At 40.0% G+C, this 70,245-nt stretch overlaps 8 protein-coding genes across 9 annotated transcripts; 1 reads left to right on the top strand and 7 right to left on the bottom strand.

Moving 5' to 3' along the window:
- Positions 1-9,488: 9,488 nt before the first annotated feature.
- Positions 9,489-13,926, bottom strand: LOC104434274 (cysteine-rich receptor-like protein kinase 1). The gene is given in 8 exon segments (XM_039306059.1): positions 9,489-9,749; positions 9,937-10,081; positions 10,255-10,489; positions 10,760-10,873; positions 10,876-10,992; positions 10,995-11,037; positions 11,221-11,306; positions 13,146-13,926. Coding segments are annotated over 8 exon segments (1,782 nt in total).
- A 3,433-nt stretch (positions 13,927-17,359) lies between these two features.
- On the top strand, positions 17,360-19,415 carry LOC104417986 (glutaredoxin). Its single transcript, XM_010029186.3, has 4 exons — positions 17,360-17,601; positions 18,388-18,476; positions 18,825-18,923; positions 19,044-19,415. Exons 1-4 carry the CDS (start codon positions 17,492-17,494, stop codon positions 19,112-19,114), a joined length of 369 nt encoding a protein of 122 aa, XP_010027488.1. The 5' UTR covers positions 17,360-17,491; the 3' UTR covers positions 19,115-19,415.
- A 1,336-nt stretch (positions 19,416-20,751) lies between these two features.
- LOC120290245 (cysteine-rich receptor-like protein kinase 1) lies at positions 20,752-21,491 on the bottom strand. The gene is made up of 2 exons (XM_039306060.1): positions 21,354-21,491; positions 20,752-21,078 (listed from the first exon to the last, which is right to left on the bottom strand). Exons 1-2 carry the CDS (start codon positions 21,489-21,491, stop codon positions 20,752-20,754), a joined length of 465 nt encoding a protein of 154 aa, XP_039161994.1.
- A 105-nt stretch (positions 21,492-21,596) lies between these two features.
- Positions 21,597-24,084, bottom strand: LOC120290318 (cysteine-rich receptor-like protein kinase 42). The gene is made up of 4 exons (XM_039306262.1): positions 23,039-24,084; positions 22,760-22,873; positions 22,322-22,672; positions 21,597-22,054 (listed from the first exon to the last, which is right to left on the bottom strand). Exons 1-4 carry the CDS (start codon positions 23,799-23,801, stop codon positions 21,816-21,818), a joined length of 1,467 nt encoding a protein of 488 aa, XP_039162196.1. The 5' UTR covers positions 23,802-24,084; the 3' UTR covers positions 21,597-21,815.
- Positions 24,085-26,891: 2,807 nt separating this feature from the next.
- On the bottom strand, positions 26,892-31,523 carry LOC104432030 (cysteine-rich receptor-like protein kinase 1). Of its 2 annotated transcripts, none has more exons than XM_039306328.1 (7): positions 30,610-31,523; positions 29,466-29,579; positions 29,027-29,377; positions 28,521-28,755; positions 28,055-28,199; positions 27,401-27,723; positions 26,892-27,311 (listed from the first exon to the last, which is right to left on the bottom strand). In XM_039306328.1, exons 1-7 carry the CDS (start codon positions 31,358-31,360, stop codon positions 27,302-27,304), a joined length of 1,929 nt encoding a protein of 642 aa, XP_039162262.1. In that variant the 5' UTR covers positions 31,361-31,523; the 3' UTR covers positions 26,892-27,301. The 2 variants fall into 2 exon arrangements, with proteins under 2 accessions (XP_039162262.1, XP_039162261.1); XM_039306327.1 differs by having other exon boundaries at positions 26,892-27,331.
- Positions 31,524-34,124: 2,601 nt separating this feature from the next.
- Positions 34,125-37,848, bottom strand: LOC104431334 (cysteine-rich receptor-like protein kinase 42). Its single transcript, XM_039306061.1, has 6 exons — positions 37,083-37,848; positions 36,586-36,699; positions 36,150-36,500; positions 35,648-35,882; positions 35,182-35,326; positions 34,125-34,879 (listed from the first exon to the last, which is right to left on the bottom strand). The coding sequence occupies exons 1-6, from the start codon at positions 37,846-37,848 to the stop codon at positions 34,553-34,555; spliced, it is 1,938 nt and encodes a 645-aa protein (XP_039161995.1). The 3' UTR covers positions 34,125-34,552.
- Positions 37,849-44,889: 7,041 nt separating this feature from the next.
- LOC120290896 (cysteine-rich receptor-like protein kinase 1) lies at positions 44,890-48,458 on the bottom strand. Its single transcript, XM_039307672.1, has 6 exons — positions 47,631-48,458; positions 47,353-47,466; positions 46,914-47,264; positions 46,414-46,648; positions 46,025-46,169; positions 44,890-45,696 (listed from the first exon to the last, which is right to left on the bottom strand). Exons 1-6 carry the CDS (start codon positions 48,379-48,381, stop codon positions 45,370-45,372), a joined length of 1,923 nt encoding a protein of 640 aa, XP_039163606.1. The 5' UTR covers positions 48,382-48,458; the 3' UTR covers positions 44,890-45,369.
- Positions 48,459-54,695: 6,237 nt separating this feature from the next.
- LOC104434280 (cysteine-rich receptor-like protein kinase 1) lies at positions 54,696-57,787 on the bottom strand. Its single transcript, XM_039306064.1, is given in 7 exon segments — positions 54,696-55,022; positions 55,343-55,487; positions 55,809-56,043; positions 56,310-56,372; positions 56,375-56,659; positions 56,745-56,903; positions 57,022-57,787. Coding segments are annotated over 7 exon segments (1,980 nt in total).
- Between the last annotated feature and the right edge of the window lie 12,458 nt (positions 57,788-70,245).

Genomic DNA, 70,245 nt, shown 5'->3' on the forward strand with positions numbered 1-70,245 from the left:
GTCCGATTGCGGGCGAAATTGTATTGGCCGATGGTTTGAATTGTAGAATTGACGTGCTATTTGATGCATGGGAGAGAGCATATATTAGCTGAATTGGGGAGAATTTTTTGATTTTTTTTGGGGGGGGAACTAGCACTTTTTCAGTGGGTTTTTGAATTTTGACCCAAAAAAGGAAAGGGTTTTGAATTAGATGCTTGTGGTTGTGGATATTGCTATCATCTTGTGGTGCTGGTTGCTGAATTGATAGTGCAAGTCATTAACCTTAAACTATCATGTGTAAGGAGAGAAGTGCTAGCAAGACTAGCACTTACAATGGGTTTTGAATTTTGAGGGAAAAAATGGTTTTGAATTAGATGTTTGTGGCAGTGGATTTTGGTAAGATTTCGTGCCTGTCACTGAATCGATAATGCAAGTCACTAATGCTCTTCGTTACGTACATCTTGTATTATATCTACAAGGAACTGTACACTAGACATTATTGAAGATAGAATACACAAAAAGTTTCTCCAAGCTCTTCGTCTTCAGTCCTGTTGATTTATTCTCTTTGATTTCTTTCAAACATGACCCTCGTCTAACGCTCGGTTGGGACGGAAGGTGCTCTCGCTCGCTCTGTGTCAACCCTCCTTTTTCTTTTAGTCCTCTCTGCTCATAAATCAAGAGATGCCCAAGAAGAGGAGATGAGGGATTCTTCATCTTCTCTGCAAGACTAGGGCTTTCAACATGAAATCAGCACATCAGAATATCTCAGAACTGATCGGTCAACTATAGTCAACGGTCAATGGTCAACTGATGACGTGGCAATGATGTGGTGATGACATGGCACTGCGGCCGCCGAAGCAGCTATTGGGTAAGCTATTATTTCGTCGATTTATCGTAATAGAAAATCAACTTGTGTAAATCAATCAAATTTGATGAATAAATGAATAAATAGGTAGTATTAATTAATTATATATTATTCATTATAGAAATTAAAATATTTGAGTAAGATGATGTGGCAAATGAGGCGGCAGGTGACATAAGGATGACGCAATGATCATGTTAGTAATACACGGCCGACTTAAGTCACATGAGACGCATGTGGGCGTGCAGAGGCTTGGAGTGGCGCGTGTGGGCATGTGTGGCATCGGTTGGTGGTGTGATTTGGTTGGTTGGATTCTTTGAGTGACGTAGAATCTATTTGTGGTGTTGTATTATCAATATAACCAATTGAATAAGTTCGAAATAGACTTGCAATATATGGCTGTGATGGTTCCAAGTTGACGGCGTGTGGTGGCCAGGTTGGTGACAAAACAAGCAGCGGAAGTTGCGGAGAAACGAGAGCGACGCGGCACCTTTGTGGAGCAAACATGGCCTATTCAGCTGGCATTGCAAAAAATAAAAATCCTCAAGAAAGAGGCTTTGATATTAAGTTAAGAATAGAGGAATAAAGATTTTTTGTATATTTAGATGATTTGTAATGAGAAATACAAGAGCCTATTTATAAGTTTTACGGGGAGACTATTTACGGTAATAAAATATTATACAATCAATTATAATCAATCATAAAGATCTCAAGAATATCAGAATATCGTAAAATAATCTCAATATATCTTACAGCTCTGCTGATTGACAGAAGCAATCTCAAAATCGCGAGAGCGTTGCTGAAGAGGCTGGACTCCAACACCTTCATGGTGGCTAGCAAGTCCCAGAGTCACCAACTCCGCTACCTAAACATTTGTGAGAACCAGGTTCCTCCCTTTCTCTCCCCTTGCATGATCTATACTGGGAGTGATGCTTATGAAGGGATTCAACTCTGAAATGTAAGAATTATTGTGACCTACATGATATGATTTAATATATGGTTTAATAATTATTGAAATGCTATAAAATAAATAATTATTGGTTACGAGAAAGTGCGACTCTAATAAAATAAAAGGGTATATCGCTTTGATGGAAGGCACATTTTCAATAAATGTACAAAAAGAGTCCGGTCCTCTCTCCACCCACAATGAACAACTATAACAGAAAGGAATTGGGTATTCTCTCCTCCATCAATTGAATACATTAAGGAATAGTGGGTTAAGGGAGAGAAATCGGATTTCTTCATTTGGTTCGAGTTCTACTACAACGCTATGGATAAAGGTATGTCTTCATCTAATTGTGAAAATTCATGAAGATCAAAAGATCACTGTTTTCTCTTATATTTTTTTGCATCAAAGTGTTATATGTATAATCTAACAGTTGGTATCAGAGCATGGTTTATGATATCATAACTTTTGCGTTTAAATAAATATTATGATTTATGTATGATAATTCGTTGAACGATCCTGTTCGTACTATTTGTTGTTGTTAAATTGTTTTCGGAGGGTTTTGTTAAAGAAAATCTGAATGGTGGAATGTTTTTATGGAGAAAAGGACGAAAATGGAGTAATTCGGAATTTTAAGGACAAAAATGGAGGAATTCGGAATTTTAAGGGTAAGATAGAAACTCTCCGATTCAGGGCAAAATCCGGCGACCCACCGCTTGGTTTCGGACCCATACGGTCACACTGCCATGAGGAACATTAGCCATGAGTTTTTCCAGTATATTGGTGTTCGCCGGAGGCTAATCGAGCGGCGAAAGTCGCAGTGGTGGAGGTTTTGTGTTCTGAGAAATTTTGTTTTGATTTGAGGCCAATTTCTTGGTCATTTTCTCCGAAACTTGAACCCATGTGGTCGTGCTGGCATGCTCTTCAAAACCCATTAATTATTTGTGTCTGGGATGGGCTGCCGGAGAACAAACGCCGGCGAAACCGCAGCGGAAAACAGCGAAAACCGGCGGAAATCGTTTCTGGGCGCGAGGAAGAAGGCGCGTAGGCCTCACGCACTCGTTGCAGTTGCAGGCGCGTGTAACCCACGCGCCACGCGCTCTCACGCGTGCTCAACCGCTGCGCGCGTGGACCCCATGCGTGCGGCAGTTGCCGGGCACATGCAACGCACGCGCCTATGTGTTGGACGTGCACATGCAACGCACGCGCCTGTGTGTTGGACGTGCACGTGCGCGACACATGCCCACGGCGGATGCAGGCGCGTGCCAAGCACGCGTCTAATGTACCGCGGCGCCGTTTTAATTTAATTTAATTTAATTTAATTTTTCTGCCCCTATTTATTTATAATTATGATTTTGCCCTTGCTGATTATTTATCATTTTGCCACTGGATTGTAAATTTATGATCTTGCCCTAATGGAATTATGTTTTAACGATTTTACCCTTATGCTTTGATTATGTTTTATACCAGTGTGCAATTTGGTAAATATTTATATTTTGCAATATTAAAAATTCATATTATGAATGGTTTGTTAGTCACCAAAGTGGCCAAACCTAAGTCTTTTGATTTTTTTTTGATATTGTAAATTGTTTTATTCAATTGCCTATGATTAATTGATGCTATCTATGAAATCGATATGTTTTATATCATTATTGATATTATGGGTATATTGAAGTTCATTTATTATAAGAACTTACGGATTAACCCAAAGGTTAATTATTTTCTTATAATTCATGAACATGATGGTTGATAATTAATATGACTTGTTAAATTTGTTTGTATATCAAAAGATAGCAAACAAATTTTAATAAGATATATTTACAATTATCAAATAAAAGTTGTTAGCATCATTATGGAATATATATTTGTATATCATAGGATCACCCAAAGGAGAACTATGATGTACATGTGTCATTTAGTTTAAATCTGATTAGGTGATATTCTCAAAACATTAATGTATGAGTATTTTCTTGCACATTTGCAGTATCTATACCTGTTTCACTCCATTCGCACGCCTCATCTGTTCTCTTATTCAATAGAATAAATTTTCCTGATTGAAGTGAACAAGTCCAGTTTTACTTAGGTGTCCTGGATCTTGATTTATCGCTCCAAGCTGAGAAACCATCTGCTATTACTGATTAAAGTAGCGATGATGAAAAGTCTTTCCATAAAGCTTGGGAAAGATCACACAGACTAAGCTTAATGTTCATGCGAATGATAGTTGCAAACAACTTAAAGACTTTTCTTCCCAAGACTAACAATGCTAAGGAATTTATGAAATTTGTGGAAGAACGTTCTCAAACTGCTGATAAGTCACTTGCTGATACATTGATGAGCACACTAACCACCAGGAAATATGATGGTTCGTGTACCATGCATGAGCATATACTTAAGATGATGAATTTAGCAGCAAAATTAAGGACTTTGGGAATGAACGTGGATGAGTACTTTTTAGTACAATTTATACTTAATTCCTTACCTCATGAGCAATATGGGCCATTTCAAATGAATTACAACACTATAAAGGATAAGTGGAATGTAAATAAATTGGTCAATATGCTAGTTCAAGAGGAAACAAGAATAAATAATTAAAAGACTCATTTTGTTCATCTCTCAAGTTATCAAGAAGTTCAAAAGAATTTCAAGAGAAAAGGTGGAAGGAGCAAGAAGAAATGACTACACGTCCTGAATGACTCTTCAAATGCTTCTTAAATCCACAAGAAGGAACACAATCTTACTAAGTGTCATTTTTGCAACAAAATTGGACACTTGAAGAAAGATTGTCTGAAATGTAAGGCTTGGTTTGAAAAGAAAGGTAAGCCTTGTGCTTTAGTATGTTTTGAATTGAACTTTACTAAAGTTCCTCATAATACTTGGTGAATTGATTCTGGTGCCACCACTCATGTGTCAAATACGATGCAGGGATTTTTTACGATCCAAATTATAAAGCCAAATGAAAGTTATGTGATTACGAGGAACAAAAACAAAGCTTCAGTTGAAGGCGTTAGCACTTACCGTTTGATCTTAGATACTGGCATTATTTGGATTTGTTTTGAACCCTTTATGTACCTACATTTTCTCGCAATTTAGTTTATTTGCCAAGACTTGATATAGCGAGATTTTATTGTAATTTTGGATCTAAATCTTTCAGTCTATTTAAGAGTGATACTCTTATTGAAACTGAACTTTATGTGATTGTCTATATAAATTTAGACTTAATTATACTTTTGTTGAGACATTAATGACCTTGCATCATAATGTTGGCACTAAACGAAGTTTGGTGAATGAAAATTCTGCTTACTTGTGGCGTAAAGGTTTGGGTCATATATCTAATGAAAGAATGCAAAAATTAGTGAAGAATCAAATTCTTCCAAATTTGGATTTTACTGACCTTGAAGTGTGTATTGATTGTATTAAAGGTAAACAAATAAAACACACTAAGAAATGTGCCACAAGAAGCACAGAGCTTCTTGAAATTATACATACTGACATATGTGGTCCTTTCAATATTCTATCTTTTGGTAAGGAAAGCTATTTCATAACATTTATTGATGATTTTTCACGTTATGGTTACATTTATCTATTGCATGATAAGTCTCAATCAGTGAATGCACTTGAAGTGCATATTAAAGAGGTTGAGAGGCAATTAGATAGAAATGTGAAAATAGTAAGATCGGATAGAGCCGGTGAATATTATGGAAAGTATGATGAATCGGGACAATGTCCAAGTCCATTTGCTAAATTCCTTGAAAGATATGGCATTTGTGCTCAATACACAATGCTAGGGACACCACAACAAAATGGTGTAGCAGAAAGGCGTAACCGTACTTGAATGGAAATTGTTAGAAGTATGATGGGTCATTCATCTTTACCATTGTCTTTATGGATGTATGCTTTAAAGACTTCTATGTACTTATTAAACAGGGTTCCTAGTAAGGCAGTTCCAAAGACTCCCTTTGAACTGTGGACGGGACGAAAACCTAGTTTACGACACCTGCATGTTTAGGTTTTTCAAGTAGAAGTAAGAATTTACAATTCACATGAAAGGAAATTAGATTCAAGAACGGCCAGTGGTTATTTCATTGGTTATGCAAAGAAATCCAAATGGTATAAATTTTATTGTCCTAATCATAGTACAAAAATTGTTGAATCTAGAAATGCTAGGTTCATTGAAAATGGTGACATCAGTGGGAGTGAAAGAATGCGTAATGCTTGCATTCAAGAAGTAAGGGTAAAAGTTAATATACCAAAAGTTTCTAAAGTTATTGTTCTTGATATTGTAGTACAATCTAACAATAATCGAGAACAACAAATTAATGAACAAACACTCGATAATGGAGATGCCAATAATGAACCTCCAATAGCCGAGTCACAAGAAATAGCATTAAGGAGATCTCAAAGAGAAAGGAAGTCGGCTATTTTTTATGACTATATGGTTTATCTACAAGAGTCAGAAATTGACTTAGGAATTAGAAATGATTCAGATTCATTTTTCCAAGCCATGGAATGTGAAGATTCTAATTAATGATTTGATGCCATGAAAGAAGAGTTAAAATCCATGCATCAAAATCAAGTTTGGGATATAGTTAAATTGCTTAAAGGATGTAAGAAGGTCGGATGTAAATGGGTCTTTAAGACTAAGCGCGACTCAAAAGGCAATATTGAACAACATAAAGCCAGACTTGTTGCAAATGGTTGTACTTAGAAAGAACGTATTGACTATAAAGAGACATTTTCACCAGTCTCTAAGAAGGACTCACTTAGAATTTTTATGGCTTTGGTGGCTCATTATGACTTGGAGTTACACCAAATGGATGTAAAAACCGTTTTTCTTAATGGGAATTTAGAAGAATAGATTTATATGGACCAACCCAAAGGCCTTTCAGTTAAAGGAAAGGAACACATGGTATGTAAATTAAAGAAGTCAATATATGGACTTAAACAAGCTTCCCGACAATAAGTTTAACGATACCATAACTTCATTTGGATTTAAAGAAAATACCGCTCGGTGTATATATATGAATATTAGTGGGAGCAAGTTTATTTATCTAGTTCTGTATATTGATGATATTTTGCTTGCTACTAATGATTTTGATTTGTTACATGAAACCAAGAAGTTTCTCTTTAAGAATTTTGAAATGAAAGATATGGGAGAGGCAACATATGTGATAGGAATAGAAATATTCCGTGATAGATCACAATGATTATTAGGATTGTCTCAAAAAGCCTACATTGAGAAAATTTTAAAGAGATTTAATATGAGTAAATGTTCAACGGGAATATTTCCAATTCAGAAATGTGACAAATTTAGTCTTATGCAATGTTCGAAAAGTGAATTGGAATGAGAACAAATGAAAAATATTCCTTATGCATCTGTTGTGGGGAGCTTAATGTATGCACAAACTTGCACTAGACTAGACATCACTTTTGTTGTTGGAATGCTGAGCAGGTATCAAAGTAATCCTGGAATGGATCATTGGAAAGCTGCAAAGAAAGTTCTTAGATACTTGCAAGGAACGAAGAATCATATGTTCACTTATAAAAAAATCCGATCATCTCGAGGTGATTGGATATTCAGATTCAAACTTAGCCGGATGTGTCGATACAAGAAAATCAACGTTTGGTTACTTGTTTCTTTTGACTGGAGGGGCAATTTTATGGAAGAATACGAAGCAGTCAGTTATTACTGCATCCACTATGGAAGATGAATTTGTGGCATGCTTTGAGGCCACAATTCATGGATTATGGCCGCGAAATTTTATTTCAGGGCTTGTAATTATCGACAGTATTGCCAAGCCGCTAAAAATTTATTATGATAACTCTGCGGCAGTTTTCTTCTCTAAGAACAACAAGTATTCTAAGGGTGCTAAGCATATGGAGATCAAATACTTGTCTGTCAAAGAAGAAGTTCACAAACAAAGAGTGTCAATTGAGCACATTAGCACCAATCTTATAATAGCAAATCCCTTAACAAAAGGATTGCCGCCCAAAACATTTAATTAGCATGTTGAAAATATGAGCATTATTGGACATCGTTAATGTTTGTATTATGATTGTATTGAGTTTATATATTTGACACTTTGAGCTCACTTACGTGTTTATGATATTTCTTGTTTTCTATTTAGTATACATTATGGAAATAGATGAATGTTAAACAGGATAATTTCTAAAGAAACATTATGGTTGGACTATTACTGCGTTTTTCTTTTATAGATCATGTTAAGTAAAGTGTTATAGTTGTAGTACATAGAAGGGACTATGTCGAGTAATGACATACAACCGCTATAACTCACATTAGTTTTCTTTACTTAATTGTGATTATTATGTGATTGCTAATTTAATGAAATTTTATAGCATAATGTTTTGTGCACATTATGTCTTTATTAAACCATGAAAGGAAAATCATATGGGCCAAGTGGGAGAATGTAAGAATTATTGTGACCTACATGATATGATTTAATATATGGTTTAATAATTATTGAAATGCTATAAAATAAATAATTATTGATTACGAGAAAGTGCGACTCTAATAAAATGAAAAGGTATATCGCTTTGATGGAAGACACATTTTCAATTAACGTACAAAAAGAGTCCAGTCTTCTCTCCACTCACAATGAACAACTATAACATAAAGGAATTGGGTATTCTCTCCTCCATCAATTCAATACATTAAGGAATAGTGGGTTAAGGGAGAGAAATCGGATTTATTCATTTGGTTCGAGTTCTACTGCAACGCTATGGATAAAGGTATGTCTTCATCTAATTATGAAAATTCATGAAGATCAAAAGATCACTGTTTTCTTTTGTATTTCCGCATCAAAGTGTTATATGTATAATCTAACATGAAAAAGTTGGATTTTAGGCTCCAATTGCATTTGTGATATACGATTATGAATTAACGGCGTACGTGCCCAAAGTATTTGATGTTTTTGCATTTGTTGAAGACTAATGGTGGTGGGTGCTTTGCTTTTCTTCTTAGCGACCATCAAAGTCTCTTCTCTCTGCAAGTTCTTCTTCTTCTTTCAAGGTTTCTGGTTCAGGGACATCGTCACCTTCATCGTCGGAGGAGGAGCTTTCTTCAGAGTCTGTCCATCTCAATCATCACCATTGGGAATGCAGAATTTCTCTTTTTGTCATCATTTTTTTTTTCGTGAAATCAATGCAAAGAGGACGTGCGACAATGCGCCGAAGCGATGGGCAGCAAAGGGTAAGCGAGACAGTCACAGATTTTGAAGCAACATAAAATTATTTCGACCAAAAAAAGAGAAGAAAAATGACATAAAACTAAGAAAAAAACATAACGACGTTTGTTTCTTTATTTCTTTTTCTTTCCTTTTATTACATAACCTATGACTGACTCTGGAATCAAAACATCCCAACATGGTATGATTCTCCTCCAATCAAGAAGTAAAACTATGAAAGAACAGAGCAATCACATCTCACTTAGATGCATATATTCATGGGATATTCATGATTTATTGATTTAAGATTGGACTCATCGTCATCTAAACATGCTGCTAACCAACATTCGACTCTTGCCATGATGTCACTAAAATCTGCATTACTAGTTGTTTGCAAAGTGTTCGTATTCATTAGAAGAAGAAGAAGAAGAAGAAGAAGAAAGGTCCCAATCCTAAAGGGTCAACACAGCAAAGCTGGAAGAGACCTCGGATGCCGTGAGCTAGTTCAACAGCCATGTGTTCATGTAGAGCTTTTGCTGCTAGATTTGTCAAACAGCATGCTAGCGTTGACGAACGGGGGTTGGCTCGGTTGGGGGACTACACGATTTTTGTCGTGGAGCATCTCGACGACTCCAGACATGGGCGGTCGCAATTCCATGCAGGCTTGAGTGCATAGGAGGCTGATTTGGAGCACATTCGACACCTCCAGGATGGGGAATTTACCTTGTAAGGCCGGATCAATGCATGCAACCAAATTATTTGACTTGTAATGCTTCCATACCTGCAAAGCAATCATGAATTTCCATGGTCCCTTATATCTGAAGATAAATCTGCTAGCACTAACGTAGAAACCAACGATAGAGTTTGTTGGGAAAATCAAAAGAAAAATTAGATAATCCTAGTGGAGTGTGGGCAAGAAAGTAAATGTCAGTCTAAGTTCTCATGATCGTAGGGACAAGAAACCTTACCGACTGTAATACCGAGCTCGACCCCCGTGTGTACACACTATTCTTCCTACCACTCAAGATTTCAAGAACCAGCACCCCAAAAGCATAAACATCAGCTTTCTCCGTTAGCTGTCCCCTCATTAAATATTCAGGTGCCATGTAACCACTGCATAGTCAATCGTCTTTTAGATATAAACCATACTTAGCTCAAAGAAGATGTGAAGTGCAAGGAAAGGATGATACGCAAAACCCCTTTGAGGGACCAAACTTGTCATATTAAGGACATAGAAAGTGCTAACTATGGTTTCAAGCAAACTGGTAATGAAAAGGCATTCTTACAGTGTGCCGGCGATTCCTGTACTAAGATGAGACTTATCCATAGCAATGCATCGGGCAAGCCCGAAATCTGAGATTTTCGCTGTGAGATTTTCATCAAGGAGGATGTTGCTGGTTTTTATGTCCCGATGGATGATTTTCACTCCACAACCTCCATGAAGATATGCGAGGCCCTCAGCTGTTCCTATGATGATGTGCAGCCTCTCCTCCCAAGTTAGGACGGGGGTCGCATCGTTGACTGCAACAATAGATTCTATTCGCTTATTTTGAAAGACAAGCAGAGCGAAGTGGGACAGACATAACCGAAGAAGGCGAGACACTAATGGAGCAGATATTTGAAACCTTCGACTCAAAAATCATAAGATGGAAGCATTGCTTGCAATACAAGAAGCTAGTTACTAAGAATGCAAACTAAACCGATGCTCGTCGTGAAGGCTGGATCTCTTCTTGGCATCAAACGATGGCTGTGTAAGTGTGTTATGTAGTTATGCAACAACCAGCTACTTACCAAAAAGAACTAGATCAAGACTTCTTTTAGGAAGATATTCGTAGACGAGAAGGCTTTCTGGGCCTTCGATGCTGCATCCCAAAATCCTCATGAGGTTCTTGTGTTGGATCCCACGATCAGGTTCACCTCATTGAAGAATTCATCTGCCCATTGGCATGTGTTGAACACCAACCGCTTAACCGCGACGACCTTCCCGTCGGGTAAAATCCCCTTGTACACGGAACCGCCGCCCCTTGGCCTAGCTTCCTCGAGTCATCAAAGAAGTTGGTGGCCTTCTCCTAGTGTCTTGTACTTGAAATATAAGCTAAACTTGCTCTTGCTCGCTCGCAATTGCATGAGGTTATTTTGCACTAAATATGGATGAATGCGAAATTGTGTCATCAAGCTTGTGATCAAGAATTACTAAGAGATCATTTTACACATTTGAACCGAATTGCTTACTTTGTTTCTTCTTGGAGTACTTTTTGTATCCAATGTATGCACCAATGAGAACAAGTGAAGTCGCTGCAAGTAGTCGATGAGATTATTGCTATGGTGATGCGGAACCCTAGATGAACCCGCGAAATGATAAAGACAACATCAGGTTGAGATGAGCAAGTTCATTAATAATTCCTAAAATCTGGCAAGCATCGAATCATAAGATCAACCAAATTAAACTTAGGATGTGTTCATTTGGGGAAAATTTCAAGAAAATGGAAAATGTTTTTGGAAAATCATTTTTTAAGAAAATGATTAATTTTCCTTTATTTGGTGATATATGACTAAAAATGTTTTCTAGTGTTTTTCTTGTTTGGAATCTCATGCAAAAAAAAAAAGTCATTTTTTAAATAATTTTTATTTGATTTTCTTTCTCTTTCCTTCATCCTCCTCCACTAGTCGTCAGCCTTGACAAGCCACTAGAATCGTTGTCGACAAGGCCCAACAAAGGCCAACCGACCAGCCTCGGGCAAGTTTGCGCTCGCTAGATCCTGGGGTTTGTTGCAACGAGGCTGGCAAGGCTTGAGCTTGCCCGAGGTGGGCTTGCACTGGTGATCGGCGGAGGAGGAAAAAGGAAAAGAAAAAAGATAAGGAAAAGAAAAGAAAATGAAAAAAAAAATCGATTTTTTAAAAAAAATATTTAAAAATTCCACATGAGCAATTTTTGAAAGTGTATTCACCATCTTAGATTTAGGAATTCACTTTTCTAATTTTATGCGTGTGTATTTTCCTTGATTGGAAAGTGTTTTCAATTGATCAATCATTTTTGGCGAACTAAACGGATGAAAGTTCGAAAATTAATTTTGAGAAAACAATTTTCGTCAAACAAATGTACTCTTAGGTTATGTTCTTTTCATGGATAATATTTTTCTAAAAAACATTGTCCTCATTTTTTGGCTTTTGATTCCCTTAGGAAAATGAGTTAATGGAAAATATTTTTCTGGTCAACGTAAATCTAAACTTATAATCAAGAAATGATTTCATCTTTGAAAAAGTTGGAAAACATTTCCAAAATATTATTAGGTATTGGCGCTTGGATTTGAAATTCTACGTTTGAACACGAGAATCCCAACGCTAGTTCCTGAGTCTCTAACGCTCGAGCTGGATCCATCAAGGTTGGCCCCGGATCCATTGAGGCTGGGACTAGGTCTCTTGGGCACGAGTCCATTGAGACCAGACTTGGGTCAATTGAGGCCGGGCTCTCGGTGCCTATACTCGGGTCCATCGAGGCTGAGCTCGAACCCTTAGTGCTTGTGCCCTATGCCTCAGTACTTGAGCCAGCATCCATAAAGGATAGGCTTGGGCCTTGAAACTCCAGCTTTAGTCCCTAGCACTTAAGCTCAGGTCCTAAATTAATGAAACTTCATTCTTTTAAGAATATTAAAAAAAAATAATTTCAATTATTTTTCTTTCTAAAAAAATCAAATTTTAAATTACTTTTAAAAAATTATTTTTCTTTTCTTTTTTCTTTTTTATTTTATTTTTATTTTTGCCTCGGCTAATCACCGGCCTCAACGACGGATTGACCATAGGCAAGGGATGAGCTCGTTGTTCTAGCAATGCCAAGGTCTTGTTGACCTTTGACAAGGCTTGAGCCTCGCCGATCTAGCTAGACTCGAGCTCGATCTCACATGAGATCAGTCACTGATTGTCACCGTGGCTAGTGATTGGCTGAAAAAGAAAAAGAAAATAAAATAATAAAATAAAATAATTCAATATTTAAAAAATGAAAAAAAAAAAAAAATTAAAAATATCATTAAAAGAAGTGCCTTAATCGACCAACATGAGGAAACCACAATTGGAAAAATCGAAATCTGACAGCAGACATAGAAGAGCGTCGGTTTTTCTTTAATGGCGAGGAAGCCATCTTTTAAGTCGGTAAACCAGAGATCAGGAGACTAATTGTTACCTCCGCTACCGGGGACGATATAGAACTTGCTACTGGGGACGTCGTAGAACTTTGTGGTCGAGTAACGGAGGAAGCATCCCACGTTCATGGCCCGCGCTTCTTCTCCAGGTGCACAGCTTCTCGCCATCGAAGTCGCATTCTCCAAACAGACTCTGCAAGCGCCGGCATCAAGCGTGCTCCAACACTGTGCCAAAGCATATGCCCCGGCGACTCCTCCAATTCCGTCCTCCCCAGCCACCGCGAAGCCCTTGTTCCGCACTGCACTGGCCGAGACATTCCTCAGGACCCGGTCCACCCTATCGGAGAACTCGGCCACGATCTCCGCCGGGACTGTCAAATTGGAACTACACTTGTGCATGTCGTGCGTTGGATCGACGGTCTCGTTGTAGAAGTCGTAACTGCCGTAACGGAGGAAGCAGCCGTCAAGGTAGAGCCGACCAAAGTTGGGGAGGCAGCGGGCAATCCGGGGCCAGCTCTCGGTAAAGCAGAGGCGGCACTCGGTCTCAGTCAAGTCCCCATGGCACTGGGCGAGGCCGTACACTGCTGGCAGCGGCGAGGCGAGGGAGTACTTGCCCCAGCCCTGGGCAGCGAAGCTGTACGAGAACTTGCTCATGATGGCGATGCCGATGGAGACGACATTTCCAGGGACAATCCAAGTGGAGTTCTGGCAGATGAGGCGCGCTTCGGTGATTCGAGGATCGGAGACGGCGAGAGAGAAGAAGAACGAGGAGAGCGCGAGCAGAGGAAGGGCGATTGATGGGCTCGCTTCGTTCGACTTCATGGGCTCCGCTTGAGATATGCTCTGTTACCAAATTTTCCTTCTCTCAGTTCTCTTCAAAGAGAGAAGAAGAAGAAGAAAAGGGAAAGATTTGAGCAAGAGCGCGATGGGAGCTCCGCTTCAACCTGATGATCTCATAAAAAGCTTCAACCAGCTACACAACGCGGAATCGGAGCGACAGATTGATGCTTGACTTTTGGGGTCTCGTCTTTCACATTACCCCTTGCTTTCTTCATGCTAAAGCAGGGTTTTTGAAAAATGGCACGGCGATAACATCTCTCTCTCTCTCTCTCTCTGTGAGTGGGTGGAATGGAGTGTTTTTTTTTTTTTTTTTTCTTTTTGGTCCGTAGAAAGCAGTGTTTTCTTTTTTTTTTTTTTTGGTCGGTGGTAGAATGCAGTGTTTGACGCGGCGAGAATGATGAGGTTCTGAGACCTTTCGAGTCCGAGAATATTTTGGACTGAGGGTGGTCTAGACGAGAGAGAGAGATCTGCAACGACCGAAGCGACAAGGGCGACGGATGTTGACGTCCATGTCGGTATTTTTTTTTAGATGATTAGATGATAATTTTTAATCTATTTTGAAAATAATAATGATTATAAAAAATTAAATAATAAATTATTATAAATTTTTTGAAATGTATTCCTTTAAAAATTTGTAACTCACAACAAGTTATTATCACCAAAAAAAAAAAAAAAACTAGTAGGAACCTATTTGGATGAATAGGAAACTTAGAACCTAGAATAAGTTTTTAAATTTTTCTTGGTTTATACCTTCATGTGATTATGCGGTATTCCAAGGTGTTCAATAATAGTTGTGTAATCTGGAATCACTAGTCTAAGTTTTCATTTTATGATTGCGACTTTTATTTTGTTAATGTTTCATATTTTTCATGTATCTAAATATAAATTATGATTAGTAAATTGTAACTATACATGATGGTAATTAAAGGTAATGGTTCACTACAATTGTTTAATTAATAACATAGGCGGAATTTGGAGTTCACCTTGAAATTTGTGACAAGACAGTTCTAAAGTATGCAATGTAAGTTCCAAGTTCCAAAGAATGTGAAATCTGTTTTAACAAATAAGTTCCATATAAAATTTATACGAAATCTGAAATCGCTCATCCCTAAATATCATGAATCTTATATTTGCACAATCGTGATTAGGTTTGGTAGATTAAGGTCCATCATTGGAAGGTTCTCTTTTGTATCAAGTCAGGGCCAATCCATGTTCATAATTATGCAAAGACCTTTAATTTGACTTTAGATTATCAAATTTGGCCTCAAGTGTTTCAGACGAGATTCCCCCTGCACTTTTCATACATTTACATTTGACTTTTCTAGTCCCATGGTTGTGGCCACGAGGTGTCCGAGCTAGTCTCTATCTGGCCCGCCTACTCGAATGAACGAACGATTGGGCACCCTCTTGTTTTTTGGCTTGAATTTAGGAATAAATGTATCAAAAATCTTGAAATTTGTCATGAAACTCCAAATTGAGTCCTAAAATATTTAAAAAATATAATCAAGTCCTAAAACTTATCTCTTTAAACTTTCAAGAATTGTAATCATCAGAAGGATTTATACTTGACCAATTTGATAAGTTTTAGGACTCTATTATAATTTTGTGACAAATTTTAGAACTTCCAATATACTTATTCCTTAGATTTATTTATGACCTCTTTTGCCTTGACTATCAACCGCTACATGGAATTCCACAAATCAAAAACGCCTAAGAGTGGTAGTTCACACATGACCATCTCAATTCACATCTAGAGTAGGAGGAAATCTTAGGAAAACTGAGCAAGTTCTCATATCAATATGTTGCAAGCGTGAAGCAATTGAACAACCCTTATGTGCTTTCCAAAGTGTAAACAAAAATATGAGTTCGAATTGAGTAGAACAATGAAGTCGGATCATTGAGCTGGATAGAACAATCTAGTTGGACTTTGAAACGTGATATCATTTTCCTTAAAGATTTATTTGCCCTACAAGTTATTAATGGTCATCGGAAAATTTATATTCTAGTATTTTTAATATTTCTCAGAATCTCTTAAAGGAAACAATTATAAATAATGGATGTATATTCTTTCGAAAGAAAACAAAAAATGAAAAGAAGAATATTATGATCGAACATACACATTCAATAATTTATAGCATAAACAAGAAGTTATATCCAAGCAAACACAACATTCTAAGGATTAAGAAATTATGCTTGAACCGGTACGAACTTTGAGTAATCGTTAGACGAAACAATAAAAATTCGAAATTAAATAAATAATAAAAAAAAAAATAACTGTACATTTGCAAAGTTTCAACAGGACTTATGGTTAATTTTTTTTTTATAGAATAAATCCTAATTTTTCAATAAATAAAAAATAATAATCATTGATCAATGTTAAATCTGTTAAATTTTTTCAACGTGGGACAAGACATCTCTTAGTTTATTTTACAAATAAACTACCAACACAAAGCACATGGAATAAAAGAATGACAAGCATAAAATCATTAGTAAGTCTCAAGTGATTATGCACCGAGTCCCTAACTTCACTAACCATAGTTAGCATTGGATGATAAATGTCTACTCAATTATCTCAAGGCCTTAACACTATTTTATATGCCATATGGAATGGTCATTGGTTTTTCTTTTTCTCTTTTTAGGGGGATGAATTGCCATTACCTTTCAAGAGTAGAAGTTGCTAATCCCAAAATAACACTAGGAAAGAATACAAAGACTTGAAAATGAACACTTTGAACCGAGGGTCTAGAAAAGCCAATAAAGAATCCGCACCATATGGGCTTAAGTGGACCTAGCTTGATTATGTATTTTTTTTTTCTTTTTCCTTTTTCAAAAAACCGAGTTGAAATACAAGAGGAAGGGCATTGAAACATGTTACATCTTAATGCCTTCATAACCAATCCACTAGTCTATTTGATTCTCAAGTGCAGTAGGCCAATTTGGGATTTGTAAAAAGGGTTGAAAGGTCTTTACATTCTGTGATAGATGACTCAATGCCCTAAGAGTGGAGAAAAGAATCTTACAAATAGCTGATCAAAGTACAATTATTTTACTCTCAAACTAACTTCGGTTTAGAATGATTTATGAAGTGATGAAGAATGTGGAGGTAAGCTACGTTTTCAAATTGAAGAATTAATATTGATTGTAGATGAGAATGAAGTTGGCTCAAGCTATTTTTGAGATCGATAGGGACCTCATGAAATATATTCATGAAGATTATAAATTTCCCAATTAGAAAATATTGCTGGAGATATTATTAGGTATTAAGGATGTTATTTGACATTCCATTATTCTCTTCAACAATGATATTTCATTATTCTCTTCAACAATTAATATCCTTCCCTATGCATGTTCCTTGGGTATGATAGCCCCCCTCTAATCACATGTAAAGTGAAGTCAATTAAGTAAAGATTCTCTCATCCTCTCTCATCAAGATCTTAGAATATTTACGAGTTAATTACACAAGACTTGTTTGGATTTGATTTGGGATTTTCCCCACGCTATTAGATACATTCTCTCTCCTCGATAGAGAGAGAAATTCGGAGGAGAGATGGGGTCAATCTTCAGCTCATCATCGAGCGGCGCGAGCAAGGAGGAGCTGGCGTCCGCCGCGGACAAGGCCAAGGAGGTCGCCTCGTCGGCTCCCGTCGTCGTATTCAGGTCGCTCCTTCCCTCCTCCTCCCTTCCCGCTGCTCGTCGATCGAGCGATCTGCTCCTCCGGAACAGTCGAATTTCGATTTACCCGGGTTTCCATCCCGAGTCGTGTTCTTGAATGATCGGCCGTTGACTTCGGTATCGGTGTCGTTCGCGATGCGATTCGCTGCTGGGTCCGATCGCGGGCGAAATTGTATCGGCCGATGGCTTTGAACGGTTGAATTGATGTGCTAATTTGATGCATGGGAGAGAGTATGTATTAGCTGAATTGGGGAGAATTGATTTTTTTGGGGTGGAAAAACTGGCACTTTTTCAGTGGGTTTTTGAATTTTCACCCAAAAAAGAAAAGGCTTTTGAATTAGAAGCTTGTGGCTGTGGATTTTGCTATCATCTCGTGGTGCTGGTTGCTGAATTGATTGTACAAGTCATTAACCTTAAACTATCATGTGTAAGGAGAGAAGCGCTAGCAAGACTAGCACTTACAGTGGGTTTTGAATTTTGAGGGAAAAAAGTGGTTTTGAATTAGATGTTTGTGGCAGTGGATTTTGGTATGATTTCGTGCCGGTCACTGAATCGATAATGCAAGTCACTAACGCTAATCTACCACATGTAATGAGGAAATTGCCAGCGGATTGAAGAGATTACTGTTGCCGGTGTGGTATATTTCTGTTAGGACTCGATTGTTGCGGAACCCAAAGTGGCAACAGCTCAAAATGAGAGTTTTGGAGATTGTTTATATAGGGTCAGAAGCAGGGAGGTCTTAATCTTACTGACCTTGTGCTTCCTGTGCAGCAAAACTTACTGTGGCTACTGCCAAAGGGTCAAGCTTCTGTTGACGCAGCTCGGGGTGAGTTACAAAGTCGTTGAGCTGGACAAGGAAGGTGAGTGTCTCCTAGCCTCTTGAACCGCCTGCATATAATCTTGATCCGAGTATATAAACCATCTTGTCCTTGGCTATTTAGAGGCTGATTTTGTTGACAAAGCAAAGATACCATTTTTAAATGGATTTGCTGGTTTAGTGTTCTATTCATGTGTAAAAGTGGTTGAAAATCTCCCCCTGCAGTTACTCAATTAGCCTGCAAAGACCTGTCTCTTTTGATTCTTTGACCATGGGTTTTTAACTATAATTTGTTGATATTTCCGTGATTGTGCAAATGATCGCTTTATCTACAAGATGAAGAACTCGTGTCAACACAACATTGTTCAACCATCTGAGTTTCCTTTTGAAGGTGATGGAGCTGTGGTTCAATCGGCATTGGCAGATTGGACAGGGCTGAGAACAGTACCTAATGTGTTCATTGGGGGAAATCATATCGGTGGATGCGATTGTAAGTTTTTAATCTCTTTTCCTTGTTGATTTCAAGAGAAATCTCTGGTAGAGGTTAGATGCAACATGGATGTTGTTTGACAGACTTATCTTTTGATGTTGGCTTTCTTTGCGATTCCAGCCGTCACTGAGAAACACCAGGCAGGTCAACTGGTACCTCTTCTTAGGAGTGCCGGAGCTGTGAAGACCTAATAAAAGCAGTGCTCATAGTTGGAACCTTCGATTGAAAGAGAGAGACTTGTGTGATGGAAGTGGATAAACTGAGGTGTGATAATATCCGCTGCACAAGTAAATGGAAGGATTGCTTTTTTACTGCTTGCACAAATTTGGAGTGTGTGCCATAGACTATACCTTGTCAGCAGAGTTGCTTCCAATATTAGTAGGGACTCTCTTCTAATGACAGGCCATGGTCGTTGTCACTTTACATAATACTGGCGGCGCCTGAAAATCCTTAATGCAAAAGTGGAATGACTACCAGAAACTTTGAGACCCAGATCATTTGTTTGCCGAAGGGCTAGGAAATGATATGATGGTGTCTGGTAATAAAGTTAAACGGGACATTGAACTAGACTTCCTTAGAGATCTGCAGTTTTATAACGCGGAAGTGTCATCGTCATGATTAAGATTATTTATTTACTTCCGTTTCTGGTGATTCAAGTTCAATGCGATGATCCAAAAGCAAGCAGGATCTCAAGGAGGAGCAAAGAGTTCCACAGGGAACAGTTACAAGCTTCTCTCCCACTTTACTGGATAGCAACCATGACAGGACTGTCGAGGGGCTGTGCGCAAATTATGCAGCCCGTGTACATGAAGTAAGCCCTAAATCCTCCTGATCAGGGCATGGCCAAATGAGAAAGGGGTCTTCGCCTGGAGTTTTTCCTCCGTGGACCCCAAGTACATTCTTGAGCCTTGAGGTTCACCAACAAATGCATCCGTCATAATTATAGGAGTAAGAGGTATGGTCATATGATGTCTACAAAGGTCAATGCTGTAATAGTTGACTATTGTCTACTCGGATCTAATCGACTTTGAACTAATTGCCCTTCACTTCGGGATCCATCCGAAGCAAATTGCAAGTAATGAGCGACAGAATATCAACTATAGAGTAGCTTTCACACCGTTTCTTCAACCTGGGGTCATGCTGCGCGGTACTGGTAGACCGTTAAAATTTCCAAGTCAATTCACCGCAAAATGCCAGCTTCAAACCAAGAATTACAAAGGAAAAAGTTGACAAGCACATCAAGCTGTCTAGATGATCATTTCAAGAACTCATCTACCCTCATCACGGCAAAAGAGACCGTAGCCCTGAGAAAAACTGAAGTGAAAAATGCTAATCAGAAGATTTCTGACGAAAGAGGCGGAATCTCGGGGTTTTGCTTTCCCTTTCTGAGATTACAGGACATGAAGAGGCCAGCATGAACTACACAATTGTGAATCGGTTTCATATGAGTCACTGTACTTCCTGTATTAATTGAGTGGAGTTGGCAATACTAAGAGAAAATGGAGGATAAAGGAAATAATTGAATATGTACATGAGTTCCTCTTAACTCACTAAGTGGGAAACGGCTAGCATAAGACATGACCGATGCACCACGGAGCTTCTGCAATCTCTTGCACAGCACCCGCATCTTTGCCCGTCTCGCTGTGCAGATATTCTCATCCCGATTTCTCTATCGGGGTTTGAGAAACACTCGAGCGTTACTGGCCAATGGACTCCTTGCAATCCTTCTTACAGGACCATATGCCCATCTCATCACATGCGGCTAGTGGTCCTGTTCACATGTCCGAAAATTACATCGCCTCCGCTGGCTCAGTTGATTCTGCTGAATTCACCGGAGGCTTATGGTGGAAGCGAAGGAAATTTCAGAATTTGTCGGTTGTTTTGTGATCCCAGTATTTATATTCAAGCTTCTGCTGGAGTCATCTGGAATCAGATTATTGTTGAGAAATGGGGGTTGCTTTGGCACGGGAACCATACACTCCCGGTCTTCGAGCATCTCAACTACTTCAGACATGGATGGTCGTAAATCTGGGGAAGCTTGGGTGCAAAGAAGCGCGATTTGAATCACATTCAATGCCTCTGAGACGGGAAACTTGCCTTTCAACACAGGATCGATGCACTCAGCAATACTATATGATTTATATTGCTTCCAAACCTGAGAAGTACAGAAAAGTCGAAGCAAGTCATTAGAAACTTTGCTAGTGTTCAGCAGAAAAGACAATCTCCAGATTGTGAAGGGATGAATTAAATAAAGACCTTGTGCAGCTGGAAAAGAGTACAGGGAAAAGAGTAGCCGGAAAACTCTCAATTTGAAGTTCGAGAAAATGTAAGGATTTATTTCAACTCTATATCATAGGCAAGAAGAAATTTGCAAACGCCACATGCATATTCTAGAGGTTCAAATCAGAAGGATAGGTATATGAATCTTACTGATTGCAGAACCGAACCTGAGGCCTGCCCGAAGATACTGTTCTTCCTACCACTTAGAATTTCTAGGACCAGCACGCCGAAAGCATAAACATCTGCTTTCTCTGTTAGTTGTCCCTTAACAAGATACTCTGGAGCCATATAACCCCTGCAAAATTATTCTTTCAGAAGGAGAGAAATCTGTTCTGCAGAATCTGAAGTCGAAGATGAAATTGCTAAAGAGTGAAGAGAAGGGTCATCCAGACAACAAATTCCCCAAACCAGACCTGAGAAAGTTAGGGAAAAAGAGAGCAATTCTTATTTGATACAACGCCGCTCTCACTTTAAGCCCTATATCACATGCTTATCTTCTGTACTCAAAATACGTGGCAGTTCAAATAGCCAATCCAGTCTTCTCTACATGTAGATGTTATCTAAACTGGTTTGATTGAAACAAAAAGAGAAAAAAAATTAAAGACCAGAATCTTACAGTGTCCCTGCGATACCGGTGCTAAGATGAGATTTTTCTGGATCAAGACATCGAGCAAGTCCAAAGTCAGCAATCTTTGCTGTGAGATCCTCGTCGAGAAGGACATTGCTGCTTTTGATGTCTCTGTGTATTATTTTCACTCCACAAGGTCCATGAAGAAATGCCAGCCCCTCAGCTGTTCCGGAGATAATATTAAGCCGCTCCTGCCAACTCAGGATACGGGTCGCATTCTTAACTGCAACAGCAACCGGGTCTTGTTATCAGTCACATTATTGCAATTATGTACTTACTCAGGAATGAGTTTAAAAAAGTTGCCTGGAGAAGTTTAGCAAGAAAAAGTATTATTCCGAAACCAGATGAAGCTAGCAACTAGATTAACACCGTGGAACAAATTATGAGAAGCTAGAATTCAAGGGTTTTATTATGGTAAGAGGCCCTATTTATAGAACAAACTACACTAATCTCAGATGCAGAATGGAGCAGCAAGTGGGGGATAACTTACCGAAGAGGATTTGATCAAGGCTTCTGTTGGGAACATATTCATAAACTAGGAGGCTTTCTGGGCCTTCAATGCTGCAACCCAGAAGGCGGACTAGGTTCTTGTGTTGGATTCCACTGATCAGATTTACCTCATTGAAGAGGTCATCCACCCACTCACGAGTATTGAACACCAGTCTTTTTACTGCAACAACTCTTCCATCAGGGAGGATCCCCTTGAATACAGAACCAGCTCCTCCTTGGCCTAATTTCCTCGACTCATCAAAGAAGTCCGTAGCCTTTTCAAGCGATTCATAATTAAAATTCAGATTCAACTTCCTTACGATTGCTGGAACACCAAAGAGTTTCTTCTGGACTGAGAATAGGTAAAGAAGATGGATGGCATTAGAGAATGTTTAAAGAGAAGTCAAAACAGAAATATTCTCTTGAGCTTCACATTTACCTTCTCTTTTCTTGGATAATTGTCTGTATCCAACATAGGCACCGACCAAAAGAAGTGATGTTGCAGCGGCAACGGATGAAGCAATAGCAATTTTGATCCCAAGCTTTGACGAGTCTATTAATAAACACAAAGATCATCCTCTGCTGACAAGAAACCGGAAGCTACAGCAACGAAGAGGCAAAAAATAACCTACTGCAGCTATCCCAATTCAGTTGAAAATACAGAACAAGAAAGCTAGAACATCGTGGAGACTAACTTGCAAGATGATTCAATTCTTACCACCATCTGTATGGACAGTATAAAACCTCTGAGTGGAATATCGCACGAAACAGCCAGCATTCATAGCCCTCCCTTCATCCCCAGGAGTACAGTTCCTCGCCTTGATCATCGCATCCGCCAAGCACTCCCCACACCCCTTCTCGTCGAGAGTGTTCCAGCACTGCGCCAGTGCATAAACACCGGCAACTCCTCCTCTCCTCGCCTCTCCGAAAACAGCAAACCCCTTGTTCTCCGGCGCGACGGCCGACACATTCCTTAGCACCCAGTCGACCTTATCGGCGAACTGCTGCCTCGCCTGCTGGTCGGCTGAAACGCTGGACTGATTGGCGCACTTGACCATGTCGTGCTGCGGATCGACGGTCTCATTAAAGAAATTATAGTAATCGGACCTTATGAAGCAACCGTCGAGATACAACCGCCCCTTAGTATCCAAGATAGTGCATCGAGGAAGTATAGTCCTGCTCTGCGCGAAACAGAGGAGGCAATCGTCGTAGCTCAGGTCGCCATGGCACTGAGCCAGTGCATAGATTTCCGGCAACGGAGAGGTTACGGAATCATTACCCCAGCGATCTTCAGTAACTTTCGCGGCAATTTTCAGCATGACGTTGAGGAAGTTCGAGACGACGTTCGCGGTGGACGTGACGTTGGATGTGAGGCATAGAATGCCCGCCTCCGAGATTCGAGGATCGCCGAGCGAGAGCGAGAACGAGGAGCTGAAGAGAACCAGGAAAACGCAAGCGAGGTTGACGATCGAAGGCCGCATTTCACTGCTCCGACCTCAGTTCCGAAGCGGAATCCGCCGGAGAAACGTTCCGAAGTCGAGAAAATGCGGAGGAGCGAGAGAACCGGATTACCGCCTTGAGTTTTCTCTCGGTTCAAGGTTCTAGCGCTTTCGAGGAACGTCGGCTACCGAAGTTCTCCTTCCTCCGTCAAGAGTCAAAGCTCGTGGAGTCCAGAATAGCTGCGGCGGCTTGCGAGACAGCTTCGCTGTTGAGCCAATGGATTCGGCCATCCATCGGCTGCGCTCTTACTTATGCACGCGAGCGCATGCGTAACATGGAGCGGCGAGCTTCTAGAAGCAGGCGGGGAGCCGACGAAGTGGAAATTTCGTGCCAACTGGTCGAACCGGCGACGCATACGGAGGCAGATCGGCTCACGACGGTCGCCGGCGACAGCGACGACGGCTGTGACGGCAGTCACGGGTGGGTCCTGCCATTGAGAAAAGGTCAAAGGCGATCTTACCTTAATGAATGATGATTGGACGGAAGTGAGACTTGACGACAATCCAGGGCGGTTGGTTGCTTGTGCCTCAACGAGAGAGCTAGGAAGCACTGATTACTTTTCGGTAGCGTTGGTGTCGTACACTTTGACTTCGACGCGTTAGTAGGTATCAGAAAATTCGACATGTAATCAACCCACCTGACAAGCGAGTGACACGCGATTCCAATATTTATACGCATGGGTTAATTTTAAAATTTTTTCACTAAATAGGCCAAATATAATTATGTAAATAATAATAATAATAATAATAATAATAATGAAAAGGAGAAAAGTTTTCTTCTTACTTTCACTTCCTATGACTCACGATTTTTAATGTGAATTCATTCTTTGCTCTTTTATTTATTTATTTAGTTTTGTGAATTTGAATCAAATCAATTTGATAAAAATTATAATTTATCATGTATATATAAAAATCCTAACTTGTCAATTTTTTTATTTTATTTTTTAGAACCAATATGTTGATATGTCATGTCGTCTCTTTTATTCTTTTCAAAAAAAAAAAAAAAATAGCGGAGAGAGATTAGGAATGACTTGACTGGAAGAGGTAACCCGCTTTTAATGTCATTATAAGATAAAAGATAAAGATAAAGCTAATAATTTTCTTAATTCTAATTATTTATTCCAATTTGAAGATTGATAATTCGGATGGGGCTAGGAAGTCTCTCCCATGAGATGGTGGACATGGAGACAGGACGCCCCAAGAGTTTGCTCTCCTACGTGTCCCAAATTCATGGCTATCTGAAAAGGCCAGTACCATCTTCAGTGAAGTTTTAATTTGCTCCTTGGCATGTCTTGATTTCGCATTCGAATGAAATAGTTCGAGAACTGTTTGTATCACTTTTGGACAAGAAGTCTGATCGACACAGAATGGATGAGAAGATGTGTGTGCATCTATGAATTGTTTTGAGGCGGACTTTTAAATGCTTCTTGCTTGTGAGACAAAAAGGAAAGCTGAAGAGGGGGAGTAACTAGATGTGTTCGAGTTACAGCGTTCTCCCACTCAAGATAAAAGCCTTGCCTGCAGTCTGGTCGGCGCTGTCGTGCCCTATGCATAGGTATAGCATGATTTGCATGCGTTCCTTAGGATTGACCAAAATAAGATTTTTTTTCTTTTGTTGAGATGCATGTATGAGTTCGGAAGAATTAGTGTGATGTGAAATGGTTAATATATCCTAGTAATCTTCTAACTTACTGATTTAGACTTTCAAATAAATATGGGTCTATAAATACATCAACCGAGTCATACTTGAAAGCTCCTTCTTAACGACTTCCTCGGACGAAGGTGTTGGGTTTCTGTCACACTCTCAACAAATGGCACTAGAATATTCTCAACACCCTCGGGCAAAAGAAGGCAAGCCTTGTGATGTAGCAATGCAAAGTTTGATGGTAACTTTTATGGTTTGGTCCGGAGGGATGAACATGGACATAGTGGATATTCAAGTCGAGACATGAGTTGGTACAGTACTCGAATTAAGAGAGAGAGAGAGAGAGAGAGAGAGAGAGAGGACCTTGATTGCAATTACTGGTGCAAGGGATGACTTGACTAAGAAACGCGACAGTTGAACCAAGAATTTTGAATAGAAAAAGAACCAGGAATGGACTGTTCATGTTGAATTATCACTGAATCTCTCCGTTCATTATTTATTTGTTGCTTTCTATCTTTCCAGACAACGACTTATTGGCGCACATGATAAGTAATTTATTGAACGGAAATGTCAATGTTTTGAGAGCATCTAAGCTACTTTGATGTATAGATGGTTTCTTTGCTAGTCCTTGGGGAAAGCACCAATGTCGAAGTAAGTATTCTCGCTAACTCAAAAATAATTGCGCTTCTTAAATTTAAGATGGCGATCTTGTCTCGACCTTATCCCTCCCTAAAAATATGGGTAGGCAACTGTGTTAGTTCAATTCAAAAACTAAAATGAATAGACCTCATCTAGTTGGTTCAGGTCCTATTGACATGAGGACTATGATAAGTTCCCTAACTTTTTTTTTTTTTTTTTTTAAAAAGGGTTTTGAAGTAGATGTTTGTGGCAGTGGGTTTCGCTATGATCTCGGGTGCCAATTGCTGAATTGATAATGCAAGTTATGAACGCTAAACTACCATGTGTAATGAGAAAATTGCTAGCGGAACGAAGAGATTACTGTTCACCAACAAATGCATCCGCCATAATTATAGGGGGAAGAGGTACGGTCATACGTTCTCCGCAAAAATCAATGCTGTAATAGTTGACTATTTTGTCTTCTTGGATCTACTCAAATAATGAACTAATCCTCCACTTTAGGACCATCCGAAGCGAATTGCAAAGAATAAGTGACTGCAGAGTAACTTTCACACTGTTTCTTCGGCCTGGGGTCGTGCTGTGCAGTACTGGTAGACCGATAAAAATTGCTAGTCAAATCACCGCAAATGCCAGCTTCAAACCAAGAAATATATAGGAAAAAGTTGAGAAGTACATCAAGCTGTTTAGATGATCATTTCAAGAATTCATCCATCCTCATCATGGCAAAAGAGACCATCGCTCTGAGAAAAACTGAAGTAGAAGTGCTAATTAGAAAATTTCCGACAAAAGAGGCAGAATCTTGGGGTTTTGCTTTTCATTTATGAGATTACAGGACATGAAAGAAGCTAGCATGAACTCCTACACAATTGTGATTCTGTTTCCATGAGTCACTGTACTTCCTGTGTAAATTGAGTGGAATTGGCAATACTAAGAGAAAATGGAGGATAAAGGAAATAAATAAAATAAGAATATGTACATGGGTTCCTCCGACTCCATTAAGTGGGAAACGGCCAGCATAAGACATGACCGATGCACCATGGAGCTTCTGCAATCTCTTGCACAGCAGCCGCATCTTTACCCTGTCTCGCTGCGCAGATCTTCTCATCCCGATTTCCCGATCAGGGTTCAAGGAACGCTCGAGCATTACTGGCCATTGGACTCCTTGCAATCCTTCTCACAGGACCATATGCCCATCTCATCACATGCGGCTGAAGAATAAATAGTGGTCCTGTTCAAATGTCCGAAAATTACGTCGCCTCCGCTGGCTCAGTTGATTCCGCCAAAAAGGATATCTTACCGGAGGCTAATGGTGGAAGCGAAGGAAATTTCAGAATTTGTCAGTTGGTTTGTGATCCCAGTATTCATGTTCGAGCTTCTGCTGGAGTAATCTGGAATTGGATTATTGTTGAGAAATGGGGGTTGCGTTGGCATGGGTACTTTACACTCCTGGTCGTTGAGCATCTCAACTACTTCAGACATGGATGGTCGTAAATCTGGGGAAGCTTGGGTGCAAAGAAGCGCGATTTGAATCACATTCAATGCCTCTGAGACGGGAAACTTGCCTTTCAACACAGGATCGATGCACTCAGCAAGACTATTTGATTTATATTGCTTCCAAACCTGAGAAGTACAGAAAAGTCGAAGCAAGTCATTAGAAACTTTGCTAGTGTTCAGCAGAAAAGACAGACTATCTCCAGATTGTGAAGGGATGAATTAAATAAAGACCTTGTGCAGCTGAATCATGATATGTAAAGCCACGAAGGGGTTTGTGTGGGTTACAAGATTTCCAGTACAGAGAAAAGAGTAGCCGGAAAACTCTCAATTTGAAGTTCGAGAAGACGTTACTTGTTAGGATTTATTCCAACTCTATATCATAGACAAGAAGAAATTTGCAAATGCGGCATGCATACTCAAGAGGTTGGAATCAGGAGGATAGGTATATGAATCTTACTGATTGCAGAACTGAACCTGAGGCCTGCCCGAAGATTCTGTTCTTCCTACCACTTAGAATTTCTAGGACCAGCACACCGAAAGAATAAACATCCGCTTTCTCTGTTAGTTGTCCCTTAACAAGATACTCTGGAGCCATATAACCCCTGCAAAATTATTCTTTCAGAAGAAGAGAAATCTGTTCTGCAGAATCTGAAGTCGAAGATGAAATTGCTAAAGAGTGAAGAGAAGGGGTCATCCAGACAACAAATTCCCCAAACCAGACCTGAGAAAGTTAGGGAAAAAGAGAGCAATTCTTATTTGATACAACGCCGCTCTCACTTTAAGCCCTATATCACATGCTTATCTTCTGTACTCAAAATACGTGGCGGTTCAAATAGCCAATCCAGTCTTCTCTACGTGTAGATGTTATCTAAACTGGTTTGATTGAAACAAAAAGAGAAAAAAAATAAAGACCAGAATCTTACAGTGTCCCTGCGATACCGGTGCTAAGATGAGATTTTTCTGGATCAAGACATCGAGCAAGTCCAAAGTCAGCAATCTTTGCTGTGAGATCCTCGTCGAGAAGGACATTGCTGCTTTTGATGTCTCTGTGTATTATTTTCACTCCACAAGGTCCATGAAGAAATGCCAGCCCCTCAGCTGTTCCGGAGATGATATTAAGCCGCTCCTGCCAACTCAGGATATGGGTCGCATTCTTAACTGCAACAGCAACCGGATCTTGTTACTTATCAGTCACATTATTGCAATTATGTACTTACTCAGGATCGAGTTTAAAAAAGTTGCCCGGAGAAGATTAGCAAGAAAATGTACTATTCTGGAACAAGATGAAGCTAGCAACTAGATTAACACCGTGGAACAAATTATGAGAAGCTAGAATTCGAGGGTTTTATTATGGTAAGAGGCCTAATTTATAGAACAAACTACACTAATCTCGGATGCAGAATGGAGCAGCAAGTGGGGGGTAACTTACCGAAGAGGATTTGATCAAGGCTTCTGTTGGGAACATATTCATAAACTAGGAGGCTTTCTGGGCCTTCAATGCTGCAACCCAGAAGGCGGACCAGGTTCTTGTGTTGGATTCCACTGATCAGATTTACCTCATTGAAGAGGTCATCCACCCATTGACGAGTGTTGAACACCAGTACTTTTACGGCAACAACTCTTCCATCAGGGAGGATCCCCTTGTATACAGAACCAGCTCCTCCTTGGCCTAATTTTCTCGACTCATCAAAGAAGTTGGTAGCCTTCTCAAGCGATTCATAATTAAAATTCAGATTCGACTTCCTTAAAATTGCAGGAACGCCAAAGAGTTTCTTCTGGACTGAGAATAGGCAAAGAAGATGGATGGCATTAGAGAATGTTTAAAGAGAAAGTTAAATCAGAAATATCCTCTTTAGTTTCACATTCACCTTCTCTTTTCTTGGATAATTTTCTGTATCCAACATAAGCACCGATGAAAAGAAGTGAAGTTGCAGCAGCAACGGATAAAGCAATAGCAATGATGATCCCAAGCTTCAACGAGTCTATTAAAAAACACAAAGATCATCCTTTGCTGACAAGAAACCGGAAGCTACAGCAATTAAGAGGCAAAAAATAACCTACTACAGACTACAGCTATCCCAATTCAGTTGAAAATACAGAACAAGAAAACTAGAACATCGTCCAGACTAAGGCTGCGTTTGTTAAAAATTGTTTCTGTTCCCTAGAACAAAAATTTCTATTTTTTTGTTTCTGGGAACAAAAAAGGAACAGAAACGCGTTTGTTTGCGTTTTTGTTCCAAAATTATTTGTTCCCGAAACACATCTCGAACAAAAACAAGAAAAAAAGAAGTTCGTTTTTTGTTTTGGAACACATTTTAAGAACACTTTTTCTTTCTTTTTTTCTTTTTTTTTTATTATTCTTGTTTTTGGCCGTCGCCGGCCTCGGCCATGGCCGGCGATCGGCCATCGAGGGCCGGCGACCTCGCGTGGAGCGTCGCCGGCTCCTGGCAAGGCTCGGCCTCACCTTGGCTGGGCAAGCTGGTGGTGGCCTGGCGAGGCCAAGCCTCGCCGGCCCGCCGGGCGAGCTCGATCTTGCCCAGCCGAGCTCCCCCGGCTGGCGAGGCTCGGCCTCACCGGGCCACTTTGCCAAGTCGGCGCGCCTAGCGATGGCTGGCGACGCCGAGCCTCGTCGGCCGCCGGGCGAGCTCGGCCTTGCTAGATCTAGATTAGCTCGAGCTTGCCCAACCAAGGCGAGGTCGCCGGGCCCTCGTTGGCCGGTCGCCGGGCCATGGCCGAGGTTTGGCCAAAAGAAGAAAAAATAAAAAAAGGAAAAATAAAAAATAATATATAAAAATAAAATAAAAATATTTAAAAAGTAAAAGAAGTAAAAAAATCATACAAATTTACCTGTTCATTTTTTATTCCTGGAAAAAGTTTACCAAACACATTTTTTTGTTCAAAAATTGTTCCCTGGAAACGTAAACACTTTTTTCTATTTCTGTTTTCTGAAACAATTTTTAAACAGAAATGTTACCAACCGCGCCCTAACTTGCAAAATCACTCAATTCTTACCACCATCTATAGGGACAGTATAAAACCTCTGAGTCGAATATCGCATGAAACATCCGGCATTCATAGCCCTCCCTTCATCCCCAGGAGTGCAGTTCCTCGCCCTGATCATCGCATTCGCCAAGCACTCTCTACACCCCTTCTCATCGAGAGTGTTCCAGCACTGCGCCAGCGCATAAACGCCAGCAACTCCTCCCCTCCTCGCCTCTCCAAAAACGGCGAACCCCTTGTTCTCCGATGCGACTGCCGACACATTCATCAGCACCCGATCGACCTTAGCAGCAAACTGCTGTCTCGCCTGCTGATCGGCCGAAATGCTGGACTGATTGGCACACTTGACCATGTCGTGCTGTGGATCGACGGTCTCATTAAAGAAATTATAGTAATCGGACCTTATGAAGCAACCGTCGAGATACAACCGCCCCTTAGTATCCAAGATAGTGCATCGAGAAAGTGAAGTCCTGCTCTGCGCGAAACAGAGGAGGCAATCGTCGCGGCTCAGGTCGCCGTGGCACTGAGCCAGTGCATAGATTTCTGGCAACGGAGAGGTTACGGAATCATTAGCCCAGCGATCTTCAGTAACTTTCGCGAGAACTTTCAGCATGACGTCGAGGAAGTTCAAGACGGACGTGACGTTGGATTTGAGGCATAGAATGCCCGCCTCCGAGATTCGAGGATCGCCGAGCGAGGGCGTAAACGAGGAGCTGAAGAGAACCAGGAAAACGCAAGCGAGGTTGAGGATCGAAGGCCGCATTTCACAGCTCCGACCTCCGTTCCGAAGCGAAATCCGCCGGAGAACCGGATTACCGCCTCAATTTTTCTCTCGGTTCGAGCTTCTCGCGGTATCAAGGAGCTTTCAAAGGCGATCTTATAGTGAATGATGATTGGACGGAAGAGAGAGTTGACGACGACCCGACACGGTTGACTTTGATTGTTTTTTGGAAATTAGCGGAGAAAGATGAGGAATGACTTGACTGGAGTAGCTAACCCACCTAAAATTATAGCTATTTATTCCGATTTGACATGACTTGACGGGAGTAGTTAACCCACCTAGCTATTTATTCCGATTTGAAGACCGACAATTCGGATGGGATTAGGCCCGATAACGTGTTGGGAATTAGAAAGAGTGTGTTTAGTAACGTTTTTGTTCAAAAATTATTTTCCGGAGTAGAAATAGAACAATTTTTTTAACATAAGAAAGCGTTTGGTAAACTTGTTATGCTCCGGGAAACAATTTTTAAACAGAAAAAAAACTTTTGGTAAACTTGTTCCGGAAATAAAAAATGAACATAAACACGTTTAGTAAAGTTGTATTCTTTTTTATTTCTTTTAATTTTTTAATATTTTTATTTTATTTTTAATATTTTCTTTCTTTTCCATGACCGACAACCGGCTAACGAGGGCTGGCGGCCTCGCCCAGCCACGGCGAGGCTCGCTAACCCAAAGCCAAGGCCGAGCCTCCCGTGGTTGGGCGAGGCTCGGCCCGCCTTGGCTGGTCAAGCTCGGGCTCGCCGGATCCGACGAGCCCGAGCTCGCCCAGCCAAGGCGAGGGGTAAGGCTGGGCGAGCTCGGCCTCCCGAGCCACCACCGGGCCGGCGAGCATCGCCGGTGGCTGGGCGAGCTCGGGCTCGCCCATTCCAGCGAGCCCGAGCTCGCCTAGCCTTACCTCGTGCCGGTGAGGCTTGGCCTTGCCTTGGCCGGGTAAGCTCGGGCTCGTCGGGAGCTCGTCGGATCTGGGCGAGCCCGACCTCGCTAGGCCACCGTTAGGCCTTCATCAGCTGATCGCCGGCCATGGCCGGGGCCGGCGATCGGCCAAAGAAAAAAGAAAAAGAGAAGAAGAAAAAAAGAGAAGAAAAAGAGAGGAGAGAGAAAATTTACTCTTAAAAATTGTTCTAGAAACAATAAACATGTTTTTCTTGTTTCTCGTTTCTGTTCTAAATGTGTTCCTGGGAACAAAAAAATAGACTTGGAACACAAACGCAAACAAACGCGTTTCTATTCTTTTTTTGTTCCCTGGAACAAAAAAAACGCAAAATTTGTTCATAAAAAAAATGTTAACAAACAACCCCAAAGTCATTCCCATGAGATGGTGGACATGGAGACAGAATGCCCCCGTTCGAGAGTTTGCTCCCCGACGTGTCCCGAATTCACGGCTTTATGAAAAGACCGGTACCATTTTTAGTGAAGTTTAATTTGTTCCCCGGCATGTCTTAATTTCGCATTCGAACGAAGTAGTTCGAGAACTGTTTGTATCACTTTTGGATAAGGAGTCTGATCGACATAGAATGGATGAGAAGATGTGTGCGCATCTATGAATTGTTTTGAGCCGGACTTTGAAATGCTTCTTGCTTGTAAGACAAAAAGGAAAGTTGAAGAGGTGGAGAGATGTCGACAGATTTGGTGTTCTAGTTACAGCGTTCTCCCACTCGAGATAAAAGCCATACTTGCAATCCGGTTGGCACTGTCGTGCTCTATGCATATGTATAGTGCGATTTGCACGTGTTCCTTAGGATTGACCAAATTGAAAGAAAAAGATTTTTTTCTTTTGTTGAGATACCATGCAAATTCGGAAGAGTGGGTGTGATGTGAACAATTAATATATCATAATTATTGTCGCGATCTAATCTCGTGCACCACCTAGGTTTGGCTAATGGATTACTAAGTCTAAACTTAGCTCGATTTCTCACAAGCTCATACTAATTCACGACTTAATTAGGAGTCGTCACTAATTTTTCTTTTTTTGTGGGTTGATTAGAAATCCAAATAAAGTAGTGAGATATTTACTTTACTCCTACAAACCAGAGATTATGAGTTCAAGAACTTGATTACGTTATGTTTTTTTAACGTCATTTCGGTACATTTCTCTTTTATTTCGAAAAAAAAATGTTTTGCTAGCAACTTGAATTGTTTTTTTTTCTTAGCATGTGAAGTGATCATACGGATGCGCAAACTATTAATTTTACAAAAAAAGAGAGTAATGAATAAAGTACAGGACTTACCTCGTAACAATGAAAGCATCTACAATGTTAGTTAAGAATTCACATCAAAAGCCCTACATATGATTTCTAATTAACTCGGAGTCACTCAATTTTTTAGAATTTTTTCTTGTTTAATGAAATCTAAGCTATATGTCATGCAATTCAGCTAAATGACCTACTTCTAATAACGGGCAATTTCTAATTAAATGTACCTAGCAACAGTTACTAAATGGCATGAACCTAATTCTACATAACATGCGTATGATATTTTTGTATTTTTATAAAAATTCGTAATTAAAATTTACTAATAATAAAAATCTAACTAAAGTGAGATATTATTTATTTTTAAGTTAGGAAATAAATTAATCCGAATCCTATCTAATCTTAGAAATTTATCTCGACATGCAATTAATTCCAAGATATTATCTAACCTAGATATCATCTAAACATGCATTCTAAAAGAAAATGGAGGATTTCTGACGAAAGAGGCGGAATCTCGGGGTTCTGCTTTCCCTTTCTGAGATTACAAGACACGAAAGAGGCCAGCATGAACTACACAATTGTGAATCGGTTTTATATGAGTGACTGGACTTCCCGTATTAATTGAGTGGAATTGGCAATACTAAGAGAAAATGGAGGATAAAGGAAATAATTGAATATGTACATGAGTTCCTCCAACTCACTAAGTGGGAAACGGCTAGCATAAGACATGACCGATGCACCACGGAGCTTCTGCAATCTCTTGCACAGCACCCGCATCTTTGCCCGTCTCGCTGTGCAGATATTCTCATCCCGATTTCTCTATCGGGGTTTGAGAAACACTCGAGCGTTACTGGCCAATGGACTCCTTGCAATCCTTCTTACAGGACCATATGCCCATCTCATCACATGCGGCTAGTGGTCCTGTTCACATGTCCGAAAATTACATCACCTCCGCTGGCTCAGTTGATTCAGCTGAAAAGACTATTTCACCGGAGGTTTATGGTGGAAGCGAAGGAAATTTCAGAATTTGTCAGTTGGTTTGTGATCCCAGTATTTGTATTCAAGCTTCTGCTGGAGTCATCTGGAATCAGATTATTGTTGAGAAATGGAGGTTGCATTGGCACTGGAACTGCACACTCCTGATCGTTGAGCATCTCCACTACTTCAGACATGGATGGTCGTAAATCCGGGGAAGCTTGGGTGCAAAGAAGCGCGATTTGAAGCACATTCAATGCCTCTGAGACGGGAAACTTGCCTTTCAACACGGGATCGATGCATTCAGCAAGACTATTTGCTTTATATTGTTTCCAAACCTGAAAAATACGAAAAATGTCAGAGCAAGTCATAAGAAACATTGCTAGTGTTGAGTAGAAAACACGACTCTCTCCAGATTGTGAAGGGACGAATTAAATGACGCCCTTATACAGCAAAATCATGTATGTAGAGCCACAAAGGCATTATGTGGGTTACAAGATTTCCAGAATAGAGAAACGAGTAGCCAGAAACTCTCAGTTTGAAGTTCGAGAAGATGTTAGGATTTATTTCGAAGAAATTTGCAAATGCCGCATGCATATTCTAGAGGTTGAAATCAGGAGGATAGGTATATGAATCTTACTGATTGCAGAACTGAACCTGAGGCCTGCCCAAAGATACTGTTCTTCCTACCACTTAGAATTTCTAGGACCAACACGCCGAAAGAGTAAACATCTGCTTTCTCTGTTAGTTGTCCCTTAACAAGATACTCTGGAGCCATATAGCCCCTGCAAAATTGTTCTTTCAGAAGGAGAGAAACCTGTTCTGCAGAATCTGAAGTCAAAGATGAAATTGCTAAAGAGTGAAGAGAAGGGATCATCCACGGAACAAATTTCCCAAACCAGACCTGAGAAAGTTAGGGAAAAAGAGAGCAATTCTTATTTGATACGATGCCACTCTCACTTTAAGTCCTATATCCCATGCTTATCTTCTGTACTCAAAATACGTGGCGGTTCAAATAGCCAATCCATTCTTCTCCACATGATGATGTTATCTAAACTGGCTTAATTGAAACAAAAAGAGAAAAAGATTTGAGACCAGAATCTTACAGTGTCCCTGCAATACCGGTGCTAAGATGAGATTTTTCTGGATCAAGACATCGAGCAAGTCCAAAGTCAGCAATCTTCGCTGTGAGATCCTCGTCAAGAAGGACATTGCTGCTTTTGATGTCTCTGTGTATTATTTTCACTCCACAAGGTCCATGAAGAAATGCCAGCCCCTCAGCTGTTCCGGAGATGATATTAAGCCGCTCCTGCCAACTCAGGATACGGGTCGCATTCTTAACTGCAACAGCAACCGGATCTTGTTAGCAGTCACATTATTGCAATTATGTACTTACTCAGGATTGAGTTTAAAAAAGTTGCCCAGAGAAGATTAGCAAGAAAATGTACTATTCTGGAACAAGATGAAGCTAGCAACTAGATTAACACCATGGAACAAATTATGAGAAGCTAGAATTCGAGGGTTTTATTATGGTAAGAGGCCTAATTTATAGAACAAACTACACTAATCTCGGATGCAGAATGGAGCAGCAAGTGGGGGGTAACTTACTGAAGAGGATTTCATCAAGGCTTCTGTTGGGAACATATTCATAAACTAGGAGGCTTTCCGGGCCTTCCATGCTGCAACCCAGAAGGCAGACCAGGTTCTTGTGTTGGATTCCACTGATCAGATTTACCTCATTGAAGAAGTCATCCACCCATTGACGAGTGTTGAACACCAGTACTTTTACCGCAACAACTCTTCCATCAGGGAGGATCCCCTTGTATACAGAACCAGCTCCTCCTTGGCCTAATTTCTTTGACTCATCAAAGAAGTCGGTAGCCTTCTCAAGCGATTCATAATTAAAATTCAGATTTGACTTCCTTACAATTGCTGGAATGCCAAAGAGTTTCTTCTGGACTGAGAATAGGTAAAGAAGATGGATGGCATTAGAGAATGTTTAAAGAGAAGTTAAAACAGAAATATTTTCGAGTTTCACATTTACCTTCTCTTTTCTTGGATAATTTTCTGTATCCAACATAAGCCCCGATGAAAACGAGTGAAGTTGCAGCAGCAACAGATGAAGCAATTGCAATGATGATCCCAAGCTTCGACGAGTCTGTTAAAAAACACAAAGATCATCCTTTGCTGACAAGAAACCGGAAGCTATAGCAATTAAGAGGCAAAAAATAACCTACTAGAGCTATCCCAATTCAGTTGAAAATACAGAACAAGAAAACTAGAACATCGCGCAGACTAACTCGCAAGATCATTCAATTCTTACCACCATAACCACTGGGGGTTCGTGGCCACCCTTCCAACATGGAAGAGGGGGGTGAGGGGTTCAAATCCCCACCTTCTCAGGGGGATGAGGGGCAGGGACGCGTAAGTTTCGAGAGTGGGTTGCGACTCCCACGCCCTACAAGAGGTAGGGCACAAGTCTGCGAGTGAGTGTAGAGTAGGCATAGAATAGGACTGACAAAAAAAAAAAAAAATTCTTACCACCATCTGTAGGGACAGTATAAAATCTCTCAGTTGAATATCGCATGAAACAGCCAGCATTCATAGCCCTCCCTTCATCCCCAGGAGTACAGTTCCTCCCCTTGATCATTGCATTCGCCAAGCACTCCCTACAACCCTTCTTGTCGAGAGTGTTCCAGCACTGCGCCAGTGCATAAACACCAGCAACTCCTCCTCTCCTCGCCTCTTCAAAAACGGCAAACCCCTTATTTTCCGGTGCGACTGCCGACACATTCCTCAGCACCCGGTCAACCTTATCCACGAACTGCTGCCTCGCCTGCTGGTGGGCCGAATCATTAGACTGATTGGCGCACTTGACCATGTCGTGCTGCGGATCGATGGCCTCATTATAGAAATTGTAGTAATCAGACCTTATGAAGCAACCGTCGAGATACAACCGCCCAGGCTTGGCATCCAAGACATTGCATCGAGGAAGTATGTTCCTGCTCTGCACGAAACAGAGGATGCAATCGGAGTGGCTCAGGTCGCCGTGGCACTGAGCCAGGGCGTAGATTTCTGGCAACGGAGAGGTTACGGAATCATTAGCCCAGCAATTTTCAGTAACTTTCGCAGCAATTTTCCGCATGACGTCAAGGAAGTTCGAGAGGACATTCGCGGTGGACGTGACGTTGGATCTGAGGCATAGAATGCCCGCCTCCGAGACTCGAGGATCGCCAAGCGACTGCGAAAACAAGGAGCTGAAGAGAACCAGGAAAACGCAAGCGAGGTTGAGGATCGAAGGCTGCATTTCACAGCTCTGACCTCAGTTCCAAAGCGAAATCCACTGGAGAAACGTTCCAGGAGCTGCGATCACGTCGACAGATATCTAACCGAGCCGAAGTTGAGAAAATGCGGAGGAGCGAGAACCGATCATTGTGAACTTCCAAGAAGCGTCCAGCTGCAGGAGTTTTCCCCTCCTCCGTTCAAAGAGCCCGAGCTCGAGAAAGCTCCAGTGGCCGCCTCCGGATCTTATCTCCGCCGGCCTCCTTCCTCCTCCCAAAGCGAATCCGCTGGAGGAATGTTCCGGGAGCCGAAACCAAGAAATGCGGAGGAGTGAGATTAACTCCTTGAATTTTCTCTCGGTTCAAGCTTCCCGCGCTTTCAAGGAGCGTCAGCTACCGAAGTTCTCCCTCCTCCGGTCAAAGAGCAGCCCGAGCTCCGCCACCTTCCACCGTCAAGATTTGAAGCTCGCGGAGTTCAAAATAGCTGCGGCGGCTTGCGAGACATGCATCGGCTCTGCTCCTACTTATACACGAGCGCATGCACACATGGAGCGGCAAGCTTCTAGAAGCGGGGGCGAGCCGACGAAGTAGACATTTCGTGCAAACCGGTCGAACCGGCGATGCGTATGGAGGGGGATCGGCTCTCCGATGGTTGTCGACGACGGCTCGGATAGCGACGGCACGGCGGAGGGTGGGTCCTACCATCAAGAAAAGGTCAAAGGTGATCTTATCTTAATGAATGATGATCGAACGGAAGTAAGAGTTGACAACTAAAGGAGAGAGCTAGGAAGCACCAATACTTTTCGAGTCTTCATGTCGTGTTCAACACTAAGATAGTATCGACACGTTTTGACACCCTCGACACGCGGCCAGCAAATGTTGGAAAATCTAACAAGTAGTCAACTCTCTCGACATACTCCAAAATGGATGTCCAAAATTTCCACATGCGATTTTGATACCAAGGTTAATTTTAAAAATTTTCAATAAATGAGAGGTATATAAAAAAAATAAAATAATAATAAAAATAATAAATGTGGAAAGGAGAAAAATATAGTATTCTCTTCTTAATCTCACCTCCCATGACTCATGATTTTTAATGTAAATTCATTTCATGTTTTTTTTATTATTTATTTATTTATTTGTGAATTTGAATTTGTTGAAAAATTAATTTATAAAAATGATAATTTATCATGTATATATAAAAATATATATTTAATATACAATGTGTCCCAACGTGTCGAAATTTTCTATTTTATTTTTATAATTAACGTGTCGGTGTATCGTATCGTGTCGTGTACTATGTGTTGGTGTCTGTGTTAGTGCTATTTAGGAAGAGAGAGAGTTTAACTTTAAAAAAAAAAAAAAAAAAAATTAGCAAAGAAAGATGAGGAATGACTTGACTGGAGCAGCTAACCCACTTTTGATGTCATTATAAGATAAAAGATAAAATAAAGATAATGATTTTCTTAATTCTAACTATTTATTCCAATTTGAAGACCGATAATTCGGGGGGGCCAGGCTTGACAACTTTTAGGAAACTAAAAGGTCTCTCCCTGACGCGCCGGTCGGGAGTTTGCTCCCCGGCATGTCCTGAATTCATGGCTTTCTGAAACGACCAGTACCATCATCGGTGAAGTTTTAATCTTGCTCTCCGGCATGTCTTTATTTCGCATTCAGATGAAATAGTTCAAGAACTGTTTGTGCATATTGTTTTGTGCCGGACTTTGAAATGCTTCTTGCTTGTGAGACAGAAAGGAAAGCTGAAGAGGCGAAGTAACTAGATGTCAACAGATTTGGTAGTTAGTTACAGCCTTCTCTCACTCAAGATAAAAGCCATGCCTGCAATCTGGTCGGCGGCTGTCAGGCCCTATGGATACGTATAACGTGATTTGCACGCGTTCCTTAGGATTGACCAAATTGAAAGAATTAAGATTTTTTTTTTTTTTTTTTTGCTTTTGTTGAGATGCACGTGCAAATTCGGAAAAATTGGTGTGATATAAAATAATTAATATATTATAGTTATCTTCTAACTTACTAATTTAGATTTTCAAATAAAGATGGGTCCAACTAAATATGTTGACAAGATCAAACTTGAAAGCTTCTCTTGGCGACTTCCTCAGATGAAGGTATCGAGTTTTGCCACACTCTCAACAAATGGCACTAGAGTATTCTCAACACCCTCTCTAGACAAAAAACGGCGAGCCTTGCGATGTAGCAATGCAAAGCTTGATGGAAGCTTTTATGGTTAAGTCCAGAGGGATAAATACTAACAAAGTGGATATTCAAGTTGAGAAACAAAAGTGAATATTCAAGTCGAGACATAAGTTGAGTTGGCATAGTACCCGAAGCTTTTATGGTTCAGTCCAGAGGGATAAATACTAACAAAGTGGATATTCAAGTTGAGAAACAAAAGTGAATATTCAAGTCGAGACATAAGTTGAGTCGGCATAGTACCCGAATTAAGAGAGAGAGAGAAAGAGAGAGAGAGGACTCTCACTGCGATTACTAGTGCAAGGGATGACTTGACTAAGGGCCCGTTTGGTTCGGCTTTTGGGGAATGCATTTGCAGAAATGCAAATACCTTTGGGTAAATGGGGTTTTCCGAAATGCAAATGTCGTTTGGTAAAATTTGCATTGAGAAACAACTTTGGCCAAAATACCGTTTGATAAAATTTACATTTGTAATTAACTTTTATTAAATTAAAAAGTAAAAATATGTTTATATTTTTTATATAAACATATAAACATAAAATATATTTATTAAACATAAAATATATATAAAAAATAGATATATTTATATAAATATATATTTATATAAAAGCAATCGGAGAAAAAAATAGATATGCTTATATTTATAAAATATATATATATATTTATTAAACATAAAATATGTTTATATAAAAATGGATATGTTTATATCTATATAAAATATATATAAATATATATTTTATATAAATATATATTATATTTTTATAAATATATATTATATTTTTTATAAATATATATTTATTAAACATAAAATATAAAAAAATAGATATGTTTATATTTTTTATATAGAAATAAACATAAAATATATGTTTATATATTTATACCGATCACATTCGGCAACGAACAGCTGAATAAAAATATGTTTATGTTTTCTATATAAACATATTTTTAAAAACATAAAATATATATAAAAATAGATATGTTTATATAAATATATATTTATATAAAAACAATAGGAGAAAAAAAGTAGATATGTTTATATTTATAAATATATATTTATTTATTAAACATAAAATATATTTATATAAAAAAATGGATATGTTTATATCTATATAAAATGTATATAAACATAAAATATAAAAAATAGATATGTTTATATATTTATATAAAATATAAAATATATATTTTTATATAAAAATATAAACATATTTATTTTTATATTTATTTTTATTTGGGCGGCCGATTGGCTTCTTCACCAGGAGAGATGAATAATACCGGAAGTTGCATTCCGAAAATGCAACTTGCCAAAAGACCTCAAGAGCTGCATTGGGCTAAAGGCCCTTAGAGCCACTTGGAGATGCAATTGCATCTCGCCAAAGTCGCGCAAAAAAAACGAACCAAACAGCTTTGCATTTGGCCAAGGGACTTTAGAACCCAAATGAGCATTCCAAATGCTGAACCAAACAGGGCCTAAGAAATGTGGCAATTGAACTAGGAATTTTGAATTTAAAAAGAACCGGGAATGAACTTTCCATGCCAAATTATCACCAAATCTCTCCGTTCATTATTCATTTGTTGCTTTCAATCTTTCCAGACAACAACGTATTAGCGCACATGATGAGTACTTTATATGAACATAAATGTTGTGTTTTGAGACTGCTAGTCCTTGGAGAAAGCACCAATGTCAAAGTAAGTAATCTTGCTAGCTCAGAAATAATTGCGCTTCTTAAATACGGTGATCTTGACTCGAACTTATCCCTTCTTGGAAATAGGGGTAGGCAACCGCGTTGGTTCCACCCAAAAACCGAAACGAATAGATCTCATCTAGCCGGTTCCCAATCCTATTGACATGAGGACTGTGGAGGTTCCCTAATAAAAAAAAAAAAAAATAAGGGAACAGACCTTAATCGGTTCCCAAACTATTTTTTTTTTCCATAAGATAATAGTTATATTATTAAATAAGTTGAAAAAAAGGTAGGTTCTTGAGTATACACTAGAACCAACCGATTTAATTTATGGCTGATTCTTTTTTCAAAAATTGAGAATGGACTCTGATGTGTTAAGTTTCAATTTCTAGGATAATTACCAAAAAAGTCTAATACTCATTCAACTGATGCAAACCTTTTAATTTAATCAAATTATTTCCAAACTTTTTTACAAGTTGTTATGATTGTTCATCTAATTAATTTTGGCCGAAAATTGTTGATATAGATGCTAATTGTTATACATGGCAAAGGCCAGCACGTTGACACTAATGTGAACAATTTTTTACATATTTTTTGAATTTGGAACTTATCCATCTTGAAATCAATCCCTCTTAATTAGGGGTGTTCATTACTTTTTAGCAAGAATTGCAATAATTTCTTTTCAGATTTTTTTTTTCCGCACTGAAATTAAAGTCTTGACTTTAAGCACTTATACAGTGGTGCGCACACAATTGCTAGTTGCCATACAGAGGTCAAATCTTGATCAACCAAGTCTTATCCCCCACAAGAAATAATTCTCAACATCGTACCATCCTAATGATGGAATCCAATAGCATCTTTCTATGACCAGCTTTTCTCACCGATCTTCCTCTTCCTATAACACTCTTCGATCAAACTCGAGACACCGTCTCAACCAAGACCAATTCCTAGCATCGCCACTTTTTGACTTAAGACGGCCCGGGCTGCACCGCTCGTGACTTTGATTGCCCAGTTTTCTCGAAATAAACGATAGATGGCGCATGTTCTGTGCCAGTCGTAAGCGCCCATGATTTTCGGATGAGGTCAGCTTCGGAAGATCGACCGATGTTGACCGCATTTGATACGCTTTGTGACAAGGGGTCCAAGAATCAAGCGATCCGAATTTCATACCTTCTAGGTGAAGAACTCTGCCGTGTTTGACCATTTCCTAGCAAATGCCTGAATTCTATGAGAATCCTTTTTAAAAAGTAAAGGAATTTTGAAAAACTAAACCGGACAATTATCAATATTTTGACCAGAATTCCCGTACGAATCTGAATTGACAATGCAAGTAATCAACGTTAAACTACCATCTATAAGGAGAAAATTGCTAGCAAAATTAGCACTTTCGATGGGATTTGAATCTTGAGGAAAAAAAAGGATTTTGAATTAGATGTTTGTGGCAATAGATTTCGCTATGATCTCGTGTGCCAGTTGCTGAATTGATATGCAAGTTATGAACGCTAAACTACCATGGGTAATGACAAAATTATTAGCGGACCGAAGAGATTACTGCCGCCGGATACCATACCGTGTTCTGTTAGGATCGATTGTTACAGAACCCAAAGTGGCAGAAGCTCAAAATGAGAGTTTTGAGATAGTTTGTATAGGGTCAGAAGGAGAAAGGTCTGAACTCTATTGACCTTGTGCTTCCTGTGCAGCAAAACTTACGGTGGCTACTGCCAGAGAGCCAAGCATTTGTTGACGCAGCGCAGTGCGAGTTACAAAGTTGCCGAGCTGGACAAGGAAGGTGAGTCTCTTATATAAGTCACGAAAGTGCAACATAAGATCTTTATAGCTAGAACCAAGAACACGTGTAATCAAGTAGAGAGATTTATGCACCTGGTTTGGAATCCATCGTTCTTGATAGGGATGAGCATGGTCCGGGTCACTCTAGATTCGAGAACCGCCCACTAAAGATTGGTTCTGAAAAATTGGAAGTAGGAACCACCGATTGATTCCATAAATTCACCCAGGAATAGGGCCATCAATCTAGTTTGATTTGGTTCTTGAGTGGGTCCACCAAGCTTCACACGTTAACATCATAATAAGTAACAGAGAATTACACAACGAAATCATTTCATCAAAGACACTCCCAATTAGAGCCAACGAACCAATAATATAAAAAATTAAATAAATATTAAATATATTATCAGTCCGATTTCGATAAGCGGTTCCACACTTGGAACCGGAAACCGGACCAATACTCGCCAATTGAAATAAATTGGAATCAAGAGCCGGACTGGTTCCCTTAAGAACCACCGGTTCCTTGGCGGTATGGGTGGTTCTTGATCCTTTTGCACATCCCTAGTTCTTGATACGAAGCCGAACAATCCAAAGTTGAAGTACCTCTCCTCTACTGCCATCTCTATCACTAGCTCAATAAGATAGTCCTTCACCTTTAGCGCTTAGTAAACGCTCCTTCACCTTTTGCCCTTTGATGCAAAAGAGTTTTCGTGGAGATTAAGATTATTTCTTTGCTTCCGGTTCTGATAATTCGAGTTCAATGCGATGATCCAAAAGCAAGCAGGATCTCGTAGCAAATAGTTCTATAGGGACCAGTCACGAGCTTCTCCTCTCCCACCTTGCTGGAAAGCAACCTCTACGGTCCTATCGAGGGGTGTGCAGAAAATGATGTGGCGCGTGCGATCATGAAATAGCCCCTAAATCCTCTTGATCAGGGCGTGGCCAAATGCATCCGCCATAAATATAGGGGGAAGAGGTACAGTCATATGATGTCTGCAAAGGTCAATGCTGTAATAGTTGACTATTTTGTCTTCTTGGATCTACTCAAATAATGAACTAATTATCCTCCACTTTAGGACCATCCGAAGCGAATTGCAAAGAATAATTGACTACAGAGTAACTTTCACACTGTTTCTTCGACCTGGGGTAGTGCTGTGCAGTACTGGTAGACCGATAAAAATTGATAGTCAATTCACCGCAAAGGCCAGCTTCAAACCAAGAAATATATAGGAAAAAGTTGAGAAGTACATCAAGCTGTCTAGGTGATCATTACAAGAATTCATCCATCCTCATCATGGCAAAAGAGACCATCGCTCTGAGAAAAACTGGAGTGGAAGTGCTTATTAGAAGATTTCCGACGAAAGAGGCAGGATCTCGGGGCTTTGCTTTTCCTTTATGAGATTACAGGACATGAAAGAAGCAAGCATGAACTCCTACACAATTGTGATTCTGTTTCCATGAGTCACTGTACTTCCTGTGTAAATTGAGTGGAATTGGCAATAATAAGAGAAAATGGAGGATAAAGCAAATAAAATAAAATAAGAATATGTACATGAGTTCCTCCGACTCCATTAAGTGGGAAACGGCCAGCATAAGACATGAACGATGCACCATGGAGCTTCTGCAATCTCTTGCACAGCAGCCGCATCTTTACCCTGTCTCGCTGCGCAGATCTTCTCATCCCGATTTCCCGATCGGGGTTCGAGAAACACTTGACAATTACTGGCCATTCGACTCCTTGCAATCCTTCTCACAGGACCATATGCCCATCTCATAACATGCGGCTGAAGAATAAATAGTGGTCCTGTTCAAATGTCCAAAAATTACGTCACCTCCGCTGGCTCAGTTGATTCTGCCAAAAAGGCTATCTCACCGGAGGCTTATGGTGGAAGCGAAGGAAATTTCAGAATTTTTCAGTTGGTTTGTGATCCCAGTATTCGTTTTCGAGCTTTTGCTGGAGTCATCTGGAATTGGATTATTGTTGAGAAATGGGGGTTGCGTTGGCACGGGAAATATACACTCCTGGTCGTTGAGCATCTCAACTACTTCAGACATGGATGGTCGTAAATCTGGGGAAGCTTGGGTACAAAGAAGCGCGATTTGAATCACATTCAATGCCTCTAAGATGGGAAACTTGCCTTTCAACGCAGGATCCATGCATTCAGCAAGACTATTTGATTTATATTGCTTCCAAACCTGAGAAGTACAGAAAAGTCGAAGCAAGTCATTAGAAACTTTGCTAGTGTTCAGCAGAAAAGACAGACTATCTCCAGATTGTGAAGGGATGAACTAAATAAAGCCCTTGTGCAGCTGAATCATGATATGTAAAGCCACGAAGGGGTTTGTGTGGGTCACATGATTTCCAGTACAGAGAAAAGAGTAGCTGGAAAACTCTCAATTTGAAGTTCAAGAAGATCTTACCTGTTAGGATTTATTCCGACTCTATATCATAGACAAGAAATTTTTAAACACCGCATGCATATTCTAGAGGTTGAAATCAGGAGGATAGGAATATGAATCTTACTGATTGCAGAACTGAACCTGAGGCCTGCCCAAAGATACTGTTCTTCCTACCACTTAGAATTTCTAGGACCAGCACGCCGAAAGCGTAAACATCTGCTTTCTCTGTTAGTTGTCCCTTAACAAGATACTCTGGAGCCATATAACCCCTGCAAAATTATTCTTTCAGAAGGAGAGAAATCTGTTCTTCAGAATCTGTAATAGAAGATGAAATTGCCAAAGATTGAAAAGAAGGGGTCATCCCCACAATAAGCCTTATATCAGATGCTCATCTTCTGAACTCATAATACATGGCGGTTCAAATAGCCAATTCAGTCTTCTCTACATGAAGATGTCATCTAAACTGGCTCAATTGAAACAAAAGGAGATAAAAATAAAAGACCAGAATCTTACAGTGTCCCTGCAATACCAGTGCTGAGATGAGAATTTTCTGGATCAAGACATCGAGCAAGTCCAAAGTCAGCAATCTTTGCTGTGAGATCTTCGTCAAGAAGGACATTGCTGCTTTTGATGTCTCTGTGTATTATTTTCACTCCACAAGGTCCATGGAGAAATGCCAGCCCCTCAGCTGTTCCGGAGATGATATTAAGCCGCTCCTGCCAACTCAGGACATGGATCGCATTCTTGACTGCCACGGCAACCAGATCTTGTTATCAGTCACATTATTGCAATTGAGTACTTATCAGGAATGAGATTAAAAAACTGCCTAGAAAAGACTAGCAAGAAAAAGTACTATTTTGGAGCAAGATGAAGCTAGCAACTAGATTAACATCATAGAACAAATTTGGAGAAGCTAAAAGCTAAAGCGTTTTGTTTTGGTAGAGGCCCAACTTATGAAACCAACTCCACTAATCTCGGATGCAGAATGGAGCAGCAAGCGGGGGGTAACTTACCAAAGAGGATTTGATCGAGGCTTCTGTTGGGAACATATTCATAAACTAGGAGGCTTTCCGGGCCTTCAATGCTGCAACCAAGAAGGCGGACCAGGTTCTTGTGTTGGATGCCACTGATCAAATTTACCTCATTGAAGAAGTCATCCACCCACTGACGAGTGTTGAACACCAGTCTTTTTACTGCAACAACTCTTCCATCAGGGAGGATCCCCTCGTATACAGAACCAGCTCCTCCTTGGCCTAATTTCCTCGACTCATCAAAGAAGTCGGTAGCCTTCTCAAGCGATTCGTAATTAAAATTCAGATTCGACTTCCTTACGATTGCTGGAACGCCAAAGAGTTTCTTCTGGACTGAGAATAGGCAAAGAAGATGGATGGCATTAGAGAATGTTTAAAGAGAAAGTTAAAACAGAAATATCCTCTTTAGTTTCACATTTACCTTCTCTTTTCTTGGATAATTTTCTGTATCCAACATAAGCACCGACGAAAAGAAGTGAAGTTGCAGCAGCAACGGATAAAGCAATAGCAATGATGATCCCAAGCTTCAACGAGTCTATTAATAAACACAAAGATCATCCTCTGCTGACAAGAAACCGGAAGCTACAGCAGCTAAGAGGCAAAACATAACCTACTGCAGCTATCCCAATTCAGTTGAAAATACAGAACAGAATACTAGAACATCGTGTAGACTAACTTGCAAGATCACTCAATTCTTACCACCATCTGTAGGGACGGTATAAAACCTCTGAGTCGAATATCGCATGAAACATCCAGCATTCATAGCCCTCCCTTCATCCCCAGGAGTGCAGTTCCTTGCCCGGATCATCGCATTAGCCAAGCACTCTCTACACCCCTTCTTATCGAGAGTGTTCCAGCACTGCGCCAGCGCATAAACACCAGCGACTCCTCCCCTCCTCGCCTCTCCGAAAACGGCAAACCCCTTGTTCTCCGGCGCGACTGCCGACACATTTGTCAGCACCCGATCGACCTTAGTAGCAAACTGCTGCCTCACCTGCTGGTCGGCCGAAACGCTGGACTGATTGGCGCACTTGACCATGTCATGCTGCGGATCGATGGTCTCATTAAAGAAATTATAGTAATCGGACCTTATGAAGCAACCGTCGAGATACAACCGCCCCTTAGAATCCAAGATAGTGCATCGAGAAAGTGTAGTCCTGCTCTGCGCGAAACAGAGGATGCAATCGTCGTGGCTCAGGTCGCCGTGGCACTGAGCCAGGGCGTAGATTTCTGGCAACGGAGAGGTTACGGAATCATTAGCCCAGCGATCTTCAGTGACTTTCGCGAGAACTTTCAGCATGACGTTGAGGAAGTTCGAGACGGACGTGACGTTGGATTTGAGGCATAGAATGCCCGCCTCCGAGATTCGAGGATCGCCGAGCGAGGGCGAGAACGAGGAGCTGAAGAGAACCAGGAAAACGCAAGCGAGGTTGAGGATCGAAGGCCGCATTTCACAGCTCCGACCTCAGTTCCGGGAGCTACGATCGCGTCGACAGATATGTAACCGAGCCGAAGTCGAGAAAATGCGGAGGAGCGAGAGAACCGGATTGCCTCCTTGATTTTCTCTCGGTTCATGCTTCTCACGCTTTCAAGGAGCGTCGGCTACCGAAGTTCTCCCTCCTCCGTCAAGAGTCAAAGCTCGTGAAGTCCAGAATAGCTGCGGCGGCTTGCGAGACAGCTTCGCTGTTGAGCCCATGGATTCAGCCATCCATCGGCTGCGCTCACGCGAGCGCATGCACAACGTGGAGCGGCGAGCTTCTAGAAGCGGGCGGCCAGCCGACGAAGTGGAAATTTCGTGCGAACCGGTCAAACCGGTGACGCATAGAGAGGCGGATCGGCTCGCGACGGTCGCCGGCGACAGCGACTACGGCAGTGACGGCGGTCGCGGGTGGGTCCTGTCATTGAGAAAAGGTCAAAGGCGATCTTACCTTAATGAATGATGTTTGGACGGAAGTGAGAGTTGACGACATATTAACTAATTCTTCCGAACTCGTACATGCATCTCAACAAAAGAAAAAAAAATCTTATTTTGGTCAATCCTAATGAACGCATGCAAATCACTATGCACGACAGCGCCGACCAGATTCAAGGCATGGGGTTTTTTTTTGTGAGTGGGAGAACGCTGTAACTCGGACACATCTAGTTACTCCCCCTCTTCAGCTTTCCTTTTTGTCTCACAAGCAAGAAGCATTTAAAAGTCCGCCTCAAAACAATTCATAGATGCACACACATCTTCTCATCCATTCTGTGTCGATCAGACTTCTTGTCCAAAAGTGATACAAACAGTTCTCGAACTATTTCATTCGAATGCGAAATCAAGACATGCCAAGGAGCAAATTAAAACTTCACTGAAGATGGTACTGGCCTTTTCAGATAGCCATGAATTCGGGACACATCGGAGAGCAAACTCTCGGGACGTCCTGTCTCCACGTCCACCATCTCATGGGGAGAGACTTCCCAGTTTCCAACACGTTGTCGAGCCTGGCCCCGTCCAAATTATCAGTCTTCAAATTGGAACAAATAGTTAGAATTAAGAAAATTATTATCTTTATCTTTATCTTTTATCTTATAATGACATTAAAAGCGGGTTACCTCTTCCAGTCAAGTCATTCCTCATCTTTCTCCGCTATTTTTTTTAAATAAAAAAGAATAAAAGAGACGACACGACACGCCAACACATTAATTCTCAAAAAATAGAGAATTTCGACAAATTAGAATACGTTGTATATTAAATGTACATTTTTATATATACATGATAAAATATAATTTTTATCAAATTGATTTAATTCAAATTCATAAATAAATAAATAAATAAATAATAAAAGAGCATTCGTGAGTCATTTCCGGACAACGACTTATTAGCGCACATTTATTGAACGGAAATGTCAGTGTTTTGAGAGCATCTAAGCTACTTTGATGTATAGATGGTTTCTCCGCTAGTCCTTGGGGAAAGCACCAATGTCGAAGTAAGTATTCTCGCTAGCTCAAAAATAATTGCGCTTCTTAAATTTAAGGATGGCGATCTTGTCTCGACCTTATCCCTCCCTAAAAATAGGGGTAGGCAACTGCGTTAGTTCAATTCAAAAATTAAAATGAATAGACCTCATCTAGTTGGTTTAGGTCCTATTGACATGAGGACTGTAATAGGTTCCTTAATTTAAAAATAGGGGGGGAACAGCTCTTGACTGGTTCTCAAACTATTTTTTTCCATAAGATAATAGTTATATTATTAAATAAGTTCAAAAAAAAAAAAGTGGGTTCCCAGGTATACACTAGAATCAGTCGGTTCAATATTTGGCCAATTCCTTGTTCCAAAAATCGAGAATGGACTCTGATGGGTACATTTCGATTTCTAGGGTAATTACCAAAAAATTTTTAAAACTCATTGTACGAATGCAAACATTTTGATTTGACCAATTTAGTTCCAAACTTTTTTCACGATCTTTTATTGTAATTCTTCTAATTAATTTTGGCCAAAAATTACTATTATAGATGCCGGTTAATCTATGTGGCAAAAGCCGGTGCATTGACGCTAATGTGGATAATTTTTTATATATTTGTTGAATTTAGAATTTATCCATCTTGAAACTAATTTCTCTTAATTATGGGTGTTCATTACTTTCTTAGCAAGTATTACAATAATTACTTTTCAGATTATTATTTTTTTCGCATTGAAATTAAAATCTTGACTTTAAGCACTTGTGCAGTGGTGCGCACTCAATTGCTTGTTGCCATAGAGAAGTCAAATCTTGATCAACCAAGTCCTAACCCCCACAAGAAATAATTCTCAACATCGCATAATCCTAATAATGGAATCCAATAGCATCTTTCTATGAATAGCTTTTCTCGCCGATGTTCCTGGCCCCATAACACTCTTCAATCAAACTCGAGACACTGTCTCAACCATGACCAATTCTTAGCATCGCCACTTTTCAACTTAAGACGGCCTGGGCGCACCACTCGTGACCTTAATTGCCCGTGGTTCTCTACATAAATGATGGATGGTGCATGTTTTGTGCTAGTCATAAGCGTATGCGATTTCTAAATGAGGTCAGCTTTGGAAGATCGACCGATGTCAACCACGTTAGATTCGCTTTGTGATGAGGGGTCCAAGAATCAAACAATCCGAATTGGCAAAAGAACGCTTCAAGTGCCATAACTTTACTCAAAAGGACACTTAAGTGCCATAACTTATGAAAGGTACACTTAAGTGCCACTCCGGCCAAAGTCCAGCCAAAACACCGACGTAGCATTTTTCCGGCAAAATGCGCCCAAAACGACGCCGTTTTGCACACTAACGTGGCCAAACAATGCAAAAACGGCATCGTTTTGGGCTGACGTGATAAAAAAATTAATTAAATTAAATTAAATTAAATTTAGTTAAAATATTTAAAATTAATAATTTTAAAATTAAAACGATTTAAAAAAAGAGGGGGAGGCAGGCGGGGATCAGCCCTTAGCCGCCACCGCCGCCACCGGGAAGGGCCGGCGACAACGGGGGAGGGTCGGCCGAGGTCGCCGGGCCCTAGCCATGGGCCAGCGACCCGGCCGATCGGCGGCGAGGGTCGCAGCCCTCGCCCGGCCGGGCCAAGGGCCGTCGCTTGCCGGGGGTCGCCCCAGGGCGATGACCCTTGGCCCGGCCGAGCGAGGGCCGCCGACCCTCGCCAGATTTGGGCGAGGCCTGCGACCCTCCCTAGATCGTGTCGTGGGCTCGCGGCCCTCGTCGACCGGAACAAGGGCCGCCGCCCGCCGAGGTGACCCCGGCGAGCGGCGGCCCTTAGCTTTGCCGGGCGAGGGCCGCCGACCCTCGCCGCCGACCCTTCCGGCGGCGGCGGCGGTGAGGGCGATCCTCGTCGCCTCCCCACTTTCTTTTTCTTTTTTTAAATGTTTTTTTAATTTTAAAATTTTTTTTTTTAAAATATTTTAACTAAATTTATTATTTTTAAATTTTAACTAATTTAATTTTAAATTTTTTAATTAATTTTTTTATTATTATTTTACCACGTCAGCCCAAAACAACTCCGTTTTTGCATTATTTAGCCACGTCAGCATGCAAAACAGCATCGTTTTTGGCTCCGTTTGCTGGAAAAATGCCACATCGGCGTTTTAGCCGGATTGGCATTCAAGTGATCCATTTTACTCTGATTTTGGCACTTAGTGTACATTTCGTAACTTATGACACTTAAGTATCCCTTTGTGCAAAGTTATGGGACTCCAGAAATCCGCACATCAATCCGAATTTCATAGCTTCTAGGTGAAGAACTCTCCTGTGTTTGACCATTTCCTAGAAAATGCCTGATTTATGTGAGAATCCTCTTTAAAAAGTAGAGGAATTTTGAAAAACTAAACCGGGTTCGACAAATTATAAATATTTTGACCGGAATTCCCATGCGAGGCTGAATTGATAATGCAAGTAATGAACGTTAAATTGCCATCTGTAAGGACAAAAATTGCTAGCAAAGTTAGCACTTTCGATGGGATTTGGCTATTTGGAGGCGAGTTACAAAGTCGTCGAGCTGGACAAGGAAGGTGAGCGTCTCCTACCCTCTTGAACCGCCTGCATATAATCTTGATCTGAGTATATAAGCCATCTTGCTCTTGGCTATTTGGAGGCTGATTTTGTCGACAAAGCAAAGATACCTTTTTTTAAAGCATATTTGCTGGCATAGCATTCTGTTCATGCGTAAAATCCAGTTAAGAATCTCTCCCCACAGTTGCTCGATTTGCCCCCAAAGACCTGTATCGTTTGATTCTTTCGACCATGGGTTTTGAACTGTAATTTATTAATATTTCCGTGATTGTGCAAGTGATCGCTTTATCTAAGAGATGAAGAACTCGTGTGGAACATGGTCTCTTTAACAGTACATTGTTCAACCATCTGAATTTCCTTTCGAAGGTGACGGAGCTGTGGTTCAATCGGCTTTGGCAGTTTGGACGGGGCTGAGAACAGTACCTAATGTGTTCATTGGGGGAAATCATATCGTTGGCTGCGATTGTAAATTCTTAATTGCGTGGCTAATCATCTGTCTCTCTTTTCTTTGTTGATTTCAAGAAAATCTCTGGGAGAGGTTAGATGCAACGTGGGTGTTGTTTGACGACTAATCTTTTAATGTCGGCTTTCCTTGCAAAGCCAGCAGTCACTCAGAAACACCAGGCAGGTCAACTGGTACCTCTTCTTAGGAGCGCCGGAGCTGTGAAGACCTAATAAAAGCGGTGCTCATAGTTCGAACCTTCGATCAAAAGAAAGAGACGTGTGATGGAAGTGGATAAACTGAGGTGTGACATCCACTGCACGTGTAAATGAAAGAATTGTCTCTTGACTGCTCGCACAAATTTGGAGTGTGTAGTATAAACTTACCTTGTCAGCAGAGTTGCTACCATATTAGTGGCAGCTGCAAATCCTTAATGCAAAAGTGGAATGACTATCAGAAATTCTGAGACCCAGACTGTTTGTTTGCCGAAGTGACCAGGAAACGATTTGACATTGTCTAGTAATAAAGTTTCATGGGACATTGATTGAGACTTCTTTAGAGTTCTGCAGTTTTATGATGCAGAAGAGTTATCATCAAGATTAAGGTTATTTCTTTGCTTCCGGTTCTGATAATTCGAGTTCAATGTGATGATCCAAATGCAAGCAGGATCTCCAGGAGTAGCAAAGAGTTCTATAGGGAACAGTCACGAGCTTCTCCTCTCCCACTTTGCTGGAAAGCAACCTCTACGGTCCTGTCGAGGGGTGTGCAGAAAATGATGTGGCGCATGTGATCATGAAATAGCCCCTAAATCCTCTTGATCAGGGCGTGGCCAAATGAGAAAGGGGTCTTTGCCGGGAGTTTTCCCTTCGTGGACCCATTCCTGACTCTCGAGGTTCACCAACAAATGCATCCGCCATAATTATAGGGGGAAGAGGTACGGTCATACGATCTCCGCAAATATCAATGCTGTAATAGTTGACTATTTTGTCTACTTGGATCTACTCAAATAATGAATTAATCCTCCACTTTAGGACCATCCGAAGCGAATTGCAAAGAATAAGTGACTGCAGAGTAACTTTCACACTGTTTCTTCAGCCTGGGGCCGTGCTGTGCATTACTGGTAGACCGATAAAAATTGCTAGTCAATTCACCGCAAATGCCAGCTTCAAACCAAGAAATATATAGGAAAAAGTTGAGAAGTTCATCAAGCTGTCTAGATGATCATTTCAAGAATTCATCCATCCTCATCATGGCAAAAGAGACCATCGCTCTGAGAAAAACTGAAGTAGAAGTGCTAATTAGAAAATTTCCGACGAAAGAGGCAGCTTTTTATTTATGAGATTACAGGACATGAAAGAAGCTAGCACAAACTCCTACACAATTGTGATTCTGTTTCCATGAGTCACTGTACTTCCTGTGTAAATTGAGTGGAATTGGCAATACTAAGAAAAAATGGAGGATAAAGGAAATAAATAAAATATATGTACGTGAGTTCCTCCGACTCCATTAAGTGGGAAACGGCCAGCATAAGACATGACCGATGCACCACGGAGCTTCTGCAATCTCTTGCACAGCAGCCGCATCTTTGCCCCATCTCGCTGCGCAGATATTCTCATCCTGATTTCTTGATCGGGGTTTGAGAAACACTCAAGCTTTACTGGCCATTGGACTCCTTGCAATCCTTCTCACAGGACCATATGCCCATCTCATCACATGCAGCTATGGTCCTGTTAACATGTCCGAAAATTACATCGCCTCCGCTGGCTCAGTTGATTCAGCTGAAAAGACTGTTTCACCGGAGGTTTATGGTGGAAGTGAAGGAAATTTCAGAATTTGTCATTTGGTTTGTGATCCCAGTATTTGTATTCAAGCTTCTGCTGGAGTCATCTGGAATTGGATTATTGTTGAGAAATGGAGGTTGCATTGGCACTGGAACTGCACACTCCTGATCGTTGAGCATCTCCACTACTTCAGACATGGATGGTCGTAAATCTGGGGAAGCTTGGGTGCAAAGAAGCGCGATTTGAAGCACATTCAATGCCTCTGAGACGGGAAACTTGCCTTTCAACACAGGATCGATGCATTCAGCAAGACTATTTGCTTTATATTGCTTTCAAACCTGAAAAATACGAAAAATGTCAGAGCAAGTCATTAGAAACATTGCTAGTGTTGAGCAGAAAACACGACTCTCTCCAGATTGTGAAGGGACGAATTAAATTATGCCCTTATACAGCAAAATCATGTATGGAGACACAAAGGCATCATGTGGGTTACAAGATTTCCAGAATAGAGAAAAGAGTAGCCGGAAAACTCTCAGTTTGAAGTTCGAGAAGATGTTAGGATTTATTTCGACTCTATATCATAGACAAGAAGAAATTTGCAAATGCCGCATGCATATTCTAGAGGTTGAAATCAGGAGGATAGGTATATGAATCTTACTGATTGCAGAACTGAACCTGAGGCCTGCCCAAAGATACTGTTCTTCCTACCACTTAGAATTTCTAGGACCAACACGCCGAAAGAGTAAACATCTGCTTTCTCTGTTAGTTGTCCCTTAACAAGATACTCTGGAGCCATATAGCCCCTGCAAAATTGTTCTTTCAGAAGGAGAGAAACCTGTTCTGCAGAATCTGAAGTCAAAGATGAAATTGCTAAAGAGTGAAGAGAAGGGATCATCCACAGAACAAATTTCCCAAACCAGACCTGAGAAAGTTCGGGAAAAAGAGAGCAATTCTTATTTGATACGATGCCACTCTCACTTTAAGTCCTATATCCCATGCTTATCTTCTGTACTCAAAATACGTGGCGGTTCAAATAGCCAATCCATTCTTCTCCACATGATGATGTTATCTAAACTGGCTTAGTTGAAACAAAAAGAGAAAAAAATTTGAGACCAGAATCTTACAGTGTCCCTGCAATACCGGTGCTAAGATGAGATTTTTCTGGATCAAGACATCGAGCAAGTCCAAAGTCAGCAATCTTCGCTGTGAGATCCTCGTCAAGAAGGACATTGCTGCTTTTGATGTCTCTGTGTATTATTTTCACTCCACAAGGTCCATGAAGAAATGCCAGCCCCTCAGCTGTTCCGGAGATGATATTAAGCCGCTCCTGCCAACTCAGGATACGGGTCGCATTCTTAACTGCAACAGCAACCGGATCTTGTTATCAGTTACATTATTGCAATTATGTACTTACTCAGGATCGAGTTTAAAAAAGTTGCCCGGAGAAGATTAGCAAGAAAATGTACTATTCTGGAACAAGATGAAGCTAGCAACTAGATTAACACCGTGGAACAAATTATGAGAAGCTAGAATTCGAGGGTTTTATTATGTAAGAGGCCTAATTGATAGTATAAACTACACTAATCTCGGATGCAGAATGGAGCAGCAAGTGGGGGGTAACTTACCGAAGAGGATTTCATCAAGGCTTCTGTTGGGAACATATTCATAAACTAGGAGGCTTTCCGGGCTTCCATGCTGCAACCCAGAAGGTGGACCAGGTTCTTGTGTTGGATTCCAGTGATCAGATTTACCTCATTGAAGAAGTCATCCACCCATTGACGAGTGTTGAACACCAGTACTTTTACCGCAACAACTCTTCCATCAGGAAGGATCCCCTTGTATACAGAACCAGCTCCTCCTTGGCCTAATTTCCTCGACTCATCAAAGAAGTCGGTAGCCTTCTCGAGCGATTCATAATTAAAATTCAGATTTGACTTCCTTACAATTGCCGGAATGCCAAAGAGTTTCTTCTGGACTGAGAATAGGTAAAGAAGATGGATGGCATTAGAGAATGTTTAAAGAGAAGTTAAAACAGAAATATTCTCGAGTTTCACATTTACCTTCTCTTTTCTTGGATAATTTTCTGTATCCAACATAAGCCCCGATGAAAACGAGTGAAGTTGCAGCAGCAACAGAAGAAGCAATTGCAATGATGATCCCAAGCTTCGACGAGCCTGTTAAAAAACACAGATCATCCTTTGCTGACAAGAAACCGGAAGCTATAGCAATTAAGAGGCAAAAAATAACCTACTACAGCTATCCCAATTCAGTTGAAAATACAGAACAAGAAAACTAGAACATCGTGCAGCCTAACTTGCAAGATCATTCAATTCTTACCACCATCTGTAGGGACAGTATAAAACCTCTGAGTCGAATATCGCATGAAACAGCCAGCATTCATAGCCCTCCCTTCATCCCCAGGAGTACAGTTCCTCGCCTTGATCATCGCATTTGCCAAGCACTCCCTACAACCCTTCTTGTCGAGAGTGTTCCAGCACTGCGCCAGTGCATAAACACCGGCAACTCCTCCTCTCCTCATCTCTTTGAAAACGGCAAACCCCTTATTTTCTGGTGCGATTGCCAACACATTCCTCAGCACCTGGTCAACCTTATCCGCGAACTGCTGCCTCGCCTGCTGGTGGGCCAAATCATTAGACTGATTGGCGCACTTGACCATGTCGTGCTGCGGATCGATGGTCTCATTATAGAAATTGTAGTAGTCAGACCTTATGAAGCAACCGTCGAGATACAACCGCCCAGACTTGGCATCCAAGACATTGCATCGAGGAAGTATAGTCCTGCTCTGCACGAAACAGAGGACGCAATCGTAGTGGCTCAGGTCGCCGTGGCACTGAGCCAGGGCGTAGATTTCTGGCAACGGAGAGGTTACGGAATCATTAGCCCAGCGATTTTCAGTAACTTTTGCGGCAATTTTCAGCATGACGTTGAGGAAGTTCGAGACGATGTTCGCGGTGGACGTGACGTTGGATCTGAGGCATAGAATGCCCGCCTCCGAGACTCGAGGATTGCCAAGCGACGGCGAAAACGAGGAGCTGAAGAGAACCAGGAAAACGCAAGCGAGGTTGAGGATCGAAGGCTGCATTTCACAGCTCTGACCTCAGTTCCGAAGCGAAATCCACTGGAGAAACGTTCCAGGAGCTGCGATCACGTCGACAGATATCTAACCGAGCCGAAGTTGAGAAAATGCGGAGGAGCGAGAACCGATCATCGTGAACTTCCAAGAAGCGTCCAGCTGCAGGAGTTTTCCCCTCTTCCGGTCAAAGAGCCCGAGCTCGAGAAAGCTCCAGTGTCCGCCTCCGGATCTTATCTCCGCCGGCCTCCTCCCTAAGCGAATCCGCTGGAGGAATGTTCCGGGAGCCGAAACCGAGAAATGCAGAGGAGTGAGATAACCGGATTAACTCCTTGACTTCTCTCTCGGTTCAAGCTTCCCGCGCTTTCAAGGAGCGTCAGCTACCGAAGTTCTCCCTCCTCCGTTCAAAGAGCAGCCCAAGCTCCGCCACCTTCCACCGTCAAGATTCGAAGCTTGCGGAGTCCAAAATAGCTGCGGTGGCTTGCGAGACATCCATCGGCTCCGCTCCTACTTATACACGAGCGCATGCACACATGGAGCGGCAAGCTTCTAGAAGCGGGGGCGAGCCGACGAAGTAGACATTTCGTGCAAACCGGTCGAACCGGCGATGCGTATGGAGGGGGATCGGCTCTCCGATGGTTGTCGACGACGACTCGGATAGCGACGGCACGGCGGAGGGTGGGTCCTACCATCAAGAAAAGGTCAAAGGCAATCTTATCTTAATGAATGATGATGGAACGGAAGTGAGAGTTGACGACTAAAGGAGAGAGCTAGAAAGCACTGACACTTTTCGAGAGTTTTCGTGTCGTGTCCGACACGTTTTGACACCCTCCGACACGCGGTTAACAAGTGTTAGAAAATCCAACAAGTAGTGGACTCTCCAGACATACTTCGACACGGAAATCCAGAATTCTCACATGTGATTTTGATACTCAAGGTCAATTTTAAAATTTTTCAATAAATGAGAGTTCAAAATATAAATATATAAAAAAAAAAATAATAATAAAGGCGAAAAAGAGAAAAATATAGTCTTTCTCTTATTAATCTCACTTCCCATGACTCACGATTTTTAATGTAAATTCATTTCATGGGTTTTATTTATTATTTATTTATTTATTTATGTGTGAATTTGAATTTGCTAAAAAATTAATTTATAAAAATGGTAATTTATCATGTATATAAAAATATACATTTAATATACAATGTGTCCCAATATGTTGAAATTTTCTATTTTTTAAGAATTGACGTTTTGGTGTGTTGTATTGTGTGGTGTGTCATGTATTGGTATCGACATCTGTTCTATTGAGGAAGAGAGAGAGTTTGACTTTTATTTTTATTTTAAAAATAAATTAGAGGAGAAAGATAAGGAGTGACTTGATTGGAGCAGCTAACCCGCTTTTAATGTCATTATAAGATAAAAGATAAAATAAAGATAAAATTGACATTTTGGTGTGTCGTATCGTGTGGTGTGTCATGTGTTGGTGTCGGTGTCGGTACTATTTAGGAAGTGAGAGAGTTTGACTTTTATTTTTATTTATTTAAAAAAAAAAATTAGAGGAGAAAGATGAGGAATGACTTGACTGGAGCAGCTAACCCGCTTTTAATGTCATTATAAGATAAAAGATAAAATAAAGATAATGATTTTCTTAATTCTAACTATTTATTCCAATTTGAAGACCGATAATTCGGGGTGGGGCAGGCTTGACAACTTGTAGGAAACTAAAGGTCTCTCCCTGACGCGCCGGTCGGGAGTTTGCTCCCCGGCGTGTCCTGAATTCATGGCTTTCTGAAACGACCGGTACCATCATCGGTGAAGTTTTAATTTTGCTCTCCGGCATGTCTTTATTTCGCATTCATATGAAATAGTTCAAGAACTGTTTGTGCATCTATGGATTGTTTTGTGCCGGACTTTGAAATGCTTCTTGCTTGTGAGACAAAAAGGAAAGCTGAAGAGGCGAAGTAACTAGATGTCAACAGATTTGGTGTTAGTTACAGCATTCTCTCACTCAAGATAAAAGCCATGCCTGCAATCTGGTCGGCGCTGTCATGGCCCTATGGATACGTATAACGTGATTTGCATGCGTTCCTTAGGATTGACCAAATTGAAAAATAAGATTTTTTTTTTTGCTTTTGTTGAGATGTTCGTGCAAATTCAGAAAAATTGGTGCGATATGCAATAATTAATATATCGTAGTTATCTTCTAACATGCTAATTTAGACTTTTAAATAAAGATGGATCCAACTAAATACGTTGACAAGGTCAAACTTGAAAGCTCCTCTTGGCGACTTCCTCAGATGAAGGTATCGAGTTTCTACCACGCTCTCAACAAATGGCACTAGAGTATTCTCAACACCCTTTCTGGACAAAAAATGGTGAGTCTTGCAATGTAGCAATGCAAAGCCTGATGGCAACTTTTATGGTTCGGTCCAAAGGGATGAACACCAACAAAGTGGATATTCAAGTTGAGAAACAAAAGTGAATATTCAAGTCGAGACATAAGTTGAATTGGCACAGTACCCGAATTAAGAGAGAGAGAGAGAGAGGACTCTCATTGTGATTACTGGTGCAGGGGATGACTTGATTGAGAAACGCGGCAATTGAACCAAGAATTTTGAATTTAAAAAGAACCAAGAATGGACTGTCCATGCCAAATTATCACCAAATCTCTCCGTTCATTATTTATTTGTTGCTTTCAATCTTTCCGGACAACAACGTATTAGCGCACATGATGAGTAATTTATATGAACATAAATGTCGTGTTTTGAGACTGCTAGTCCTTGGAGAAAGCACCAATGTTGAAGTAAGTATTCCTGCTAGCTCATAAATAATTGCGCTTCTTAAATATGGCAATCTTGACTCGAACTTATCCCTTCTTGGAAATAGGGGTAGGCAACCGTGTTGGTTCCACCCAAAAATTGAAATGAATAGATCTCATCTAGCCAGTTCCCAATCCTATTGACATGAGGACTGTGGTAGGTTCCCTAATAAAAACAAAATAAAAATAAGGGAACAAACCTTAATCGATTCCCAAACTATTTTTTTTCCATAAGATAATAGTTATATTATTAAATAAGTTGAAAAAAAAAGGTAGGTTCTTGAGTACACACTAGACCAACCGGTTTAGTTTCTAGCTGATTCCTTGTTTTAAAAATTGAAAATGGACTCTAATGTGTAAGTTTCAATTTCTAGGATAATTACCAAAAAAGTTTAAAACTCATTGTACTGATGCAAACCTTTTAATTTAACCAATTTATTTCCAAACTTTTTTCACAAGTTGTTATGATAGTTCTTCCAATTAATTTTGGCCGGAAATTGCTGATATAGATGCCAATTGTTCTATGTGGCAAAGGCCGGCATATTGACGCTAATGTGGACAATTTTTTACATATTTTTTGAATTTGGAACTTACCCATCTTGAAATTGATCCCTCTTAATTAGGGGTGTTCATTACTTTTTAGCAAGAATTACAATAATTACTTTTCAGATTATTTTTTTCCGCACTGAAATTAAAATCTTGACTTTAAGCACTTATACAGTGGTGCGCACACAATTGCTAGTTGCCATAGAGAGGTCCAATCTTGACCAACCAAGTCTTACCCCCCACAAGAAATAATTCTCAACATCGTACCATCCTAATGATGGAATCCAATAGCATCTTTCTATGACCAGCTTTTCTCACCGATCTTCCTCTTCCTATAACACTCTTCGATCAAACTCGAGACACTATCTCAACCAAGACCAATTCCTAGCATCGCCACTTTTTGACTTAAGACGGCCCGGGCTGCACCGCTCGTGACTTTGATTGCCCAGTTTTCTCGAAATAAATGATAGATGGCGCATGTTCTGTGCCAGTCGTAAGCACCCATGATTTTCGGATGAGGTCAGCTTCGGAAGATCGACCGATGTTGACCGCATTCGATACGCTTTGTGACAAGGAGTCCAAGAATCAAGCGATCCGAATTTCATACCTTCTAGGTGAAGAACTCTTGCCGTGTTTGACCATTTCCCAGCAAATGCCTGAATTCTATGAGAATCCATTTTAAAAAGTAGAAGGAATTTTGAAAAACTAAACCGGACAAATTATCAATATTTTGACCAGAATTCCCGTACGAATCTGAATTGACAATGCAAGTAATCAACGTTAAACTACCATCTATGGGGAGAAAATTGCTAGCAAAATTAGCACTTTCGATGGGATTTGAATCTTGAGGAAAAAAAGGATTTTGAATTAGATGTTTGTGGCAATAGATTTCGCTATGATCTCGTGTGCCAGTTGCTGAATTGATAATGCAAGTTATGAACGCTAAACCACCATGGGTAATGACAAAATTATTAGCGGACCGAAGAGATTACTGCCGCCGGATCCATACCGTGTTCTGTTAGGATCGATTGTTACAGAACCCAAAGTGGCAGCAGCTCAAAATGAGAGTTTTTGAGATAGTTTGTATAGGGTCAGAAGGAGAAAGGTCTGAACTCTATTGACCTTGTGCTTCCTGTGCAGCAAAACTTACGGTGGCTACTGCCAGAGAGCCAAGCATTTGTTGACGCAGCGCGGTGCGAGTTACAAAGTTGCCGAGCTGGACAAGGAAGGTGACTGTCTCTTATATAAGTCACGAAAGTGCAACATAAGATCTTTATAGCTTGAACCAAGAACACATGTAATCAAGAAGAGAGATTTATGCACCTGGTTTGGAATCCATCGTTCTTGATAGGGATGAGCATGATCCGAGTCAGCGGTTCCCACTCTAGATTTGAGAACTGCCCACTAATGATTGGTTCCGAAAAATTGGAAGTAGGAACCACCCATTGATTCCATGGATCCACCTAGGAATAGGACCTTTAGTCTGGTTTGGTTTGGTTCTCGGTGGGTTTACCAAGCTTCACATGTTAGCATCACAATAAGTAACAGAGAATTACACAACGAAATCACTTCATCAAAGACACTCCCATTTAGAGCCAATGAACCAACAATATTAAAAATTAAATATATTTAATATATTATCAGTCCGATTTGAATAAGTGGTTCCACACTTGGAACCGGAAACCGGACCAATACTCGCCAATTGCAATAAATTGGAATCAAGAGCCAGACCAGTTCCCTTACGAACCACTGGTTCCTTGGCAATATGGGCGGTTCTTGATCCCTTTGCACACCCGTAGTTCTTGATACGGAGCTGGACGATCCAAACCTGAAGTACTTCCTCTCTATTGCCCTCTGTATCACTAGCTCAATAAGATAGTCCTTCACCTTTAGCGCTTAGTAAATGCTTCTTATGGGAATATAATTGTGTGTGTTAGGCTTAGAAGAGAGACTTGAGTATTGTTTATAGAATTTTTAACTAGGTCATTTCATTACAGGCTTGCTCAACTTAGTTCACACTAACTAGTCCATATTAGGCTAATTAAGAAACCTTTGATATCATTTTATCATATTAATACCTTAAAACGGTAAATTATAATATCAATTAACATAGCCCACATTAAAAAAAAAAAAAAAAAACTCATACATTATCTCATTTGGGCTATATTAATTGAAATTATACTGTATGTGTGCATATTTGTCAATCTTATCCCATAAAGTCTCAAACACCAAATTATGACGATAATTACATGTGTACACATAGAACCTTCCGTGGTCACAAGTGCTTTTAACTCTATTGAAATTGATTTAATATAGTAGTGTGGCAAATTGATAACATCTCTCATAAAGAGTAATATTTTATGTGTGATCCTCTTTGTTAGTCACCATTCTCTTATTTTAAATGTCTCAAAAACCTGTACTACTAGAAAATGTCCGTATGGTTCCAATGAACCCATATATATTTTGTCCTTATGGTTAACTTTTCTTTATGTGTAATAAGACATATGTTCAAGGCTAATAACTTAAAGTTTACACAATACCTAATATGTAATTAACTCAATGATAATGCATTCAAAATCAGCTTATCAAATGCTGAAGAGTTGACATATGTTGTAATGTTACTAAATGTAACAAACTTAGATGTAAACCTTATTAAAGTAAAATTGAAACAACTCACACTAAACAATAGCAATTCATGATGACCGTAAGTCCATGTTAATGACATGTCATTCAAGAACACAAGGACAGAGCCTTTAGTTAATGGATTTTCAATCATATCATTTATGAAAATATGCTCTATTGTAATGTTACCATTTTTTTTACTGTTTCTTTATGGTAAAAAACTTGACATGTCACGCCTTGACCCTCGGACGCACAACAACCCGCTTTCCCTTCGGTCATTGAATAGTGATGTTTCAGAACAAGTCACTGACCCATTCATTTTATCTTTTGATTATACACAAGTGGAAGTAGAACAAACATCTCCCAATCATTAACAAACAATAGGGATAGTATAAGGCATACATCAAAACACACTTTTACATATATGCATCTACTATCAAACACAATCTTTCCTTACATTAGAAGCTTAGCCAATTACATGTCTGCGCAGCAGATTCCTTCATACTTGTCCAAAAATCGAGATTGGGATTAATGTAGCACCTCTATTCTACAAGGGTGACCTCACAAAATGGTATCCCCTACGTGTCTAGTATGCGTCCATCTCAAAGTACTTTGGCTTGGGCTCAAATATCCATGATTAGGGCCTGAAAAAGTTAAACAACAATGAGTAAGATAAACTTAGCGAGTAAACTCCCTAAACCTAGCGTAGGAGGGTTCTTCACCTCGGAGACGCCTTAAACATATAGTTTATTTATTGATGGTAGATCAATAGCAAAGCTTTCTCTTTGCATTATCTATTAACAGGAATTAGATCACTCAACATGCGATATTCTATCATGTGTCCAATTATAGTATAAACAATCACTACGTGAGTGCACCATTCCATTAAGCATACAATGCTCACAATTTAATAATCTAGGTATAAATAACAATAATTCCATGTACCATGCAGCAACTGGAATTTCTCGAGTCCTAATTAAAGGCGTACAAATCCACAACCTTATATGTGCCTTTTTGACTCAAACATCAACCTGTAGGACTTCTTCGTACCTCTCAATTCATAAACAGGGTCGATCAAAGCATGCATGTGCCGCATAAGTCACTAAAATGACATTTAATTCATGCATTTTTCTCATGTAACTCATATATATCTAGGCCACACATGTGCAAACTATAGTATCATTCTCATCATATGTAATCAATATTCATGCACTTTACACACTTTAACGTCTCAAGAATATCATGGCATCCCATACTACTATGCTATTCTCGAGACCATGCTTTCAGATTATTAAGGCCGCTCATGGTCCAAAACCAACCCAAAGGTTCACAGTCATCTGGTGTAACCGAGGCATCATCTCGCCCCATTGAGCACGGTAACATTTCGCATAAACGCATCAAGAAGGCATTCTTGTAAGAAGCATCATTCCAAAATCCATTTGCGAACGGCATCTCACTGACTCGGGGGAATGTCAACTAAATTGGGCATTGTCCCACGTAAACGCATTAGGAATGGTTCACTACCCTGCGTAAATGCATCAAGGGTTCACTACCCTGTGTAAACGCATCAGGAATGGTTCACTACCCTGCGTAAACGCATCAGGGTCTTTAGATGATCACACGGGTATACCATCATACAACTCACATCTATTGTTATCTTGGCAGTTTTCATATAGTAAAATAATAGGCTTTCGTACTAACCATTTTATCTCAGAAAAATCTGAAATTAAAGTATGTTATAGATGAAAATGTTTTAAATAACTTTTATCGAGGAAGTTCTACGAGATTCGAATCTCAAAAGCCCTATAAAATTGGAAAATATGGAAGGTCCAATGATATGCACACTATTCATGCACATAAGGCTTGGGTTTGGGCTTGACAATTTGGACTTGGGCTTAATTCATCCAATTTGGGCCTTAACAAGTTTATTGGGCCTTTAATTGGGCATGAGGCCCATTAGGCGTAACTCGGGCATGTAGCCTATTGGGCTTCCAATTTTTGGCCTAATTTCACTTATCCAATAATTTGAGGTTTACTAATAATTAAGGAATTTGATGAAACAATGTCTAATTATGGTCACTTAATCCTCTAAAGTTCGATATCCTTAACGGACTAGAATTTGTGATTGAAATCTATCAAATGCGACTTTAGCATAATTAAAACCAATGGGCAACCTTTAAGGATTTTGTGAGTTCAACCAGTGGTTTATTTGATATCCATCCACGTTTAAGCCCTTTTTCAATTCATGGATGATCCTCATATTGAGAAAAATCCTACCAAGTTTTGAAATTGACAAAACTTTCAAATTCTTATTCTTATTTTGAAGAACAAAATACTTCTAAAGTTATATTGCAGAATTTTGCCAAAGTCTATTCATTCCAGGAGTATTTCCCACTTTGACGCAATTAGATTGAAACCATGTCTAGAATGAGGATAAAATCATACTTAGATTTATTGATCTTGCGACAAGAATTCAAATTGAATGCATTAGGAATTTATTCTACAACATTTAGCTCTCTGGCGAAAAATCTTACTTTCCTTCTATAAATATGTTGATGGAATCAATCACAAATTGATGAAATCAATCTTGAAGACAAGTTCCTTTTTGGGAAGTATCTACATATGGAAACATATTTTCATCTCAATCTTCAAATGGCTATAAGATCTCCTTAGTCAATTCTGTCAAATAGATTGATTGGAAGAAATTCCACTAGAAAATGCCAACGGTTAATGAGGCATGGAGGAGTATTTAAAGAGGTTTTCACTCTATTTTGAGGTAGAGACGTGAAAATTGAAATTTCGAAGTCTGAAGTCTTTCCAACTACTTGTTCATCATTGACGGTCCAACTACTTGTTCATCATTGACGGTCCTTATAAATTGTACTCAAGAGGGAAAATCACCAAAAAAAAAAAAAAAAAAAAAGAGTGACTTAGTAAGTGAGAAAGGATCTTCCACTAAGTGTTTGCACTAATGTATATATACTTCTCTGTTGATGCTATAGTAAATTCCAGGCAGAAGGCTGTCAGCGTGGAAAAGTGGACATAGGCTTTATCTAAGGTGAATCACTATAAATTTTGTGTACAACATTCTTTTTCCTTAATTCTCTTTATTTAAATCTATTGCATTATTTTAGATATCCCAAAAATATGTTCCATCTCTTATCTGATTCTGAACATTCATCAGAAATCTAGTGACTTGTTTATCAAACTTTATCAAAATTTCTTTCAACACCTATTCACCACATCTAGGTGTTCGTACCAACATTATCACCTTGGTTGTCATGTAATCGAGAGGGGCCAATTGCTCGTTCCAAAGTACATGATCATTCGGAATTGATTTAGGGTCGTTTGTAATTAATATAATAATCGTGGAATCATCCACAATCCAATTATATACTATTATCAAAACAACCTATAACTGCTCCTAGATCTGTTTGAAACGACTTAAGATTGTCTCTCATCGATCCTTATGGTCAAATTATCAAGCCATGGTTGATTTCTCTGATTGTACCCATCGAAATCCTAAATTGCCTTTCCCAATATGTTTAACGCTATTGAATAGTTCACGAACCAATTCAAAATCTAATTCTACTAATTGTGCATTGATAGAAGTAAACACTTTATCATACTTAGATTGAATTTTGAGGATGTCATATGACCGCCATATGTTTAAACCCCTCGAAACCCCTATTATTATTTTTATAAAAAACACTGAAGAGTTATTGTCTCAATACAACCGTATAGGTCTATCCACAAAATCAAATATGGACAACTCCTTAATGAGGTTTTGAAGTCAAATAGCTTGAGTAACACCTGAAAAGCATGCCAAAAACCCGTTTATTTGGTAGAAGATGACGTGGATTTCTACTTCTTCTTTTTTTTTTTTTGCTTTGCCATAATACTGCACCTCTTACTAATACAAAGATGTATTCTATTGTCGATTTCATGTCATCCTAATAGCCAGTAAAGTTTGCATCCAAATACCTTACTCATTGTAAATACTAAACATGTGTGTAAATCAGTATATAGTCTTTTGTCCTCTTTAAGTACCTCAAAACCTCCTTAGTATTAACCCAATAATCATATCCTAGATTTAACTAATATATGCCTAAAATTACTATTGCCAAAGAGATGTCTGCTCTAGTACAATTTGATCGTACATAATACTTTCAAATGCACTAACATAAGTTACATCTTTTAATTGGATTTTCTCAATGTCTAAATGAGAACATTGTGACAGATTCATATCATCATTCTTAATAATAGGAGCCATCACTGGCTTGCAGTGATGTATATTAAATATTTTCATAATACAATCAACATGTCCTCTAAGACAAACTCAATATACGACAAGAATGATCCTTATGAATCATAATGCCAATGACAAAAGATACCTCATCAAGGTCCTTCATATCAAAATTTTTCTATAATATATGCTTTGTTTTATGCAGTAATTCAAGATCACTGCTTACATGCAATATGTCATATACATAGTATGGGAAAAATAATTTATTCCCACTGATCTTGTTGTGTATACACTGATATACTTTGTTTTTAACAAAACTGAACAAAGTGATAGCACTATGAAACTTTAAAAACCATTGTCTAAAAACTTGCTTAAGGCCATAATAAGACTTTTCAATATACACACAAGCTTACCTTAATCATCTGCTGCAAAACCTTCGAATTGCACCATATAGATCTTTTATCAAGGTCTTCATCTAGAAAGATAGTTTTAACATCCATCTAGTGTAAATCTATATCAAAAGGAGCCATGAATGCCGTGTTCCCTCTAAAAGAATCTTTAAAAGAGACTAGAAAAAATGTTTCTTCATAGTTCACCCTTTCTTTTTAAGTGAAATACTTGGCTACCAGCTCAATCCTTTTTCTTTTTTGTAATCTTTCTTGGAATCCCTTTTAGTCTTACACACCTATTTGAAGTTGATGAACTTGTGACATTTAGGTAACTCAATAAGTTCCCAAACACCATTATATTTCATAGACCACATCTCGTCTTTTATCACATATAATCAAATATCTGATCGAGGACAAGAAACAATATTTGTATAAGTCACTAAATCAACTGTGCAGTAAATATTATAATCATGTTCTCACAGATGGATTATATAGTCTAGTAATATAACTAATCATTTTTCCCTAAGAGATCTCCTGTGTGGAGCTACAATATCTTCATTCTGTACTTAAGAGGCTTGAGAAATTTCATTGGGAACTATCTCAAGAATAGTACCATGAATCTCAACAAGCTTAGTCTATAGTGTAAGAGACTCTACAGTTGTCTATATAAGCAATAATAAAGACACAGTGATCTCTACCGTACTATTATCTTTAATAGTCAAAGAGCAGCTATCCTCCATAGCTATGTCGAACTCTAGAAACTTTACTTTCTATGATTTCACAATTCTTATACTTTCATCGGGTTTATAAAATTGATACCCCTTCAAATGATATGGGTAAGACATGAATAATATTGAGTAGTTCTAAATTCTAACATACTCAATATTGGATTTTATAACTTCACTTTTGCAAGACATCCCTAAATCTTAAAATAATTCAAGTTAGATTTACGTTTAATCCATAATTCAAAAGGAATCAATGGAACAACTTTGGTAAAAATATCATTTTGTATGTGAAAAAATCTCTTTCAAAGCATCACTCCATAGAAAATCAGGTAAATTAGTCATACTAATCATAATCATCATCATGTTCACTACGGTGCAATTACGCCTTTCGACCACACCATTTTGTTTAGAATTTTCAAGTATCTAACAAATGGCCCTTTAAACTATCCAGTATTGTCATACTGGCTAAAATGCTCACCATCATGGTCAAGTCTGACAACCTTTAAGATTTATCCCAATTATTTTTCGATTTTAGTCTGCAAATTTTTGAATTTATCTAGAGATTCAGACTTTTCCCAGGATAAGTACACTAATGGTGTCATAAGTTGTGTACGGCGCGGCGCTACTTAAGTGCCAAATCGGAGAAAAAATAATCACTTTGGTGCCACCGGCAAGAAATTCTAGCCATAATGATTATGTGGCTTTATATTTAAAAAAAAATCGATAAACCCTTTAAACAACGTCGTTTTCTGTCCTACTTAAGAAAACGATGTCGTTTTGCCGTCCTATATGGATGGCTTAGGAAAAACGACGCTGTATAACTCATTTTTGATTGAAATTAGGGTTTTTTTTTGTTCATCCTCTCTGACCTAGCTTGCTCGGCCACCGTCGCTTGACCACCGTGCTCGGCCACCGTCGCTCGTCCATCATGCTCGGCCACTGTCACTCGGCCAAGAAGTGATGGGAAAATAGGAGGCGAGGGCGGAGGAGGAGGAGGAAGAAGGGGGGTTGAAGGTGCAGAGAGAGAGAGAAGATGAGGAGTGCGAGGGAAATAAGGAGGGCGCAGATGGAGATGGTGGATTGGGCTCTGTTTAGAGAGTGGTTGGTGCTGGTGTTGTTCTTTGGG

Source organism: Eucalyptus grandis, chromosome 2, assembly GCF_016545825.1.
Source record: "Eucalyptus grandis isolate ANBG69807.140 chromosome 2, ASM1654582v1, whole genome shotgun sequence".
Classification (NCBI taxonomy): domain Eukaryota; kingdom Viridiplantae; phylum Streptophyta; class Magnoliopsida; order Myrtales; family Myrtaceae; genus Eucalyptus; species Eucalyptus grandis.

Coding starts and splice junctions, on each gene's coding strand:
- LOC104417986 (XM_010029186.3), top strand. CDS start 17,492: ATGGGGTCAATCTTCAGCTCATCATCGAGCGGCGCGAGCAAGGAGGAG. Junction 17,602..18,387: donor GCTCCCGTCGTCGTATTCAG/GTCGCTCCTTCC, acceptor CTTCCTGTGCAG/CAAAACTTACTGTGGCTACT. Junction 18,477..18,824: donor CGTTGAGCTGGACAAGGAAG/GTGAGTGTCTCC, acceptor TTCCTTTTGAAG/GTGATGGAGCTGTGGTTCAA.
- LOC120290245 (XM_039306060.1), bottom strand. CDS start 21,491: ATGGCTCCAGAGTATCTTGTTAAGGGACAACTAACAGAGAAAGCAGAT. Junction 21,079..21,353: donor CAGGTTCGGTTCTGCAATCA/GTAAGATTCATA, acceptor TGTACTTCTCAG/GTTTGGAAGCAATATAAATC.
- LOC120290318 (XM_039306262.1), bottom strand. CDS start 23,801: ATGCGGCCTTCGATCGTCAACCTCGCTTGCGTTTTCCTGGTTCTCTTC. Junction 22,673..22,759: donor ATTATCCAAGAAAAGAGAAG/GTAAATGTGAAG, acceptor ACCTATTCTCAG/TCCAGAAGAAACTCTTTGGT. Junction 22,055..22,321: donor CCTTGATCAAATCCTCTTCG/GTAAGTTATCCC, acceptor TTGCTGTTGCAG/TTAAGAATGCGACCCGTATC.
- LOC104432030 (XM_039306327.1), bottom strand. CDS start 31,360: ATGCGGCCTTCGATCCTCAACCTCGCTTGCGTTTTCCTGGTTCTCTTC. Junction 28,200..28,520: donor ACCGGTATCGCAGGGACACT/GTAAGATTCTGG, acceptor ATAATTTTGCAG/GGGTTATATGGCTCCAGAGT. Junction 27,332..27,400: donor GCTTCCACCATTAGCCTCCG/GTAAGATATCCT, acceptor ACATTTGAACAG/GACCACTATTTATTCTTCAG.
- LOC104431334 (XM_039306061.1), bottom strand. CDS start 37,848: ATGCAGCCTTCGATCCTCAACCTCGCTTGCGTTTTCCTGGTTCTCTTC. Junction 36,700..37,082: donor TACTGTCCCTACAGATGGTG/GTAAGAATTTTT, acceptor GTTTTTTAACAG/ACTCGTCGAAGCTTGGGATC. Junction 36,501..36,585: donor ATTATCCAAGAAAAGAGAAG/GTAAATGTGAAA, acceptor ACCTATTCTCAG/TCCAGAAGAAACTCTTTGGC.
- LOC120290896 (XM_039307672.1), bottom strand. CDS start 48,381: ATGCGGCCTTCGATCCTCAACCTCGCTTGCGTTTTCCTGGTTCTCTTC. Junction 46,649..46,913: donor CCTCGATCAAATCCTCTTTG/GTAAGTTACCCC, acceptor TTGCCGTGGCAG/TCAAGAATGCGATCCATGTC. Junction 46,170..46,413: donor ACTGGTATTGCAGGGACACT/GTAAGATTCTGG, acceptor ATAATTTTGCAG/GGGTTATATGGCTCCAGAGT.